A 65,728-nucleotide genomic window follows, 5' to 3' on the forward strand; every position below is an offset into this window, starting at 1 on the left:
AGATACCAATGATAAATTGTATGAGTTTTATTTTAGATGTTCTAAGGAAGGACATACAAAGGGTAAAATGAAGATAGCAGGTGAACAAAATTCAGTGAAAATACCCATATTGGGTAAAACTGGAGAAAAAAAGAGAAAAGATAGGGAGGTAAATGAGACAAGAACTAGATGCAAAGCCCATATTCGTTTCAAGAAAAACAAAGAAGGAAATTTTGAAGCTGTTACACATGAGTTAAAGCATAATCATGAATTGGTTATAGCAGTTCAACGACATCATCTAAGATCAGAAAGGCAAATATCAGCTCCAATGGGTGAACTAATTGAGAGCATGATTGAGAGTGGTATTAAACCAATGGATGCTTATAATTATATAAGCAATGAAGCTAGAGGAGAAGAATGTGTAGGTCATACTAAGAGAGATCACCTTAATTATGTATCAAGGGTGAAAATGAGTATGGTTGAAGGTGGAGACATGCAAAATGTATTAGACACCCTTTAAGAAAGAGCAGATCAAGATCCTTCATTCTTTTATAGATTGAAATTTGGAGAAGAAAATAATGTTGTGAGCTATTTTTGGCGTGACTCCCAAATGCTTGAAGATTTCAAAGCTTATGGTGATGTTTTAATCTTCGATACAACATACAGAACAAACAAATATGGGTTGATATGTGCTCCATTTGTTGGTATAAACAATCACTGAAAAACAACAATGTTTGGATGTGCATTCATAACTGATGAAAAGACTGATACATTTGTTTGGCTGCTTTCAATCTTCAAAAAGTCAATGTGTGGAATTGAACTAAAATCAATCTTCACTGATCAAGATCTTGCAATGAACAACGCCATACCAGAGGTAAGCAGTTTCAACTTAATATTTGTATTTGTATTTTATATTGGGATATGTTTTGTATCAAATAAAATAATCTTGAATTTTTTATTTAATTCTTAATAATTATAAACTAACTATATAATGTATTACCTGAAAAAAGTATTAAGCCTGACTTAAATCAATCAATGCCTAAGATAAAACACATTATATCTGACTAATATTTTCTAATTCCTGTCTAAGTTAAATGTATTTATGAGTTAAAAATATCAAATAATAAACAAAAATTAAACTCTGAAATATTTAAATCCTGACTAAAATATTGTTATATCTGACAAGAATTATTTTATATCTGACTATAATATACGAATAGATGACTAAAATTTTATATCTAATTTAAACATTTAAATACCTGACTAATAAACTGTTATGCCTCACAAAAATAAATTAAAAACTAATGGAGTTATCTAATATCTGACATTAACTCTTTAATACCTGACAAAAATATGTCAATTACTGCCATGATTTATATAATAGCTGACTGTAAAATGAAATTATTTGATTTCTGTCTAAGTAATGACTATAACTTTACTAATACCTAATGAATATCATGTAATATCTGATGAAAATAATATAAAAACTGATGAAGAAAATAAATTTTATTATAGACATTATATATTTAATATGTAATTAAAACACTTTAATTCCTAGCTAACAAATTGTTATGCCTAACAAAAATAGATTAATAACTGACATGAGTTATATAATATCTGATTTTGACTCTAAAATACCTGACAAAAATTTATTAATTACTGCAATTACTTATCTAATATCTGACTATAAAATGAAACTATTTGAATATCATGTAATTCCTTATGAATTTCATGTAATTTTTGATCAAAATAATCTAAAAACTGACTAATATATTATTATGCCTGACAAAAATAGATTAATAACTGACGTAAATCAAATAACACTAATTAAAGTCTGAAAATATTTAATTCCTGGCTAAAATATAGTAATATCTGTCTAGAATCATTTTATATCTGACTTTAATATAAGAATAGCTGAATAAAATTTTATCATTCCTTAGAAAAACACAACAAAAATAATTTTCTGAGAGATATGATTTATTTCCTGCCCTAAATAATATAATACCCGACTAAAAATATAATAATCATGAAAGAAATAATATTATTTTTGATTTTTAATACAATGGAATAACTTAAATCACCTTAATTCCTATTAAATGATTTTAATCTATTATCTGACTATAATACTTTAAATGCCGACTAATATATTATTATGCCTGACAAAAATAGAAAAATAACTGACGTTAATTATATAATATCTGACTGTTACTCTTTAATTCCTGACTAAAATATTATTATTCTTGAGTAAAATATTATTATGCCTGACATAAATCAACCAATCCAAAAATGAAACAAATGACTAATAAAATCTAATTCCTGTCTAAGTTAAGCTTATTTCTGAGTTAAAAATATTAATTCCAAAACAGTAATTAAAATCTGAATATATTGAAATACTGATTAAAATATAATATTATCTGTCAAAAATTATCTAATTCTGACTATAAAATATGAAAACTGAATTAAATTTTACAATTCCTTACACAAATACAACAAAAATAATTTCTAAGAAATATGATTAGATTCCTGCCATAAATAATATAATAACTGAGTAAAAGAATAATAATCCTGAAAGAAAAAATATTATTCCTGATTAAAAAAGCATGTTAATTCCTGCATAAATTATTATAATTCCAGACTAAAATAAAACTGTTCCTGATGAAATTAATCTAATTTCTGAACGAAAGAATTATATTCCTCATTTTGGTAACATAGTGCAATTATTCAGAAGTGTTTTTTCATTCACAAACATTATGCACATAAAAGAAAATTAACATCTGACTAATAAAATGAAACAACTGGCTAATAAAATCTAATTCCTGTCTAAGTTAAGCTTATTTCTGAGTTAAAAATATTAATTCCAAAACAGTAATTAAAATCTAAATATATTGAAATACTGATTAAAATATAGTATTATCTCTCAAAAATTATCTAATATCTGACTATAAAATATGAAAACTGAATTAAATTTTACAATTCATTACACAAATACAACAAAAATAATTTCTAAGAAATATGATTTGATTCCTGCCATAAATAATATAATAACCGAGTAAAAGAATAATAATCCTGAAAGAAAAATATTATTCCTGATTAAAAAAGCATGTTAATTCCTGCATAAATTATTATAATTCCAAACTAAAATAAACTGTTCCTGATGAAATTAATCTAATTTTTGAACGAAAAAATTATATTCCTTATTGAGGTAACAATTTAATTATGACAAACATAATTTTATACCTGCTATAAATTATTATTTTTTATTAATATAAACTTATTTATTACAAACTTATTATAAACTTATTAATATAATATTTACAAATAAACTTATACATTAATACCATTTTCTGCTTCAGTAGGAACCCTCTCATTACCATCAGGACGAAAAACTCTAATGTAAAAATTTGAATCATTATCATGATAAATATCCAGTCTTTCTCCTTCAACAATATTAATTGATGATACAAAGCTTGTCCAACCATCATCAATTAAACAACCACCACAAGTTCCTGTATTTTGTGGAACGCTTAACACTCTAACCTTCCAAAATCTTCCATTATTTCCACGATAGACTCTAACGGGACCTGTGAATCTTAACAGAAAACTTTTCCAATCTACAGGAAGTGGCTGAAAAAAAAAACACAAAACAGAATTAAAACATTAAATATTTACTAAGATACAAAACAAAAAAAAATATAAAGCTAAATATTTTTACCAAACTAAGCCGATAAATTGATCTGAACTTAAACATTTTGCCAAATTTTCATTGAAATCAGCCATTGTCTTCAAAAATGTACAAAAAAAAAAAAAGGACTCAACCTTATATAGAAACAATAGAGGTTGTTAATTTAAGGTTTTTAATAGAAAAACTTGATTTAAACAACCTTTAAATAGAAAATATGTTATGTATGAACAAAAATAATTGCCATGTAATTTAACAGAAGAAATTATGACTTTTCTCTGTTTTTTATGACTTCTTCATGATGGAATAAATTACTTTAAAATTATATGACTTCTTCAGTTTTATCTGATTAGTATGACTTTTTGATAATGCAATTAAATACTTTTTCAGTTTTTTAAAGATATTTTATGACTTTTTGAAGTTGCAATTAAATACTTTTTCAGTTTTATATAACTTTATTTTGACTTTAGTCAAATTTGTATAACTTTTTTATCATAAAATATATTACATTTTGATATTTTATAACTTTTTATGATACATGAACACTTATGACTCAAGGGGAAAACAAAATTATTTTTACTGAAAAATTTAACATTATTCCTGATATTTAGATTCTTATTTCTGATTATACATATCTTATTCATACTTATACGTATCTTATTTCTGATATTGTAATCTTATTCCTGATATAGATATATTGTTATGACTGACAATAAAGATATTATTCCTGATATAGATATATTTATTCCCGACCTTTATTATTTTATGACAAATGTAATAATTTTTTTTTTAGGTAATGCAACTACGGATCATTCATTAATAAACACTCCTTGGAGGCAATCAATAACAAAGAATTTCTACAACCTTGTAAGTATATGTCAAGGGAATGAAGAAGCAACAAAATTATGTGATGATGCTTTGGAAAAAATGTACAAATCTGTAAAAAAAAAGTGTTCCAAACAAATGAAGAAAAAATTTGTGAGCTTGATGAAGAACAAGAGAGAAGGGATGCTGTAAAAGATCCAAAACAACCAAAAACAAAAGGAAGGCCAAAGAAAAACAAAAGAATTAGAGGGCATTTTGAAAGAAGAAGAACAACAACTAGAGATCCAAATGAGTTTGGTACCAAAACTCCAAATCCACAGCTCATTTAATATTGAGACATTCATCAAATAATTTTTATTCATTAAAAATATTTGTAAAAAATATTATTTATAATTCTAGTATATTTTGATTTGATATTTTAGATTTATAATCAAAATTAAGTTTTGATAATTTTAATTATTCCTGACAGAATTAATCAAATTTCTGAAGAAAATAATTCTATTCCTGACTAACATGTTTTATTTCCTTATAAACATCACTCATTTCATAAATCTAATTTCTGAATATAGTAATGATATTACTGACTAATATGATTTATTCTTTGATAATATTCACTCATTCCTTGAATATTATCTCCTAACTAAGTTTTGTTTTTCTTGATAAAAATAAACTAACTTATGCAAAAACACACATGTACACCTGATTGATAATATTAAGGAAAAACAAAATATATACATATATAAATAACTGTATAAACAAAGTTTATCAACCAAAACAAACCTAATATTTAACTACAAAAAGGTAATATATATACAAAATAAAACTATCTAACTTTGGTCTATATTCTGCTGTTTTTCCATTTCCTGTAGTTTCTTCTGCTCCAACTTGTATCTCCTATCTTTTTCTTTCTGTATAGCTTCTACATCCTTTTTATATTGAGCCTCCGGCTTCTTCCTTGCAGGCTGAGCTTTTAAAATTTTGTCTTTGTTAATAGAAAATTCAATGCAAGAATTCCATAATTGCTTGCGCAAAAAATTGTCTTCTCTATTAACCTAATTATATACTATTCTGCATCTATACAACTTCCAATTTTGTTTCTGCAAATTTATACAAAAATAAAGAAATAAAAACACTAAAAAATAATTAGTTTAAATAACAAAAAATATCAAGACAGAAAAACACTTACACTTTTTAAATCAACTAGTCCTCCATCAAATCCATTGTATTTTTGCATACACATTAATGCAAAAAGCCCACAATCATAATTTTCATTGCTAATCTTCCAACTAAAAACTGGAGTATTCCATTCCAAGTCAGGAACTATTTCCGCTAAAGGATGTTCTTTATTTCGCAAAAAACGATGAACAGCTCTGATCTGTAAATATAAATATATATATATATATATATATATATATATATATATATATATATATATATATATATATATATATATATATATATATATATATATATATATATATATATATATATATATATATATATTAGGATCCAAAAGTGTAATATTTAAGAAACAAAATGAAATAGTTACTAGACAAAAAAACTTACCAAATACTTATCAATTAAATCCAAGTGAGATCGATCAATGTCAGTCCTGTTATTTATCCAATCTATACGTGGATTATATCAGGAATAAAATTGAAAACCATCAAAGTATAGTGATTTTTGTACCAAATGGAAAAGATTAACTGCAACAATAAAACAAAAAAAAAAGTTAAATTATTATAAGTTATAAAACAATACCAGACTTAAACTTTTATATTTTTATCTGTTAATTTTATAAATCATAAGAGTCTAGTTTTATCTGAGTTTTACCATGTCTGACTGAATGATAAATGACATAAATAATCTAATACTTGATAATTCCTGACAAATAATATCTAATTACTGATTATAATAATATAATTTCTGACAAAATATTAAAATCTTTGATAATTCCTGACTAAATATATATAATTACTAATTATAATAATATAATTTCTGACTAAACATAATAATAATATATTATCTTAAACTTGACAATGTTAAATCCAAAACTTGAACTCTTAGACTATAAATTATTAATATCTGACTAAAATTTAATTCCTAATCAATATATCTTAATTCCTGAATAGAATAACAATATTTAAGACTTAAATTGTTAAATCTGACAAAATACAACAATACATGATCTAAATCATCTAATATCTGACTAAGCATAGTAATTCATGACTAATAAAATCTTATTCCTGATTATTATAATCAAATTCATGATTAAATATTGTAATGTTAATCCAACACTCTAAAATCTAAAATTGTCTAATTACTACATTAAATATCTTTATACATGAAAAAAATTAGATTAATACCTAATTATAAAAGCTAGTATTTGAATTTAAAAATATATTACCTGAGTAAAAACAACAAAATAAATTTAATAACTTACCAACTCTGCTTCTGCTATGTTTAACTTTGGAAAATGATCAACCCATTTTTCAATGGAAGCATAAACATCATTAGCATCATGTTTTTTCAATTCCAGATTGAGCTCTAATTTTTTCAACTTCTCCTTAAAAGTTGCATATTCTTCTAGATTATTTTCCAAAGAATTCAAAATTTTTCCTGTTCTTTAATCATCTTGACATTTTTTTTTGTAATTATCTCTCTTTATTAAATATCTCTGTACAGAATCCTACAAAACAAAAAAATTGAAACATATATTATGTTATATACATTAAAATTCTAAACATTATAAGTAAAGATAAAAAAATAAAAAAAAAACTTATAGCAACTCCAGTAAAAAAAAAAAAAACAAATCTTTTGTACTGAAATATTCCTTTGTTAGCTATTTGGCTATCTTCAAGATTCAAAGCAGAAGCCCAAGTATCATGAATAGCACTATTAATCCAGACAGAGGGGCGCATCGAACAAAACTCCTCTTTCACCAAAATAATATCGCTTTGGGAAAGATCTTCAGTTTTAAACTGACAGATAACATCACCTGTATCTTGCACATACAAACTGTTGTTACGCGCCTTAACTCCCTCATCTTCTCCTGTAGGATCTAACTCATACAACTCATCGTATTTTCTAAAAAAGAGGAAGTCACACATATATCTTTCATGCTCAGTTAAATTTTTCAGATACAAAGGCTTATTTTCCTGCAAACTCCTAGAGACAATCATTTCTCGATTTTGAATCGGAATCTTATCAATAGGGGGATCTACCCAATCTGAATCCAAACTAGATGCTTCCAAATTAGCCTGCAATTCCAACAGCTGTTTATCTCTTAGATATTGCAATCTCTCAGCCTTTTTTTCAGCATATGCATCAGCAGCAATAAATTTAATTTCAGGAGGGACATTTTTATCAGTAGGAAATTTGTCCACATCAATTAACTGAATGTGAGTTTTAGGAGTCTGAGGTCCTATTTCCATAAACTCATCTTGAGATAATTCAGCAGCAGTAGGAGTATGAGTTTTATCTGTAACAATAAGAGTAGGATGAGGAGCACTAGGAGATTTTACAACTTCAGTTGGAACAGATTCATTGGCAACCGTTTCCGTTTCAACATATTTATTTCTCAATAAATCTAAAACTTCAGTTGTATCTCTAGGCTGAGCTTCCTACAGAAAAAATAATATGTATTAAAATAAAAAACAAATAACTTAAATACAAACAATAATAACCTATATTAATTAATGAACTAAAATTTCTAATTCCTGATAGGAATATTCTTATTACTGACAAAATTAATCTAATAGCTGATTGAATAAATCTTTTTCTTGATTAAGAATGTATTATTTTGAAAAAAATAAGTAAATTTCATCAAAAAATTATTATTCCTGACTAAAATATTCTTACTACAGATAGAGGTAATCTAATAACTGAAAATGACAACTTTATTCCTGATGAACAACTAGAGTTATAATTTACATCTGAACAAAATTTTATCATTTCCTACACAAATCATCTAATAACTGACTGAGATATAATTATTCTTGATACAGTAAATCTAATTAAAAACCTAACAACTATATTTTAAATCCTGACAAAAATATTTTAATTACTGACAAAACTTATATAATATCTGACAAAATAAATCTAATTCCTGACCAGAATAATTTAATTTGTGAAAAAATAACAAAAAAAATTACCTTATTCACAACATCAATAGGTGATTGATGTTCTTCTGTAACTTTACTCTGACCAACATCATCAGATTTAGTAAAAACTTGAAAACAAATGTGTAACAGAAATAAAAAATAAATAAATTTATTTATATAAAATATTCAATTTTAATACAATAATTACTAGTATTTTAATAAATTATTCAAATAAAATACAAATATTAGACCTTAGATGTGCTGTCATCATCTTTATCATCTTTTGTTTTTTCTTCAACAGTTACCGGAATTTCTTTTTCAGTAACTTCTGCAATTTGCTCCTTTGATGGTTGAGGAGAAGGAGGAGTAGGGGTAATTAAATCAAATTTTGGCATAGACTGATCTCCCATTTAAAAACTCCTACCTTCTTGCACAATCCTAGCCTGATTATCATTCAAACCACCAGAATAAACTTCATTGAGTCCCCTAGCTTTCCTTGGTGTCCTAGGAGGTGATGTTGAAGAACCAAGAACACCCTCCTTACCAACTGAACTAACCACATTTTCACCTGGTGTTGTGACAGGTTCAGATTTTACAGCAGTAGTTTCAACATCTGAAACAGCAACATCAGTTACTTTGTCAACAGCAGCAACTTCTGCACCAAGTGAAACATCGGCGACAGGTCCTTGGTGAACAGCAGCAGCTTTTGAACCTAGTGAAACATCAGCTTCATCTTCATTTTTCTCTGGTATCTGTTCAGGGATACCAGTTAATTCTTTTTCTTCTTCAGATTCTTTTTCTTCATTTCTATCTTCTAATTTATCACTCTTAGGTATATCTTGACTAAAGAATTTTGACAAATCAAGATCAGCAATAACATTATTCACCTGTATAAAATAAACATTAATATCAAAAATAAAAATTGAGTTAAATTTCATATAAAAAATAAAGATAAAGGTAATAAAACTTACAATTTCATCAGACTTAAATTTAAGATCAAAGTTATCCAATTCAGTGGCTAACTCTTTGCTCTTCAAAGCTGCTAACACTGTACTATTTCATCAATTTTAGCTAAGAACTGTGGATTGGAATATATATCATCATCTCCTTGAGATTGAGATTCTTGTGAACTTTTTATTGCCTCATCCTTCAAGTTAGTAGCAAAGTGAATTTGGTTCTCTGATACAATCTTCAAGTCACGACCAAATATCATCATTTTCTTTTTCACATCCTCATAAAAAAAAAATGAGTTTAAAAAATGAATGAGTTAAATATAATAACATATCCAACATAAAATTCACTCAATATTCTAATTCCTGATAAAAATTAAATAATTTCTGAATAAAACAACATTATTCTTGAAACTGATACCTTATTTCCTGACTATAAAAAATTAAATCCTGACAAAAAATAACACATTCCTGACAAAAATAATGTTATTCCTGTTAAAAGTAATATAATTTCTAATTTAAACAATGTTTTACCTAATTGAGATATATTTTTTAACCATTCTAATTCCTGACTAATAATATATAATTCCTGATCATACTAATCTTATTTCTGACTTGAACTTGCTAATTCCTGAAATTTAGAATGTTAAAATAAACCAAGAATTAAATTATCTAATATATGAAGAAAACAAACTAAATCCTGATTATAATAATCTTATTTCTGGACTAAAATTGTTAAATAGAAAATAGTTACTATTGACATCATCTGTAATCCCCCATATTTTAAAATATATTATAAATGAAATTATATATTATTTATAATATTTACTTGTATTTTTCCGGAATTTAATTTCAAAAGTTTCAAATTATTTTTGGGGTTGATAAACGATTTTATTACAAAGAACTTTTTATGAACCTTCCTTCTATAATTTATGTCCAACAAACAAACCAAACCCAGTTTACTTTCTTAATTGACCCATTAATTTAATGAGGCCCAATATCCCTACTTACCCTACTACCCTCTCTCCTATAAATACCCCATACATCCCAAAAATTTCCCCACACAAAGGTTAGTCTTATTTTCTTTTTCCTTTGTTTTATTAATTTGTGTAATTATAATTATTGATTATGGGTTTTGATTTTATTGTTTGAAATTAATTTAATTAGTATCAAATTGTATTTTGATGATTAAACTTTATAATTTCAGATTTCATAAATGTTATAATTATCAGATTTTGTAAATTTAATAACCTAGGGTTTTTAATCATTGAAAATCATGATTTTAGGGTTTTTATGAACAATCGATTTAGGGCTTTTATAGTAATGATGTTTTGAATTTTTGGTGACTATACTACTAATTAGTTTAACTTAATTTCAGATTATTTTGAACACGTAAATTCGTGTTTTAATGTTTAGATTTTGGTTCGTTAATATTAATCCCGTTTTAATCCCGATCAGGTTCTGAACTCATCCGATTTTGACAAAAAAGTAGTGTTTTCCATGTGGAAACAATGTTTTAAGAAAGACTCACTACCATTGGTAGTGAACACCATCCTCTCGTGGCCAAATTCAGCCTCTAAATATGATTTTCGGGCAGTTTTTGATTTTTAACGAAGTTTTTTTTATGCTTAATGTTTATAATTAGTTTTGGGTTTTGATTTTATAGTATAAAGTTTATATTTTTAGTATCAAAATCATGTTTTTATGTTTTAAACTAATAATTTCAGATTATAATTGTTGTTATAATTTTCAGATTTTATAAGTTTAAAAACCTAGGGTTTCAATTTATTTAAATTGGGATTTTAGGGTTCTTATGACTAATTAAATTGGGGCTTTTGTTCCTATTGTATTTCTAATGCATAATTAACCATAAAAACATGTTTTTAATGAATTTTTAAGGAGTTTTAATCTAAATTATATTGCTGGAAATTTGGTTAAGTATTAATTTATTATTGTTGCTTGTTTTCTAGGAAGTGATTATTTCTTAGGAGACTTTTAAGTGATTAAAAGTGGCACAAAGGATTGTTTATACGAGGTACGTACATGTCTACTTCGTTGTAAGTAGTATCATGTTTAGGTACCAAAGAAAAGAACTTAGTTTCATGATTAGAGAACACTTGGATGAAAATTGTTTGGTTATACATTTAATTAATTCATGTGCTTATGTTTATGAGACAAGTTTTGGTGAATTGATTATGTTTGTATGGAATTATGGATGCAAACATGTTGAATTATATTGGATTAATTGTTTGTATGGAATGTTGATACAGGCATATTTTTATTGGATCGGTTTGTTAACCACATTTGGATTATTAAAGGATTGAAATTGAATGGTTTAAGTGGAGTGAATTTATTAATTATTCCACAAGGTTGTTATTTATTTTATTACTCGAGCATGACTTGTTAGTATGTTGAGTAAAAGTGGATTAAGCCGAAATGGCTAGGTGGGTTGACTATGTTCAACAATTTTGAATAATTTGGAAGTTTACTGGAATTAAAGGTCAACTTGTGATATGATCACCATTGTCCTAAATAAGATTAAAAGTGAATTGATGTATGATTGTTATGTATGGTCTTCTTGATTGAGTCGGCTATTAATTAAAATTGTAATCACGTAAAGTGAAACATGGATGAGCAATAAAACTCTAGAAAGCGTGCACTTCTAGAGTATTGACAATTATGGGTTGGGGTACACGGTGGTAGCCCGTGGCTTTCCGAGGCTTGTTTGATCAACATGTCCTCTTTTCTTTTGGTATTTACATTTTATTTTTATAATGAAAGTTAGATGGGATCCTAGACTAACTTTGTGAGAATGGAGTCGCGCCCATTCTTGCATCGCGCTAAACTTTTATTTTAAATGGTCATTTGGGACCAAAATGATTTGGTGGATTGGACAACCTCGTCTATTGCTTACTCCAACTAAATTAATTAAATTAAATATAAAGAGTCAAGTGTTTGGAATTGATTAGCAAGTATGTTGAGTCGATTGAATTGTTTAAGTGTGGAGTCTTGATTAATGAATTTGTGTTGTATGTTTATTTACTTTAATTAGTTGAGCATGCTAGGCTTGGTACGTCGTAGCTTGTATGTACTCAGCTTTGCTGATTGCGTGCTTTTGTGTGTTTTCTTTTGGTCATGACCTTCGCCTTTCAATGACCCTGTGATGATCCAATTATTACACTTGTATTATTGGGGAGCAGTATTGCACAGGTTATCTTGATGATGTGAAGTTCGGGGATTTGACATACGCATTGTCAAGGGATTGGTGTGATTGAGAGTATTCGTTCTTTGTGTTGAACTTATTTATGTTTTACTATTTTAATTATGTTTTGGGATTTTGGAATATTGGTTTGGTTTTAATAAGGGCCTTTATGGTTCCAATTTGTAAGCTTTGACTTATTGGTTTTCTAAATTATATTATTTTAATATTTAAGTTGGATTTCCGCTGCAATACTTTGATAAAGCCTTAACGTTTTAACACGTGGCGGTAACATGCTAATGGTTCTCCTCTATTTTTATTTAAAGTAAGTGGTTTGGAAAAGGGAGAATTATTGGGGTGTTACATCATCAATTGGGTATTTAATTTTTTTTATTACTGATAAACATATATCAATTCCTGATATAAATATTCTTATATCTGACTTTATAATTTCTAACTTTTAGAATTATATGTAAGACTTGAATGCAATTGAGATATAAGTTATTTTCTGACTAAACCATTCCTGAAAAAAACTATGATATTCCTGATCAACATTCTCATATTAATATTGATATCAAATTTCTTACTCCTAATAAAACTAAACCAAACTAAACTAAATGACAGGTTATAATAAAAAAAGCTTTCAGAATTTAGTGCATAATAACAGATAATAAATAATGAACTCTTGAATTAAAAGCTTTAATAAATTAATATATAAAAAAAAGAGATTTTAAACTTACATCAATGTCCATTTTATCAATCTCATCATCAGTTGGGTATTCTTTAGGAATTTTGTACATGACATATCTAGCTTTGTCATCATCAGCTTTGAACTCAATTGGGGCTGATTGAAAACCCTGACCATCCTTATTTTTACCAGAATCAATTAGGGCAGATGGTACACATTGACCTTCCATATTTCCACCAGAATCTTCATCATCATCAGTATCTTCAAGTTTAAACTCAATGTTATCCAGCTGAAAAGATTTAAGAATCTCCTGTTCACTTTTGCCAGCATACTGTAATGGTAATGTCTGAGGATACAATTTCACAAAACCATAATCAATATTTTCAGCAACCGCTTTAATCCGCTCATTCAGAGATTCACATGACCAATTCATTACAAATGGCTTCCTATCTAAAGTGGTCCCAAACTCAAACTTTTGCAAAAAAGCAATTATAAAGGCAACCAAACAGTCATTTACTTGTTTTGATTTACTTTTCAATTCTTGTCCTTCCTTCTTCTTCAAAACAAAGGGCTGAAACTCTGTTATAGATGTACATAACCAATCTATCACATAACCAGCCGAGTTGTAAGTCTTTATGAAACGTACATCTTCTAAAGACTTAATGATGTTAAAATTAGGGGACTTATCACCAATTTGAGCCAAAAAATTAGAAACAGCAAACATAACAAAGAGTCTCTTAAATTCATAACCTCCACCCCTATATTTCTCAAACAATGATTGATAAGTAAGAAAATTAACATACGTCTTCTTCTTCTTACTTTGAACTGGTCTTTCAGATTCCTTCTTCTTGCTTTCAATACCTTTTTCAAATTCATCTGCAGTTTTCCTCTTCTTTTTTTGTTACTTTCATATTCATTTTATTTTTCCAAATCTTCTTCTCCATCCAAACCTAAAAATTTTCTCCACTCTGATTTCAAATAATCATTAGGATTAAAACCTTTTTTGTTTTTGGAAATCTCTTTTACAGGTATATCAGTAAAAGGAATGCCTAAAACATCAGCAATATCAGAACTGTCAATATGAATGGCATGTTCTTTTTTTACCAACAATCAGATTTCTTGCCTTAGGATTATAATGAGTTACCATATAACCATACAACTGGTGACTAATATTATCCTTCAAGTTCATATTAAGCAACCCACCAAACCCAATATCTTTCACATCCTTTTTTTCCTGATCACTTAAATCTTCCATGATTTGACAAAGATGATTAGGACCAGATTTATTACCAAGCTCTAAGTCTTCAATATCATCTTCACTAAGAATGCTGAAAGTTTGAAAAGTAAAAAATCACATTAAAATTGAGAGATTTTTGAAACATATATTTAAGATAAAAATCTTTAAGCAAATCACAAAGTACTGAGAACCACTCTGAGTAAAATAAAAGACTAATAACTGACAAAATTAATTTAATATCTGACTAAAACGTGCTAAATGCTGACGTTTAAATTGTTATTCCTGAATAAAATTAACCAAAGCATGAGATTTATTTTCTTACCATTCTAATTCCTGACTACTAATATTTAGTTCCTGATTATATTAATCTTATTTCTGTCTTGAACTTGCTAATTCCTTAAATTTAGAATGTTATGCTAGACCAGAATAGACAAAGAACTTAATTAAATTATCTAATATATGAAGAAAGCAAACTAATTCCTGATTATAATAATCTTATTTATGGCTTCAAATTTTTAAATACAAAACTGTAACTATTGACATCATCAATTGAGTATTTTATTTTTTTATTACTGATAAACCTAGATCAATTCCTGATATAAATTTACTAATATCTAACTAAAACATAATAATTTCTAACTTTTAGAAATATATGTCTGACATGAATACACCAATTCCTTAAACACACTATCTAATATCTGACTACACAATCCTAATTCCTGGCTAATAAAATATAATTCTTGAAAATAATAATCTTATTCCTGTCTTAAAAATGCAAAAATCATAAACATTCACATCATAATATAACAATATGCCTAATGAAACAACCATTTCCATAACAAAGGGCAAAACAACAAAAGATAATCCTGAAAAATATAATCTATTACCAAAATACAATATAATAACCACATATGTGTGTTTATTTCCCAAGAAAATATACAAGTATTCAACATGAAACAACAAATACAAAATGCTATGTCTTTTTCCGAAATAAATAGGATACAATTTCACACCTAACAGGTCGACTTCGTTTAGAGCCAGGTTTAGGACCACGCTTCTTCAATGGTGGTTCTGAATCGACCCTACAAAACGGAATAGTAAATTATAAAAATGATTGTTAAAAAAAAAATAACTGAAGTAAAACCTAAAAAATAACTAAAGTATAATAAACCTTTCAGCCATTGCAACTGTATTCTCTTTTTTTCGAGCTTGTTTATTACTTCGTTTATGATAAACTTTTAAGGGAGAAGAATCTTTAATCGACGAAATGGTAGACATTAATTGAGTCAAAAATGAAGAATGTTAGGGTTTATAAAGAAGTAAAAATTAAGTCGATAGTAATGGAGTGAAATTAAAGGTAGAAAATGAAGTAGTTATGCGAATTATACGGAAACGTGAAATTAAGTCGATAGTAATGGAGTGTAACTGTTAAAAATGAAGTGGAAATGCAGAAAACGTGGGTGAGAAGAAGAAGGAAGAAGGCGGAACGATGAAAAAAAAAGAGTTATTTAAGGTTCGGGCCGCGCGCGGGCTAATATATAATAAACGGGCCGAGCGCGGGCCAGTAAATAGAACGGACTCACATGAGTCCGTTCTACACAATATTTTTCGTTCCTTAATTGCTTAACACAATTTTATGGGATTAAGGGAGCAAACACATTTTTGTAATTCCATATTAATATTATCTAGATTACTACTCAATTTGAACTTGATTTGACTGAATGTGTTAACATATATGAATCAACTAGATTAAACCCCGTGCAATGCACGGTTGTTAAATAATTCTAATGACAATAAATTTTACCAAAAATAATGGATATAAATATTATAAATAGACTTAGTAGTAAAAAGTATGAAGTATTTAAGGACATTTATTTTAGATTTTATACAGACTATAAGTCATAATTTAATTACAATAAGCTTTTTTTAGTAAGTGGTTTTGGAGGGAAAACTTTTTATAATATTTTGCCAAGTGTTCTCTAAGTTTTGCCTTTAGTATAATGTAATTGATGATTTCAACTTGATCTAAAACTCAACATGAACTAACCCAATCTAAATCTAAATGTGAAACAGGCCACCCCATCAAGTTTTTCAACTTGGCTCAACCGAATGGAAACTCCAAAAATTTGACATAACATCCTTCTTCTTTCTACCAATTATAATTTTCCATATTTCATACTATCACCAAATTTTCACACTTACAAAGCAACATATAATAATCCAAGATTTGAATAAACGCATTATTTGATTTGATTGTTATACAAAGGGGACCCAATTTTTGGATAACTCTTAAACATTGAACAAAGTCTTAGCTCAATAAATCCTCCAAATATTATTTTTTTTTTAAAAAAAAAAAGTAAAAAGGGAAAAAATCCCGAAAATTACTCCTCGAAATAAGCGTTCAAATAAGAAAATAATCATTACATTCCCATATTTAAAACCCGACAACCTTTAAAATTAAAATTTTTGCCTTTTTTTACATTGCTCGAAATTTCTTTCCTTCTTTGCATTTCAATATTACCATTAATAATTTAATATATATCTTCAAACAATTAAACCCTAATTTCTTTTACTCGTATTACATTCATCTTTTTTCGTAATCGAGAGTTTTAAGCCAGGTACATACTGAAAATACCCATTAATCTTCATAATTTTTCCTCTAATTATTGTGAAAATACCCATTAATCTTCAGATTTAAATCGTTTTTTAATAATTATTAATATTATTAATTACTTTTTTTTTTCTTAAATTTACTTGTATAGTTGTATCACTTTTATTTTATATTTATTTTAAAGTTTTGTTGATTAATTATTTGTGTAATAAACAGGGTAAGAAGAATTAATTAGCAGCATCAATGGCGATGAGGTGGGGCATGTCTTTGAGAGTAGCGACATTGGTGTGGGTAGCTTTATGCACTTGTATTTCTGTAATGTTTGCATTTGCGCAAGATATTTCTAGTTCTTTAGATTCATAGAATTATTAAGTTCTTGGAGTTTTCGTCGTGTTGATGGTGTAATTTGAACTAGTATTGTAACGATTTAATCCTTCTAAATCATGTGAATTATTGAATTAATAGGGTAAATTTATTCCAAATAGAGATATATATGTTTAGGTAGAATGAAATTGCATGATTAAACAATAGAAGTACAATGATGTAAATAGTGCTCCAAATTCTTAATTGATTGTTAAAAAATTACAGTACAAGTACTTTTTATTTTCTACCGCTTCCTTTTCAACGTTTATGAAAGCTTTCACAATAAAGAATGCTAAATAGGGTGTTAATGGCAAATGGATACATAACCAAGATCTGCCCCTGTTCTATTCACCTGATTTTTACTTATCTGAACTTATCTAAAGGAGGAGGGTTACGGTAGGCCAGTGACAGCCAGTATAAAACTTCGTCACATCCCATGACATGAGCCAAACAGATATTTTCGTGGGGGCGTTCCCTACTCAGCGACGCGCTGCACTTCCTAGACCCGGGTGTAGTGATAAGTATGCAAGGGTTGCTAGGTCGTCGCCCAGAAGCGACGCGCCACATTGCCCGAGTGTGGTGTCAAATGAGCAAGGGCGTGCCATTGGGGCGTTCCCTACTGAGCGACGCGCTGCACTTCCCAGACCCGGGTGCAGTGATAAGTATGTAAGGGTTGCTAGGTCGTCGCCCAGAAGCGACGCGCCATATTGCCCAATTGTGGTGTCAAATAATCAAGGGCTTGGAGTTGGGATCAGGAGGGAGCGTGGGAGAAAAGAATTTAGTTTGCGGATTGGTTCTTGGAATGTGGGGTCTCTTACGGGAAAATCAGCAGAATTGGTAGAAGTAATGAAAAGACGACGCGTGAACATCATGTGCCTCCAAGAGACAAGATGGACAGGAGAAGGAGCTCGAGGCTTGGTTTTGGGGTATAAGGTATGGTATGTTGGGCAAGAAACGAGCCACAGAACAAGGAATGGTGGAGCTAGGAACGGAGTTGGTGTGGTTCTCGATGAGAGGTTGGCAAAAGAGGTGATCGAGGTCTATCGGAAGAACGATAGGTTGATAAGGCTGAAGTTGCTATGTGGCAAGGAGATTGTGAATGTTATCAGTGCTTATGCTCCCCAAGTGGGTTTAGATGCAGAAGAGAAACGACAATTTTGGGAGGACCTAGACGAGGTGGTGCAGGGTGTCCACCACTCAGAGAAGTTATATATTGGAGGGGATCTAAATGGGCACGTTGGGGCGAGCCGAGATGGCTATGAGAGTGTCCATGGAGGCTTTGGGTATGGGCAGAGGGACGCCAGTGGTGAAGCTATTATGGATTTTGCCCAATCATATGATTTAATTTTGGCTAATACTTGGTTTAAGAAGAGGGATTCACACTTGATAACTTTTCGGAATGGAGCAAATGCAACTCAAATAGACTTCCTGCTCACAAGGAGCATAGATAGACAAAGTTGCATAAACTGTAAGGTTATCCCAGGGGAGAGTGTGGTCACCCAACACCGGCTATTGGTAATGACTATTCGTCTGAAAGAGAAGGCGAAGAAAAAAGTTAGACAAGAAGAACCAAGGATAAGATGGTGGACCCTAAGGGATGCAAAAGCTAAGGTTTTTACAGAAAAGGTAATTGAAGAAGCGGATTGGGATGGAGAGGTGGATCCGGACATGACTTGGTTACGAATGAAGAACTGTTTCCTAAGAGTGGCCAAAGAGGTCTTAGGGGAAGTAAGGGGAAGAACTTCGGTACAGAGAGATACTTCGTGGTGGAATGAAGAGGTGAAAGCAGTAATTAAGCAAAAAAGGGAATGCTATCAAGCCTTAGGAAAATGTAGGAGTGATGAAACCTTTGCAGCGTATAAGGAGGCTAAGAGTAAGGCAAAGGCAGCTGTTCGCCAAGCAAAAGAAAAGGCATATCAGGAGGTTTATGAAAAGCTTGATTCCAAGGAGGGAGAAAGGATCATTTATAAGATGGCAAAGAGAAGACAAGAGGCAAGGAAGGATATTGGCATGGTGAAGTGTGTCAAAGATAAGAACCAAATGGTCCTAGTGCAAGAGGAGGGCATCAAGGACAGGTGGAAGGGGTACTTCGATGAATTATTTAATGGAAGTAATGGAGTTGTGATAGGAGATACCTCTATGAGTGATGAAGAAATCAACATGGAGTATGTGCGAAGGATTAGGAGAGTAGAGGTGGAGATTGCACTGAGGAAGATGAAACCTAAGAAGGCGGTTGGCCCTGATGGGGTACCGATAGAGGTGTGGAGGTGTTTGGGTAAGATTGGTATTGATTGGTTAACAAACCTTTTCAACAAGATATGGACGGCTACAAGGATCCCACAAGATTGGAGGAAGAGCACCTTGGTCCCGGTTTATAAAAACAAAGGAGACGCTCAAGATTGTTCTAACTATCGAGGAATTAAGCTTATGAGCCATACTATGAAGTTGTGGGAAAGGGTGATTGAACAAAGGTTGAGGGCATGCACAAGCATTTCAGATAACCAATTTGGTTTTATGCCTGGGAGATCTACTATGGAGGCAATCCATTTGATAAGACAAATGATGGAGTTTTATAGGGTAAAGAAGAAAGATCTTCATATGGTCTTTATTGATTTAGAGAAGGCATATGACAAGGTGCCAAGAGAGATACTTTGGTGGGCAATGTTGAAGAAAGGTATCCCACGAAGGTATGTAGACCTAGTTAAGGATATGTATCGGGATGTGTCAACAAATGTGAGGACATGCGGAGGGTTGACAAAAGATTTCCCTATTACAATCGGATTGCATCAAGGGTCTGCATTAAGCCCTTTTCTTTTTGCAACGGTTCTAGATGAATTAACTAGACCAATTCAAGATGAGGTTCCATGGTGTATGCTGTTCGCAGATGATATCGTTTTGGTGGATGAGACTAAGGATGGGGTTAATGTCAAGTTGGAGCAATGGAGGCAAAGGTTGGAATCTAGAGGGTTTAAGCTAAGTCGGAGTAAGACTGAATATTTGGTATGTCGTTTTGGCACTCAGAGGGGGACAAGCAATGAAGTGGTGAGTTTGGATGGAAAGGATTTGACCATGAGTGAATGTTTTAAGTACCTAGGGTCGATCATCCAGAAGAATGGTGACATTGATCAAGACGTGACCCACAGGATTAAGTCAGGGTGGCTTAAATGGAGAGCGGCCACGGGAGTGTTATGCGACCGCAGCATTCCCTTAAAGTTGAAGGGAAAATTCTACAGGACTGCCATAAGACCAGTGTTGCTCTATGGTACAGAATGTTGGGCTTCTAAGAAAGAGCATATTAAAAAGATGGAGGTTACGGAAATGCGCATGTTAAGGTGGATGTGTGGAAACACTTTAAGAGATAGAATCAGAAATGAGGTTATTCGCAAGAAAGTAGGTGTGGCGGGCATTGTAGATAAATTAAGGGAAAATCGTCTGCGTTGGTTTGGACATGTAAGACGGAGACCCGAGGGTGCACCGGTGCGAAGAGTGGAAGAGTGGGACCATGGAGGGATTAAACGAGGAAGAGGGAGACCAAAGATGACTTGGTTGGAAGGAGTGAGGAAGGATATGAAGTGCATGGATTTACGTGAGGATGAAGTTTTGGATCGTAAGGGATGGAGGAGAAAGATTTATGTTGATGACTACACGGAATAATCAAATTTGGTTCATGTTAGCCGACCCCACTTTTGGGATTAAGGCTTTGATTGATTGATTGATTGATTGATTGAACTTATCTAACCTTATTAGAACTTATTTTCGTTATAAACTAGATGTAAGCCCGTGCGATGCACGGTTTTTAAATATTTCATTTTGTATATTTTTTTGTAATTTCTTAATATTTTTTGTTTTTATTTTCTATTCTCTTATTTTAACATTAATTTAAGGTAAAATATTTTGTTAACTTTTAAATTATTCTTATTCAAATTTTACGTATATATAGAACTTGAATTTATAAATTGAAATAAATATTATCTCATTCGTCAGATAGTTAGATAAAATCATTAAATCAAAATATATATTTTAATTTCTAATTATTTGTTAAAATAATACTTCGTATAAATCCTAATGTAAAAGATAATATAAAAGATAATTTTTGTTTTTTTTTTATATTTTAAATCTTAAATTACTATTTTTTGTTTTCAATTCTCAAATTTCATTTGTCAATTTTTTCTTAAATGGCGATTGAAAATTAAAATTCTAAATTAATATATAAGTCTAATTTTTCATTGGTCGAAATATTACTTTTGCTTATGTGGCGTGCGATGCTTTTAAAATTTTGTATGAAAGTATCATATCATCAGATATTTACATAAAACTATTAACATCAAATGATAATTTATATTTTTTAAATATTAAAATATAATTTTTAGTTTTTTAAATAATATAAATCCTAATATCTAAAGATAATTTTTAGTTTTTTTTTTTTGACAACAGATAATTTTTAGTTTTTGAACAAATAAAAATGATAAAATTTAGTGTTCTTAAATAAATAAAATCCTAATAAATTACTATTCGTCGTTTTTACCTGTGTTGCAAAAATTTAAATTTTCATTCGTCACTTTTGTTTAGGTGGCGAGTGATTTTTTTAATTCTAAAATAAAATAGAAATCTAATTTTTAATTGGTCGAAAATATACTTTTTCTTATGTGGTGCTCCCAAGATAATTTTTAGTTTTGGAACAAATAAAAATGATAAAATTTAGTGTTCTTAAATAAATAAAATCCTAATAAATTACTATTTGTTGTTTTTACCTACATGGCAAAAATTTAAAATTTTTTTTTATCACTTTTGTTTAAAAATTTGCATCCATATAGATAATTATTATTTTTTTTTTAAGAGAAGATAATTATTGGTTTTTAAAAATAATTTAAATTTTAATTATTCTCTATTCATTGTTTTTACGTATGTGTCAAAATTCTTAAATATTATTCGTCACTTTTGCTTAGGGGGCGAGTAAATTTTTTAATTCTAAAATAAATTATTAATCTAATTTTTCATTGGACAAAATAATACCTTTTCTTATGTGGCGCGCCAAATGCTGCCGAAAAATGCCTACTTTATTTATATATATTAGATTAAACTTGGTAGTTGTGATTAACCTTTATCCCAACTTATGTGAACTTATTTTTCCTGAACTTATCTCATCTAAACTTAATAACCCTAGTCTAAACTTATTAACTCTAATACAAGTGAAAATATGGTGAACAGAGCCTTAATCTATACACGATCTTTAAATCCACCTCACATGCCAAATTAATTCTTAAATTTTACTCAAAACATAAAATACTTATTTAGGTTAATTTTATCATATGGCCTCATATAGAGAATTATGTACTATTACTCCGTAAAACCTATAAAAACAACATTTTAATTTAGAGTAGGTGAGTAATATTATTAGGGGTATAACTTCTTATATTCTGTAAACTATCCATAAACTAATTCTATTTATAGAAGTTAAGTCATTTGAATTTGTACAATATCTAATGCACATCAGCTATGTCTAAAAAGTTTCTTTAAGCTCATGTATAAAAATCAATGTATTTAGAGATTAATGTTAGGATTCATTTTATGGATTGCTAAACACCGCCAACAAAAATGATCATCACCGCCAACATTTGGTGTGAATGGACAATCATACCCTTACTACTTCACCATCCCTTCATCCTTCCGGCAACCCACAACCCCTTCCAACCGGCGATCACAACCCCTTTTGATCGATGACCCACCACACCCCCCTCTATGACAACCCACCACCTTTCCTGGTCGGCGTGAAGGTGGTGGTTTTATTTATTTTAGGCAACCGTGGTAACCGGAGCCCAAAACTGATTACTGTGCGTGGTAACCGGAGCCCAAAACCGGTTACCGTGCATGGTAACCGGAGCCCATAACCGGTTTTGGGCTCCGGTTACCGTGAACCTTAATCAATTCTATGGTAACCGGAGCCCAAAACCAGTTACCATGCACGGTAACCGATTTTGGGCTCCGGTTACCATGCACGGTAACCGATTTTGGGCTCCGTTTACCATACACGGTAATTGATTTTGGGCTTTGGTTACCGCGCGATTGCCTGAAAATCCGAAATTTAAAAATAAAAAAAAAGGAGGGAAGGTGGTGGGTCGCTAGTGCAGTGGTGATAGTCGCCGGTCAGTGTGGTGTGGGTGGTGGTGGTGTCAAGGTGTTAGTGATTGATGGCAAGAGGAAAGATAGTGGTGAAGTACTAAGGACATGATTGCCCATTCACACTAAATGTTGGCGGTTTTGATAATTTTGGATGACGGTATTTAACCACATATTCTTAGGTGCACACTCATGCACCTATAAATAGGTGTAATAACAGCATAATATGAACATTAGCTTTTCAGAAAGTGAACATTAGCTTTCTTCTCCTCTATTATTCTCCTTCGTTTTTTATTTTTTCTCTCATCTGTTTTTTTTTTTGGTAACTTTCCCCCTTTTTTACACTTTTTTTTTATTGAATTTGTTTCTTACAACATAAAAACAGTTATTAAGTATGATTTTTGTGTGAATTTCGATTTTGTGCTTTAATTTCGATTGATTAAGATTTGTATGAATCTTTGAATTCACAAATTATACTCTGTTTTTATCCTTCCTTCTTTTACTCATTTTTCCTCTTTTTTTTTTTAATTTTTTTTATTTTTCTCGTTTTTTCGATTTAACGATTGAATCTGTTCTTTACAATATGAAATTGGTTGTTTATCTGATTTTTTGAATTCATATGAATTTTTTTTTTTTTTTTTTTTTTTTTTTTTTTAGCTTCAATCAATTTCATCTATGTATGAATTTCATCTGATTTTCTGCATTTTTTTTATCAATGAACATAATCATGCAAAATATGAACATATGCATAGGTTCCCTTAAATGTGAACATTATCTTTTCAGAAAGTGAACATAGGCATAAAACATATAAACATATGCATTTCAGAAAGTAAACATAACAATTCAAAATATGAACGTAAGCATTGGTTTCCTTAAAGTGAATATAACCATTTAAAAGATGAACATATGCGTAAAAAATATGAACATATGCATTTAAGAAAGAGAACATATGCATAAAAAGACTTAATGAGAATATTTATGAACAACAAATATTTACTATGAATATTTACATTATGAACATATAAAATATCATTATGAATATAAGGCATGTAATTATGAGCATAAAAAATTGAAGAAATAAAAAATAATATGATTATGAAACATATGCATCATAAGTATTAATAGTATGAACATATGCATTCAAAATATGAACATATGCAATGGTTCATTTTTGAATGCGTATGAACATAATTAAGCATTTTAGAAGGTGAACATATATATCAAAAAATATGAACAAATGGATTTAGAAAGTGAATATAAGCATTTCAGAAAGTTTACAAAAGGATTCAAAATATGAACATAAGAATTCAAAATATGAAACTATGCATTTCGGAATGTGAACATAAGGTATCCGTTTGATTTTACTAATTTTTTTTTACAATTCCAATAAATAATTTCGAACAATAGAGTATCGGACAATATTCAAACAAAATTAAGTGATAATCATATAAATTCAAACAAAATTAAGTGAAATTTACATAAAATTGCCTATTTTAGGAAGGATCCTGTTGATTTTGCATTTCTTTTCTAATGTCCATTGATGTTTTTGCAGTTTTTTAGTGAGAGAAAATGAAATAGAGGAGAGAGAAAGTGAAATAGAGGAGAGAGAAAATCATAAGAAGAAGAATAGCAATTTCTGAGTTTGGAAGTGACGTGACACTGGGTGTGGGTGGGTGTATTGTAGTTACCGTGTTTTGAAGTTAGTTTTAGGGCTTTTTTTTGGCTTATGGGCCTTTTTTTATTTATGGGCCGCTGTTACACCTATTTAAGGTGCACAAGGGTGCACCTTAGACTAATTGGTATTTAACACCCCTTTATTTTCATCATCTGCCTTTCTGAATACTAAATGGGCTAAACACCAATAAACTGGAGGAACTTAAAGCATCTCCAATGGTTCAATTATAAGGACTTGCTTGCAATTTAAATAAAATTTCTAGCTACATGCTTACCATTGGAGAACAAAAAATTGAGCAACATGCAAGCAACTGTAGCCCAACCAAGCTACATGCTTGATTGAAAAAGAGACAAATAATCTCCACTCATATTGTAACATGTGTATAATTATCTATTATTTTTTAAAATTTTTATTTTTTGCAAAGTACAATATGTTGTGGCTTACCATTGGAATAATTTGTTGCTTAAAAAGTGTTGTAGCTTAGAAATTGATGTGGAAAAGCAAGCTATAAAGCATTGTAGCTTGCCATTGGAGATGCTCTGCTGGTAGCTGAATTATCTCTTTATACTTTCTCATGGGACCAATTAATTGGATAAGAATTTTAGTGAAATTTGATTAAAGCCCAATCCTCTAGATAAAGGAAACAATTCATAAAAAAAGTAATTCAATAAATACATACGTGTATATATATATATATATATATATATATATATATATATATATATATATATATATATATATATATATATATATATATATATATATATAAATTAAAATCGTCATTACATTATTACATATTAAACCGAACAACTTTTTTTCTTTTTTCTTTTTCCTTTTTTTGCACTGTGCTCCAAATTTCCAACTTCTTCCCTTAATCTTCCAACTTTCTGTTCGTAATACAGGTACACTTTGAAAAACCAAGATCAAATTTTTATTTTGATTAGTTTCATGAATTGTTTGATTGTTTTTCTTTAATTTATGATTATCGATATAATTGTGTTTAATTTAGTTTTAATAACAGGGCAATTAAGGAGCAGAAAAGCAGCATCAATGGCGATGAGATTGAGCATGTCGTTGCGAGTGGCGGCATTCGTGTGGGCAGCTTTATGCAGTTTTCTTTCTGTCATGTTTACATATGCCCAAGATATTGCTAATTCTTAGGTACCTATAACTATTTTCTGTGTCCGGAATTAGGTTATCCTTCATCCTTTTTCCGGAATTAATTATCACGTTGATTATGAACCGCAGTGTTGTAATTGGGTATAACAAAGTGAGTTTAATCGAAATTAGGATTTTTTTTTTAAAAAAGATATTTCTTATGATAGGGTTTTTATTTTTATTTTTAGGGGGGACCTTAATTATGTAAAAATTTGATAGGGATGTAAATACTTATAGTGAATGATTGGAATTATTGAGTTTAGAGACTATTTTTGATACTCCTATTGTGTCCAATTTTTATTTTTTTTTTTGTAATTTTGGTACTTTTTTTTAAGGTATAATTTTGGTATTTTTGGTTGTATATAATGAATGTGTGTAATTGATTGAATAATTAATTAAGAGAGATGGTGGGAAACTCACCTATGTTTTACCCTCAATACTCTGAAGTTGAGGTCATTCTCTTCAAACAAAAAAAAAAGGTCATTGATTATGGCCCGTCTGAATTGTCACAGTCCAATAAAATGCATACTTCCTCCATTCTTTTTTACTTGACTCGTTTTGACTTTTGCATTATTCACCACCTCTCCTTTGACCGTCTTTTGTGAATGATATGTAAGAAAAAATATATTCATATGATATTTTTTTAATTCATCTCAATAAGTACTATCGTAATATACAACTTTTATAATTGTTACTTATGAAGAATTAAAATTATTGATTGTTAAAGTTTTGCATTGGCAAGCGTGATAAAAGAAACAGGTCAAGTAAAAAAGAATAGAGGAAGTATTATATAAGCCTAAGTTCGAAAAGTCCAATTTTGACCTGATAAGCCTGCCACTATTAAGCGAGATTAGGCATGAAATTTGATGCTAAAGCCCGGTCTAGCTCGGATCTTTTTCACCTCTACTTTGAGCCATAAATTGTGTAGGTTTAGTTGGATCACACCCTTTACCAAAGAATAAAAATAAAAAATAATCAAACGAATGGGTATAGTTATACGAAACATATTGAGGATAAAAATGGTGCAACTAAAAAACCAATAGAGGAAGTGCTAGTCGTTGTCATAAATTATCTTAATTATCATATCCATGCTAATATGGACAATTGTACTTTGCAAATTTTGATAGAGAATTTGAAGCTATTGAAATTTGATGGCAAATACTTATCATAACCTTAACCATTTTGTTTCATGATGTGAATGGAAGTTAGTTCTTTGATTGATTAAGTCAATAATTTTAGGGTAATGGTATATGCAACCATTTAATATTAATCCTTTTTAGTATACATTGAGAATTTATCAACAATTTATATGTAAATCGGTGTAATAAATGTTTATGTAATGTCTATTTTTTTCACTCTTAGCTTCTTATATGCATCAATGGATGCATATAGCCTTTTCCATAATTTTATTAAATAATGATGAAATAAGAAATTTGGTGGCTAATGTATTTCTTACCCTAGCCAAATTGTTTCATGATCAATTAAGTCAACTAAAAATGTGGCTTCAAAAATAAAGTCAATTAAAAATGTCATGCTTAGGCCCTGTCACTTCACCCAAAAAAAATAAAATAATGTATAGTAAAAATTATTTCAGTTCAGTAAAAATAAGTTCAATTCAGCAAAAATAATTTCAGTTCAAAAATAATTTCAAGTTCAGTTAAAATAATTTTAGTTCTGTAAAAATCAATAATCTTAAAGAAGAAATATAACTAAACATTAATAAAAACAATTTCAGTTCAGTAAAATCTAATAGCACGTAGAGTATTTTTTTTTTTTTTTTTTTTGAAGGGTAGCATGTAGAGTACTTGTTTGTACGGAAACACATCCCTTATGTGCTTAAACATGAAATTGTCTTATTCATACACTTATATCATCCATACAACACCCCTTTTAAATGATTATGCACGACATTGATTATCAATTTTTATTATTTTTTAGAAAAATAAAATTATAAAAATTGATACTTACAAAATATACTACCTCCTTTAATTATAATCTAATTTTCTAAATCATCTCACAAATAATATTAAAGGGAACCAAAAAACACGTAATTTTCTAACAAAATTAAGGTGGATAAGACAATTACAAAGTACGGAGTAGTTTATTTTTTTAATCGTAGGAATAAGTTATATAAGTAAGATAGGGCAATTGTAATACGAAGTAGTATGAAACAAAACACTCCTCTAATTCCATGTAATTCTACTGTCTATGTGGTCAAAGATTTTTAACTACTGCCATAATAGTAAAGTAGGGATATATTAACTTCTGGGATATAAATAAAATAAGTTCTTGTGTATATCCAAATATGGAGTATTAAATTTTAACATTTACTATATACATGGATACACCTTCTATTAAAGGACAGGATCTAGTAGATGGACGGATGGTTAGTCCCCCATTCCCCCCCTCCTCCTTCCCCGTGTGGCGGGAGTTTGAACCTTGTCCCCCCCCCCCCCCTCCCTCTGATAGGAGGGGGCTCCCCATACACCTTATTTGTAAATTTAAAAGAAAAAGGGTTTTTCTAAGCTATGCCCCAAGGTTATTGAGTTTCTAAGGTGTACCCATGCTTTTTTAAAATTACAAGATATACCCTCCAACTTAAGGTGTTTATTCAACCGTATCCTATAACGTTAATCCAATGTTAGTAGTTGTGTTAGCGGTTCATTACTACACTTTGGAGAGAAATTTCACGCCCAAATTGAGTTAGAGTTATATAAGTAGGTTAACATTTAACATTTTTTTCCAAAATTTCTCATCTGCCTTTTCTTCTTTCTTCTAAAAGCAACCATTGATATGTCAAGCTCTTGGCGTATTTCTTATTCTTTTTTCTCATCCGCTTCTTATTACTTCCTATTTATTTACAATTCTAACGTCGAGTTTACGTCATAGGGTACGGTTAATTAAACAACTTAAGTTGGAGGGCACAACTTGTAATTTTGAAAAAGCATGGACACACCTTAGAAACTCTACAACCTTGAGGGCATAGCTTAGAAAAAACCAAAGAAAAAAAAGACAGTAGACAGGATATTATAAGATGAGAACAATTTACAAACCACGAGTCTACTACGGCCCTGCTAACCTTTCTGGTATTTTATTTACAGTTTATCTACCAAATGTTGGATTAGTTTTACTGCTTAATGATTCACTTTTACTTGTTATAATAATATTACCTAGATTTTTTCTGAACTTATTACTTACTATAGGCCTTAGCTTAGCTATCAACTCTTATTTTTATCATATGAAGTACATTATTATCTTATTAGACCAATTGTATTAAGCCTTAAGGGTTTGGTATCAAACGGTTTGAATGCGATCGCTTTGAATTGCTGTAGTGAGTGATTTCATAACAAAATGAAAAGATAAAAAAGGGTAAATTGGCAGAATTACACTTCAAACAACAATTTCAGAATACTTGCTTTTTCTTTGAAAAAATAAACACTAATTTCTGCCAATCTAAAGAGCTCAAATAAGAAAGGGCTTTCTACAACTAAGGGATGGATATTCCCTAGGTACAAGTACAGATGAAAAAGGCACCATAAATATTTGAAGACCAAAACTTGTTTAACAGCCATCTCATCCATATACAATCAGTTGTATCCGCCGACTAAATACAAGTCAAAAGGTTCATGGTGAATCAACTACCACTGGTTGCTCTTCACCCATCTGCCCGAGATTATGCAGAGGCGGGTCAACCTCCATGAATCCGCAACTGCATGCTTCCCAAGTCCTCAGGTATGATTAACAATGCTAATTTAGGTGCGTACCAATATGCCTATTGTTGTGTTTGCTGTGGAGGTGGACCAGGTGGTAGAGGAGGCTGTGGCATACCACTTTGATTAGAAGGCTGCCATTCATAGTGAGAACAGTTTAGTTTACGAAATTAAATGAAGGAAATAAACAAACATTTTTAATTGTAAATTCGTCAATTTGCTGCATTTCACAGCAAGGAATAGGAAGATTGAGTCTTGGTATAATTTCACTAGGCCATACAGTTAGTTCTTTCTTTTTTTTTTCGCAATTAAAGCAACACAATTTTGTTCTACCCCTTAAGTTTTATTAGAAGAGTATTTGTCAGTTACATACAAAAATAAACATCTTAATCATGTAACATATCAGTCGCAGAAGAAAATTTTGCACTTGGCAGCAACAAGGTTTGTAAGCTTCCTATTATTTCACATAACCACAATTACATTTCCCATTTTAATACATATCCTTTAGCAAAAAATGGGAATTTATAATATGCCAATTTAATTGAGTATTAAAACAACAATCTAAATGATATAATGCGGTAATGCTGACAGATAAACAGCATCTCAAACACGTACCTGATAAGGACCAAGCCCAGGCATCATCGGCATTTGTCCACCTTGAGGACGGTTGAATGCTCCTGCAGGAGGATACATTTGTGGCCCACTCGTACTTGGTGGGCCCTGCATATTTGGCATGCCATTTGAGAAACCTCCAGAGGAAGGCATTCCACCACTAGGCATGGGACCTGACTGCATAGGGTTCATGCCCATGTAATGCCCTTGCTGCATTTGTGGCACCATTTGATTTGTAGCATTCTGCATTCCCTGTAACAAAACACAAGATCAACAGAGGTCACCAAAAGAACATTTCAAGCAATCCCCGTTCAAGAAGAAATGTGGGAGAGGAAGAATGATATAGTCAAAACATATAATGAGATCCCCATTAAAAGTAGGAACGAGATAACCATGTAAACCCTATTCCCTTTAAGAAATCAGCAAAAGATTGGATAAACAAAAGCCCATAAAAAAAACCAAGAGGAAACTAGGAATGAAACACACTTGACTGAACTTAATAAAAGCATAAATCCTAGTGGATACAAAAACAATGAAGTCAACAACCCAAGTACACAATAGTTAAGTCCATGAAATTTTACCATAGGACCAGGAATTGGCATTTGAGCTGATGTAGGTGGCATCGGCATGGATCCAGGCATTGAAGAAGGGATGTTAGAGGGCATATTATGTGGTGGCATTTGGGGAGGGGGCCGATGAATATGATGATGTGGATGGAGCGGCATATGAGATGGAGGCTGTAACTGAGGCATATTTGGAGGTGGCTGTGGAAAATTAGGCATTTGTTGGGGGATTCCTTGTTGTGGAATTTGTTGAGGATTATGTTGATATGATTGAGGTTGATTGGGAGGCATCATAGAAGGATGGGGGCCTGGTGGCAAAGGAGGTGGATGAGCCTGCTTCTGCTCTCCCTGGGAATTATCAACTGACGGAATGGAAAGTGGCATCACAGCTCCTACACCAGGAATTGTACCCTCATTTCGTGACAGTCCAGGAGGAAATGGTCCCGGTGTTGTCGGCTGTTCCTGCATAGTAAAATTCCCAGCTGCACGATTTGCAAAAGCTGGATTTTGTTCACTGTAGCCTGCAGAAGAAAGGAAAGAAATTAGACAATGCAGCACGCAGGTCAAGAATGCTGATATAGCTCCTTCCTATCCATGCTTATACATAAAATTATAACTAATTGCACTGATGACATTAAATTAAATATGTGTCGACCAACTTCACCCTCCCTCCCCAAAGGAGGCCAGCTGAAATCACCAAGTCAAACCCGTGTGCACATGTTCTCTTAATCTTACAAAAATAATACAGTAAAAATAAATTTTATTCACTAAATAACAGTTTTGAGCTTTTGTTCAATAAACTCAAGTTGCAATCAGTAAAATCAACAACTTAGTATTATAAACTATTCTAATGATTCGATTAAAATCTACACTAAAAATCAGCTTGATCATTAGGAAAAAAAGAAAAAAAAAACTTCAACACAAATCAGGTGAAGAGAACAGGCCTGAGTGACGACATCATGTTCCCCAAAAATTTAGAATCGTCTTGGTAATAAAAAGCACTAAAGAACATGCAGAACAAAAATCCAAGTAAAAACCTTGGTTGTAGCCAGCATTAAACTTATCCCGACCAGTATCTCCCGGCCTATTTCTGCACCAAAATTTTGTCGTGTGATCATTGCTCCCACTGCAAAGAAATGGAGACAATGGTTAGAGATGTTAAGCACATTAATATTGCCTGCAGCAAACATTACATAATTTGAATCAGCTATATAATCCCTTAAAGCATAAATAAGTTTCACATGAGTGATTTTTTCCCAACAAACAAATGCAACTCAAGTGAGCGAAACTAGAAATACGGAAGTTCAATTTTGGACCTATTGCCATTACATTAACCCTGATAAAAAATGATCTAATATTCTAAATTTGAAGGTATTCCTTTCTGAGTCCGCTCAAAAAGTGATACTGCATACTATACAAGAGATGAAGAATATAAATCATTTGGCGAAGCTGCTGCCTTTTTTTACCTATCTGTTCCTGTTTTCTTCGGTGTCTTTTGATTCTGGGCATTTGTTATCTTGTAAGGCCTATTACCTATTATTTGCATTGCTGCTTTGTAATGTAATAAAGTTCTTATTTAATGGTGGGAAAAAGCCTTCTTTTGTTAAGCTACTGTTTTAATATAGATATTCAATGATAGGTAAATTGAATGTTGCAGTCATTTTTCGAAATTTTTTTAATTATCTTAAGAATTGTGTACCCAGCTTTAAGTGACACCAATTGTAACGATTGGGATACTGCGTCGTTTATTTGCCTTCCCTAATAAGGTCCAGTTTCTTTGTACCTCTGAGTAGTCATTAATCATTTTCAAAGGATATTAGAACTTTCTATAGGGTACCCCATGCTTATGTATACATTTACATACCCCATGGTTTTATATATATTTACATACTAACACTCTAACAGGCAATGGAGTAGAGGGAGTATGAAAGCAGGAAAACCAAAGACTATTGGCTTAGTACCATCAACCATGTAGCTTGAAAATAGACAAAGGTAAAAATGGAAAGAATCACTACCCCCCCCCCCCCCTCTTCCACCAATATGAATGTTTGGTCACCACTGTGTCAAAAAAAAAAAAAAGAAACAGAAATATTCTGTCATCATCCTCCAATCGGGGTCTCCATCATACTATTCTTGAATGTACAAGGTGTCAATTCATTTGCGTTCTTGGAAAACAAAAGATATAAAAATTTGGTCAGATATACATATTTCTTTCAGTCTTTCTTGAGGTATTCAGCTACATCTATCCACATACGCAAACTGTAAATGTTTAGAAGATTATGAAATCGAGGTAGCATCTCATAATCAAAAGTATAAGAAAGCAAGGTGCATGGACTTATGCATGCAGTTTCACCAAGTCTTTTACTTGCAGATGGTCACTAGAGAGGAGAGTAAAGGACTAATGAACAGAGGCAGCCAACAAGTTAGAATCCGCTCCATCACCATGTCTTCATTTTGATTCCCTCAAGAGAGAGAGGATACAGCAAGAGAGTAGGTGAAGGCCTCAAACCATTTCATGGTTAGAGTTGACCACTTGGTTCCAAACCAACAGCCTTAATGCAATTCAAGTTGCGGATATTGGTGAGAGAAGCAGGTTCAATGTAAAGAGGGGGAGAGGGGATGATAGAGCATTGGGACAGGCGAGGGAGATGGTAGTGGTGACGTATAAAGGAGTGGGTTCCACATTGAGAGATAAAGAGAGCCTTTGCAACAATTGCTATCTAGGTGGTGGCGGCTACACAAGGGAAACAACTGAAAGTGCTTGTGAGGGTGGAAGTGGCCAGATAGGGGAGTATGTCTTCTAGGTGATGGTGGTTGCCCTGGTTGGGCAAGAGATATGAGATAATGAGAGTTGAAGACTTAGCATTAATTCAAGTCAAAATAATCCCACAGTCTCCACCCTCACTTGATAAATGCATCTTATTTGCCTTTTATTGAGTTATAATCAACCTGAAGGAATCTACACTTTATTTTATGTTTTGAAGCTCTTTAAACCATGCTTGTTGGGAATGTGCGTGGATTCTTGAGCATGGACAAGTTCATATTTTAAAGTTGTATGCATATTGTGTGCTGGCAATGTTTTTTCGTGAGCAATTTTTAAGAAGTCAAATAAGCCTCACTATGCGGGTATTTACACTCATAATCCTTTTACACCAAATTCAAATAAAAAAAAGGGTTCAATATTGATCAGGTGGTGCTAATCAACACGTATCTCTTCTAAATTAAGACAATGTATTCAATTTATTTCAATCTCCAATTAAAGTGCCATCCAAATACCCCTTTCATGTTCTTGTTGGTACCCTCTAGGCACTCTCAAAACCTATGTTACTCGGACTCTTCCGAGAACATAACTCAAAACCACATTTCTTGTACACGACTAGCAGCCCAGCACTCGTCACTAAGAAATAAGAATATAACACACACTCTAAGTTTCTGACCCTCAACAGGTGGATTGTCCCAACAGTCTATTTAGCTCATAGTTTTTATAATGAGAAAGTGAACGAAGAAAGAGAAAAAAATATCAATTCTCTTTCAATTAGTTTAGTTTCTTCGCTATACCCACCCATTTTCCATCATCACTGCCACTTTCCCACTTCTGCCATGAAAAGGAAATCACATTCTCTCTTAACAAATCAGAATCCCAATGGAATTGCATAAATGTTTTTATGTTAGTTGAATATTATCTCCCAAAAAAAAAAAAAAAAAAAAAAAAAAAGAAAAATCTAAAAATTGAAACTCAAAACCATCTTATAGTTCATAACCAAGGAGACATCATTTTCTTCCTTTGTTTTTCCTCAGCTACTGCCTCTCCTTCATATCTTATCTTTCTCTCTTTGAAGATGGATGGGTGTTGGAGAAAGAGGAGGTTGGGAGGTGGTGAAAGTAATTATTGACTATGATCTGGATTTAAGGATGAAGTCTTCCCGCAGAAATGGGGGGAAGAAAACTAAGAACGGCTACCATGGATAGCTTTGGCAGCAGTGTGGCAAATCCGCAAATTGCTTTAATGTGGTTATGCTTTGGGGGTGATGTTGAAGGTGGATTGGGGGTGATGTTTAAGGTGGATTGGGGGTGGTGAGGATGTTAAGGAATTGCAAGTATAGAACCATTTGGAATGATTCCATCCTGGAAAAAAAAATTTAACAAACCAATAACACATACGTGATAAAGGTCCCTGATTCTCTTTCCCGTTTTTTGTCCCCTCTTTAAACTTACAGCACTATAGCTGCGTGCATTCACACCACATCCCCCACCCACATTCTTATCTGTTACTCCCCTCATCCAATATATATTGTATAACATATAACATAGGAAAATGACATGGAGATTAAAGAGGTAAAAAAAAAAGTAGAGATAATACGGGGAGTGTGGATATGGGCAGCAAGCCATGAACTTTATTGAAAAAAAGAAACTAATAAAATAAGGTATGATTCAATTAATGTAGGACATCCTAGAGAGATAAAGGTTTCAATTTATCTGGGATAGATGGAGTAATAATAACTAATCAACATACAGATATTCCACAATCATGTAATCCTGTTCATCTAGGAGATTAAACTAACCTGCACAAAATATATCCAGCAGGATGCCAAGCGAGGTCCCACACAGCATTATCATGGGCATTTGGAACTTCAATTTGTGGAGTCTCATGCCTGCACTCAGCATGTCATAGCAGAGAATGAGATTAATTTATCATTAGCAATAAGAATTTGACCTGCTAAATACATATCACTTAGTCAACAATATTTTTAAAATAATTTACTTATTGTATGACTAATATTCAATCACCAGAATAAAATCCTTTGGATTGTATCGTAGGGAAGTTTATCAGATCCCAATTACAGGAAAATTTCCACCTAGTAGATTGCCAATAACAATAAAGCGGCAGTCCTTAATTTCAAAATGGAATTCCATCATCAGATAGAAAAGCAGCCTTTTAGCAAAGCCACACACAAAATAGAGCCCTTGGCTAATGCTTTTAGGAACAAAAAAGAGCCTTTGGCTGATTCTTATAGGAACAAAAAACTACATAAATTAAAATTTAAAAACACATTGTTCAAGATATTTGAACAATTTTGAGATTTAATCCTTTTTTTTTTTAAAAAAAAAAAAAAAAAACAAAGCTGGGGAACAGAACAAAACCCTCGTTCATTAGCTATAAGCCTATAATCACTGTTATGTGCTGTACTAAAACTATTATTGTCCCCTTTCTTTCTTTTCCATATAATTTTAACTCTTCTCCTTCCTCCATTGTTTAAATTCTCTTTGATGGTTCCCTTATGTTATTTTTTTTTTTTACGGTTCTCTTATTTAATTATGCTTTTATGAATAAAATTGATCCTAATCTCAGTTGGCTGTTTGAAATTGGCCAACTTTCCTCTAAATTTAGCCTAAGAAGCTGTTGTCTCTCCCCCCCCCCCCCCCCCCCTCTCTCTCTCTCTCTCTCTCTCTCTCTCCAACTAATCAAGTGAAGGTGAAAGTAGCAAAATTATTATTTAAGAGAAAATGATATTACCCAACAAGCCAATGGAAAATGGAGCCATCATAACTTCCACTGACAAAGTATTCTTCATGAAATGGATGCCACGCCAATGCTGGTAAGAGGAAGAGGAGAAACAAAGAGGAATAAACCTTCAATAACATTAGTTTTGCAATCAATTCAAAGAACAAGGACCATGCAAGTGAAAGTAGAGAGAAAAAAAAAATGGGTGGGTGACTATAAGCTTTTCATGTGAGGTCTTCCTAAATTTGTTTAAACATAAATGGGTGGTTGACATGTAGGCTTTTCATTGAAAGGCTGACTCCAACCAAGCCAAGCAGCAGAACCAGAATTATTTCAGTTGTGTGTGGGAGATGAACTACTTGTACATTCAATTTTTTAAAAAGTAAAATAAAATTTTCAAAAGCTACCAAGGCATAATAGATAAATTAAAAAATATAAGGAAATCAATCTTCACAAGATTTGAGCTCCTGACTACATGTCTGATTTGGGTTGCCTACCAACTAAGCTAGAATACTTTTCTAGGAGGATGTTTATGGCTTATACAAATACTCCCTTGATTATTTATTTTACTCGTTTACTTTTTCCAGGATAAATGAACAGGGTGTACAAAAGATGTGGATAAAATGTAAGCGATAGGATGTGAAAAGGTGGATGGAGTAGGCGAGAGTAAAAAGGAGTAAATGTTGTGAGGAAAAAGAGTCAGATGGTAAAATGTACTTGCCAAAAATAGTAAATAGTAGAAGAGTTTTTTTTTTCCAACTGATATTTCTTTTAACCGTTAACACAAATACAGAAACTTGGGTTTGATCCTCAAAATATAACAGAACGCAAACAGACATGTCAAATGAGGCCAACACTTTTGAAGAGTTAGAAAAAAATCACATAGCAGTTATTCTATTCTTCCATGACATTGATTTTTAAAAGTATTCCACAAGTAGTGAGTATTAATGAAAAAGAATACTACTTCCAATCCCGAAAGTTCTTTACAGTTACTATTTGCACACAAATTAATGTAATTAGTGAGAGTGTGTTGATGTAGCGAGTGGGTGCAAGAAAAAGGAGGACAGAGTAGGGAGAGTGTGTAAAAAGGTGAGTGTAAGAAAAAGTGGAAAAGTAAGAGAGTGTAAAGAAGTGGGTGATTTAATAAATTGTTGGAAAAAGTATGACAGAACGAATCAAAAGATGTTTCCAAAACTGGAATAAAGTAAAAGAGTAGAGAACTTTCAGGAATGGACTAAAGTGGAAAGCGTAAAGAACTTTCAGAAGCAAAGCCTCGAATGTAGTACATAGTTGGTACTATTGTTTTCCTATTCCCCAAGTTGGAAATTATTGCACATAACATATCTATAATATCAGCATACTAATCTCCTACAAGAATAATACTTCCTCCCGTTTTACAGGGTATGATTTCCATATTGGGATGTTCCAAGTCATATGACAAAGGCCTGATATTCCAGAAAATAAACAAGGTGAATGTAAAATTCAAACCATATCTTTTAAGTAGATAAAAGCATATTTTAGAAAGATTGTTCTATGAAATTAAGTCATTTTAACTTCTAAAGAGATATCCTGAATCATTTTGCAGCTGTATGAGTCCATTACAAATACTTCCTCGGTTCTCCATTTTTCTTCCTATCTACTGTAGCAATGGAAACCATGGGAAGGAGGGAATTCGTGGAAAGTAGGTCCCTTGTTTGAATTTTTTGTAGGAAAGAGAAAGTTGTAACTTGTGCAAAACATGAATATAACTAAACAGTATGAGTGAAACCATTTGGTGGGTAAGGCAAGATGACGGAGAGATAATATTTACCATGTCTATATATTAATAAAAATGATGATTTCCCAACTTTTCACAATAGCCTTTAAAAAAATCAATAAACAAATTATGTGCAATCAATTTTACCTTGTTCTTTTAATTTTTTTCAAATAAATATGTGTATCACTAAATTTATAATTACTTTTTTGGGAACCCAAAATTCCTTAACAACATTACCTTCCTGTATAAGTATCAATCCCATTAACTTTCCTCATTAGCTTCCTAAATTGTATTTTCATAAAATTTATATCCCGTGCATACGTTTAAGTCAGTAATAAAAAGCGAAAGTAGAAAGATCTATGGAAAGCAAACCTAAATGGAAAGTAGGAAGATCAATGGGCAACAAAGGGAATAGTCGTTTTTTATAGGGGGTAATCATTTATTTTCACGAGATATCATTATCCCTACCAGTGACGTCCTTCCTGTGGCCACGAAATGATTCAAGCTCCTTCATAGCCCTTATGTCATACAGCTGCAAGAAAAATGACAATATTCAAGGTCAATCTATACACAAGAATTTGATAGCATATTACGGAAAGGCTATATTACTGATTTCTTCACATATCCTTCACCCTAACCACCCTGCCTCCAAATGCTTCAGGAAGAAAAATGTAGACGATAACAAAAATGAATAGTGTATACCTTGATAATTTGATCCTTGGAAGCAGTTAGTACCCAGTTGCCATTGTCATTCCATTTGACACAAAGCACAGTGTTCTTGTGACCATGACTGAATAATACAAGCAAAGTTAAAAGCAAGACACCTTAATTTATTTAATTTGAATAGTTACAGAATCAAATAGTGTGCACATTTACATACAATGAGCTCAGCTCCTTCCCAGTCTTAGCGTCCCAAAGTTTCACAAGGTTATCTTTACCACCTGAGCAGAAAACTATGTAAACATCTTGTATGCATAGGCAAATTTGCAGTAAAGAGCTAACAGCCTTACACACCTGAGACTAATAAAGACTTTGTGGGGTGCCAGTCAACACTCTTCACATCCCAACCATGGCCTGCCTGAGTTCAAGCCACAAGTGCAACAGTCTTAGGTTACAATAAGCACAATGTACAATATTGAAGAGAGGAGAGGAGAAAAAGGAAAAAGATATGCTAAAGGCAATTTCAACTAAACAATTTAGGCAGCCAAACTGAATAATATATCATGTTCATGGCATAGTTGGCAAATTATTTTCCAGCTACAAATACACAAAGCACATTACCTATTAATGAAGTCTCCTCTTGACACCTGGCAAAATCCCAAACTTTTACAGTAGTATCATCAGAGCAAGAGCAAAATTTCAGGTCTGTTCTGCAGAAGCTGTTACACAACCATAATCCAAATTACAGACATTAATCAAAACTCCAACCTCCAACTCTGTAAAAGAAATATTAAAATAATTACCTCAGATCCCGCACTGATTCTTTATGACCAGATTTGTTGGCCTTGACATTGTTCATATTGTTCTGCCAATACCTAGCAAAAGCGCAGTTAGGAGCATCATGTCAACAATCAAATGCATTAAATAGACTCATTCCAGTACAAAGAGTGAATTTGCAAGATTGCTAAAAGATTCTGTGAGAAATATCAATTAAATTTTAAACAATCCATTAAAAATACATTACTTTATTGCGCCTCCATCATCCCCGGTGACCATCCAATTCTCATTATGACTCCATACCATAGACCTGACAGCTTGTTCATGAGCCTCCACAAAGTAAACCATTACAGGGTCAGAATTGTCTTCTAAATCACAAAACAAAAAGATTTGCAACTTCAATCAAACATACCTGAAGGATCATCTCAAAGTTGAATGACTGACCATTCCAGAGAGTAAATTCACCACTTTGTGAGCCGGTAATCAGACGCCTTCCATTGGGTGTCCACTATTATCATAAGCCAGTCACAGCGCAGTGCCGCAGTGTAAAAGTAAGTAAGATGGATAATAATTCACATTGAACAAAAATGGGCAGCCACTTCATCACCAAAAATGACACAATTGCAAGAAGCATATATTGAAAAACTCTACTTCAACTACTTCCCAAGTCCTTTGAAACCTAAAACTTCCAATCGTTTTGAGATAAAAGGTAGCAAGAAGCATAGCAAACCCTCAACAACAATAGTATATGACACAGCCAACAACAATAGTTCCAAACTTACCAGAACACGATTAATAGAGCATCGGTTTTTGTTCAAAGATGTGTGAACAAATTTTGCTGCAAAGCTTGTTGATGGATTATCAGAATAAGCAGCTGGTGGCAACAACTGCACCAACAGTTACAAGAAAACAACAATGTGAACAAACAAAAAAAAATAATCCTGCGCCTAAGAATTTGACAAAATGAAACCCTTTCATACTTCTAGAAAGCATTCCCAATATGCAATTTCTAGCAGGTTAACAATAATTAGAAATTAATAGAAACCGAACAATATTTTGAAAATTCAGATTGTTTATGAACAAGGCATAATTTCTTCTATTTTTCAAAGCTCACAACAGTTCAACTTAAGCACATATATACAAATTTTATGCTTTATTCATAAACAAACTTACAATTAGACTAAGTAATAAAAAAAATTGTTGGTTTTGTCTGAATGTTTAGTTTTTAATTTAATTTATTGTGTATATTGTTGAAAGACAATTAAAGATAGTAACAGTCAAAAATCTCAAATTTGTGCATTGAGAATTGAAAAAGTCAAAAGTTGCGAGCTTTAAACAGTGGAGGATGTATACTATAAATTCATTTTTAGGGGGAAAAAAATTGCAAAGAGGCCACTCACATCAACAGCAGCAGCAGGAGTAGGTTGCAATATCGTTCGGTCTCTTGAATCCCGCTGCCACATACGAACCTGTAAATAACAGGTATAAAAAGAATTTTCGTTCAGAAAATCTACACTAGTAACCATAAGTATAAGAAACTTTAAGACAGGGCAAGAAGTATCAAAATTTTCAGCTTCAAACACTTCAATGAGTGATCAGTAATTCAAACCAGGAAAAAATTCCACAAATATACTGCAGTTCAATGCACATCCAACAATAACATAAAGAGGAAGTCCTATATACAAATCAAAATGTCATAGCCAAGGTGACAGCCTACATATAAACACAGATACGTGATATAACCTACTGCAAAACATACATGTAATCATGCTTGCATAGCTAATGACATAAGATATTGCAGTAATTCAAAACCTGCATAAACGAGTATCAAAACCCAAAAAAAAAAGAAAAAACATTTTAATCTACGTCATTATCTTTTGCTTCACCTTCATCATTATATTCTCCTAACTCTTCAATCTCTCCAGGTGTAGAACACACCTTGATATGTCACTGCAAGCACCGTCACAAGACTCACAAGTCACAACTAAGACAAGAAGCAACGAAGCATAGTTTGAGGACAGAAATATGCAAGCAGAGAATTATGTTTTAATCTTATTATATTCCTTGGGAAATCTATTACATTCTTTGAGAAGAACAATTTAAGAGCTTAAAAAATAAGCGATGGAAAAACCTATCAAATTCCTAAAGAAAGATCTAGTCTCCATTCTTCAAGAGAAAATCTTTTAAAATAAACCAAATAAAAATAAATAAATAAATTTAAAAATAAAAATAAAAAAAGCCTAATCTTTCTTCAGAAATCAATTGACAAGTTGTAAGAAACAGCTCAAATAGAGGCAGAAAGAAACAATTTCATTCCATTGGTATTATTTTGGTGTAATGCTGTAAGGGCTGTAAATGAGAGATTCTGAATTAGATACCACTTCTGTGATTTGGTAGCAAAGATAGTAGATGCATGTATATCACTATCAAGTATACATTTGCCTCCAGTGTTGATTAATCAAATAATTTCACTAGCAGTTGTTTTCAATTTCAAAATAAAACTTTTAACTTCTAAACATCATGATATAAGTTGAAAATTCAGGATGTGAAATCTAAAAAGTTCCAAACAGTGCATTTGATACTAATTTTTGAAATTAAGATTCAAGATAGTGAATTTAATAAAATCAATTTATATCCTTGTACCCAAACACTGCCATATGAAAAACCAGGACATTGCCTAGGAGCTCAGATGATATTACGGCTGAAGGACCAAATAATCAAAATGCAGAAGCTCCTGCCATGTCAATTGGAGATGCATTACTTGAACTATACTCCGTATTCAATACCTGAAGATATCGGACAATTGTACTTGTATAGTCCACAGCTCGTCTTTGTGTAAGCTTTCTCATCCGTTTTGCAGCATAACTATCAGCATGAGCTACACAAAGCAAATCAGAAAAGAAGTGATCACTTCAGCTTTATTCAGTAACACTCTCTGCAGAACAAGTATATCACCAAGACTATCCCTAAAGGTCTCAAATAAAAAAAAAGTAATCCGATTTCCTACAATAATAAAATTTTTATACATCATAAGCCTCTTCATGTACTATGTTCATTAAATTAGTTCCCTAAATCTCATCTCATTTATAAATCCCAATCCAAGGACACTAATCCAGAAACTCACAATGTCCGCAAAATTTATCCACCACCTAACACTGTAATCATAATCTATTATTATAGGTGGGGAAATGCGGTGGTCGGTGGAGACAAATTACCTTCTTAGAGGGTGGGTGAAAATTGCATTTTGCTTTTAAAAGAAAATGGTCAGCAAGCACATGCAGGGTTGTTCCTACATAATCTATTTAAATGCAGGGAAATACTCAATCAAAAAATCAGCAACAATTGAACTAAACTTGACCGTCTGATTCCAAACATAATTTTGAAAAACATAAACTTTATGCCACAACATTTTTGAAACCCTCCAAGGCCTCCATACACTCATTAACAATTCAATTTATCTAACAATTAACCAAACAACTCAACCAATCCCACAATAAACAATCCCTCAAACCCCCCATTCATAAATTTAATCACTCAAATCTTGAAAATCAAACTGACATTGCTTCCCTACACTACAATTCACCAAAAATAAAACTTGACAGTCTAATTCTAAACATAATGCCCAAAAACATATAACTAATGCCACAACGATTTCGAAAACTCTTCCAAACAGCAAAACTAGATAAACAACTCATTAATCTAACAATTAACCTAACAATTCAACCAATCCCACATCAAACAATCCCCTAACCCCTTAATTCATAAATTTAATCACCCAAATCTCGAAAATCAAACGACATTCTTCCCTACACTACAATTTGCCAAAAATCAAACTTGACAGTCTAATTCTAAACATAATGCCCAGAAACATAAAACTAATGCCACAACAATTTCAAAAACTTTTCCAAACAACAAAACTAGATAAACAACTCATTAATCTAACAATTAACCAAACAATTCAACCAATTCCACATCAAACAATCCCCTAACCCCTTAATTCATAAATTTGATCACCCAAATCTCGAAAATCAAACGACATTGCTACCCTACACTACAATTTGCCAAAAATCAAACTTGACAGTCTAACTCTAAACATAATGCCCAGAAACATAAAACTAATGCCACAACAATTTCAAAGACTTTTCCAAACAACAAAACTAGATAAACAACTCATTAATCTAACAATTAACCTAACAATTCAACCAATTCCACATCAAACAATCCCCTAACCCCTTAATTCATAAATTTGATCACCCAAATCTCGAAAATCAAACGACATTGCTACCCTACACTACAATTCGCCAAAAATCAAACTTGACAGTCTAACTCTAAACATAATGCCCAGAAACATAAAACTAATGCCACAATAATTTTGAATGCTCTTTAAAACAATAAAACTAGACAAACAATTCAATTAATCAAACAACTCAACCAATCCCACAATAAACAACCCCTTAAACCCCCAATTCATAATTTAATCACTCAAATCTCAAAAATCTATCGACATTGCTTCCCCACACTACAGTTCACCAAAAATCAAACTTGACAGTCTAATTCTAAACATAATGGCCAAAAACATAAAACTAATGCCACAAAAACTTCAAAAACTCTTCCAAACAACAAAACTGGATAAACAATTCGTCAATCAAACAATTGACAATCCCCTAACCCCCCAATTCATAAATTTGATCACCCAAATCTCGAAAATCAAACAACTTTACTTCCCTTACAGTCTAACTCTAAAAATAATGCCCAGAAACATAAAACTAATGCCACAACAATTTCGAAAACTCTTCCAAACAATGAAACCAGATAAACAACTCATTAATCTAACAATTGAACAAACAATTCAATCAATCCCTTAAACCCCCAATTCCTAAATTTGATCACCCGAATCTCGAAAATCAAACCACATTGCTACCCTTTATCCTACACTACAATTCACCCCAAAAAACAAAACTAAAGACAAAAAACAAATTGGGAAGAGAGATTACATTCATAAGGAGATTGTTGAGGGTGATGAAAATCGGGAGGAGGAGGGAGATTAGTAGAAGAAGCAGAAGACTGTCGCATCATAGTAGGAGGAGGAGGAGGTGGTGGGCCCCGGTGAAAGTCCATTCCAGGAGGCTGTTGGTGCTGCGGAGGAAGCGGCGGGTGCTGCTGGTACTGCGGCGGAGGATGCTGCATGTGTGGCCGTGGTGGGTGTTGCATGTGATGCGGCGGTGGTTGGTGCTGGTGTTGATGCTGGTGCTGGTGCTGGTGCTGGTGCTGTTGCGGATGTTGTTGCTGTTGTTGTTGGGGTTGTTGTTGTTGTTGCTGCGGTGGTGGTGGGGGTGGAGGTTCACCGTACATCATGGTTGTGGACTTGTGGAGGAGAGAGAAAGAGGTGGGAAATTGAGAGATGGGGTGGTTTAGGGTTTTAGAGAGAGGTGGTTGTGTTCACCATTGAAGTGTGGCCGTGTGGGTGTTGCATAGAGTGTGAAGTTTTGGTACGGAGGGGTGATCTTAGGCCCCGTTTCGTTTTAACTGAACTGAATTGAAACGACAGGAACTTAATTGAACTAAACTAAAACGAATTGAATAGAATTGAATCAAAATGAACTAAATTGAATTAAATTAGATTGAAACGACTTGAACTGAACTAAACTGAAAATAAGTCCCAAAAAACAAAACATTTAGGGTTTGTTTGGCATCATTTTTGGTTTTCAGTTTCCTGTTTTTTTGAAAATCAAAAACCAAAAACAGGAAACAAGAAAAAGGTGTTTCCACTTTTTTGTTGTCAGTTTTCAAAATTATTATGATTTTAATATGTTTAAATAATTTTTGATTCATTATGGGACATATATCATATACTTTTAAAAAACAAAAAACCAAAAAACAGAAAACCAAAGCAATGCCAAACGAACCCTTAATTAGAGAGAGTGAAAGTTGACACAACATAATACGACATGAATCAGACACGAAAAGAGGGGCTAGTGACTTAGTGTCCAGGGTTTACGACCCATTTGATTCAATGGATCAACACAACACATCATGTTTACTCGTATTAAGCAGGTCAGGTTAGTGTTGAGATTTCCAACTCAAATCTTATTTATGGAATACTCCGTAAGTAATACAATAACCTTTTGAAATAAGCTAACACTTTATAATACGGCATAAACTAAACTTTTTTTAGTAGAAGTAGCTCTTGGTTATTTTTCCTATACTTTGTAAGGTTACATCTACTCAACTGCTACTTTAACAAACACTCGTCCTTAATTAAAGCTAATGTATTTGTATTGACTGCGAATGTAATTGATTCAAGTCATTCTAACTGCTACTTTAACAAACATCTCTTTTAGTGTTCTTCCTCTCCATTTTTCTCCTCCATTCTCTATCACTTATGAATTTAGTTTATTTTGTTGTTGTAGACACCTAAAAATGTCTCCCCAAAACCAAACCCGATGATGAACAACCTTTCACCGCCACTATTGGTCGGGTTTAGTATTTAATCCCGAGAGTGCTTTAAAAAGCGTATTTTATTAAATTCATATTTTTGAACAATCCATGGATTAGTCTTGATGATTGGTAAAAGCATAGTTTTAATTTCAGCCCAAACTTATTAATTAATTTTTAGCCCAAACCTTTTTTATTTTATTGTTTTATTATTTATTTTTGGCCCAAACCCTTTATTTATTTTTATTTAATTATTTTCTTATTTTAGCCCGAATAATAAAAAGTCAGAAAAGGCCCGAAATTATCAATCGGCACTTAAAATGCCGAAGGAAATTAGGGTTAAAAATGTATTTAGACGAAAAAACGGGCTGGAATTTCCCGCGCCACGGCAGGTACCTACCGTGTCACGGGAATCCTTCCCGTCTGACGGTAGGATATCCCGTGACACGGGAGGTCTGTCGTGACACGGGACATTCCGTGTCTTTTCCGCGTAAACCCTTAACGCGTTTTTTATCTCGTTTTCTGAAAATTTCCCGCATCACACCAAAAATGTACCGTGTCACGGGAAAGTGTACCGTCTGACGGTGGAGCTTCCCGTGTCACGGTACAGTTTGACCGTGTCACGGGATACTTTTTTAGGGTTTTTATCATTTTAGGGTTCCGTGTGCTCCCTCAGCACATTTTCCCTATAAATACCCCCTCATTTCTGATGAACGGGGCACCGAATAATTCTCTTATTTTATTTTCTCTTTTCTATGCTTTAGCCTAAACACTAGCCTACTCCTTTTCACTTCAAAATTCCTTCTTCAAGCACTCAAAGGAGCCCATATTTTACTCGTGGTTCTGTCCTTAAGCCAAGGCGTGAAAGGTAGAATTGTTTGAGGGTTTGGCCCCAAAATCAACTTTACCTTATTTAATTTAATTTAATTATTGTTTGTTTATTTCCTTGAAGTTACTAACTTGTTTATTATTTTGTAGTTGCAAACAAACAGAATCAAAGTAAGAGTCATGCTCCTTTTGTTTTTATTATTTTTCTAACGATTTTATGTTGTTGGAATTGTGATTAAATTGGTTTTAATATTAATGTTATTCTATTATTTTTATTGATCACCATATTGCATGTTTAAAGGGAATATGTAATTGAAAATCACGCCTAATAAGATAATTTGGACAACCGGTTTAGGATCCCTTTTAATCTTATTATTAATTGAAGTGATCACCAATATTTTAGAATTATTTGTGCATTAATATTCAACCAATTTAGTTAAATAATATTTTGGAGTGAATTGAATATTTTGTTTGTATGCCTTTGAGATCACAGGAATGATTTTCAATATAAGAATCGAGTAGAGGCCAATACGGGCGAATGTGACTCCATGACTCACTTCGTACCATCATCCCCGATCCTCCTTTCGTGGTTCCGAACCATATGGAGTTAGTAATCTCATGGATTATGAATGGGGTGTAACCTTCACGGGTCAATCGTTGTTGACTATCGTTGTCCCTTTTCGTGGTTGCCTTTTATGATCCGTGAACGGTTTACAAGTTCCTTAAAAACTTGTTGGCGGCTCCCTACTTTCCTTGTCCCTAATCGTATTATGTCAATTCCCACTTCCTATGAGTGCCAAGCATATTCACACATGCTTTTAACGTAGGCGCACTTCAAACGACGCCTACAATTTGGCGACTCCACTGGGGAGGATTCTTAATTATTTATCGATTTGAGTGATCGGTATTTAATTAAGATGAGTGGATGAGACTTGAAAGATTCTTGAAAAAATATTCCTGTGATTAATTTGGTATTTTTTTGCATCTGCATAGACGTTTTAACGTCGCATTCAGGTCTGTCCCGTAAGAAAAATTGGATAACTTGGTTGCACGTGAAGGAAAACAGGGCACCAGTCAGATTTTCTGACTGCCGTGGCACGGCAGAATCTGCCGTGTCATGGTACAGTGCACCGTCTGACGGTGCACAGTACCGTGACACGGGAACTTTTGCCGTGTCACGGCAGTCCTAAAATCAGTCCGGTGGCTTATTTTCTTTCCTCACATTCGACTTCCTTCGATTTTTCTGAAAAAACGTATGTGTTCTACATGCGTCTTAGCCTCGGGGGATTTAAGCTCTATCGACCCAAAAACGCTCATGGCAATAAGGCTTCATCCGAGTTATTAAATCCACCCAAACCATGGAATCGAGTTCGATTTCATCACGAACTCGCGGAGCCGCCCGTTGGCATACACCCTCAAGGGAGGCTGCCTTGCTAACGCGACCAAACTCTTAACCATGGTACCCTTTTGACACCCAAAGCTTGACCAATAGTTGAACATAGATCTTGACCCTAGGTTGCTAACTTTTTTTGTTACATCATCGTGCCTAAATGCTATGTGGTTGTTTGGTGCTAACCATCATGTGTTTGCTCTTTTGTTTAACCCATGATCGAGGGTTTTTTTTACATGGTAATTAGTACAGACCTAAAATCGGTTAAAATTTGGAAATATCACAAAACTGACCTGGAACTGTGCACCGTGTCACGGCATGTTCTTCCGCGCCACGGTGAACAGTGCCGTGACACGGGGCTGTCTACCGTCTGACGGTAGACTGCACCGTGTCACGACAGTCTGCACCGTGACACGGTGCCCAGGAAAGTGTCCTGTTAGTCTTTTTTTTCGATTTTTGTGCGAATGTTGTGTCCAGTTTTGTGTCGTGTCTAGCTATACGGTCAAAACACGAGTCTATAACCTCACTTAATCACTCACATATCGTGTTCACACACTTTTTTTTTTAGTCGTGCACCACTTTTTGACCGTATCGTTTTTGTGTCGTTTTTTTTTCGGAGTAAGTCGGATGGTATCCTCCCATGTATTTTTTTTAAGTAGAGTTTCAAAATTATAGATTTTTCATAAATTAAAAAATTTTCTTTTCTTTTTAATTCGGATAGGTTAAGGTTAAGTGTGGTCATTAAAGGTGTGTTTGTTTCGGTGTCACAGCACTTGGTCAAGAAGCAGGGGTAGATTGTTACGGTTCGAGTCCATACCTCAACAACCTCTTATACCAAAGAGGCGTACAAGGAAACCACCTCAATCATCTCCACAAGATCCATCTCCGGTCTACTTTCAACCAATGGCCACTAAGGAAGACATTGAGAACCTCAACAGGACAATCGAAAGATTGTCTGACATGATGCAGACACTCACCACTAGAGTCAGCACTGTAGAACAAGACAACCAGAACAATGTCACTACTGCTGCAATGGACAAGATTAAGGAACAGATGAGTAAGATTTCTGAAGAGTTCACTTATGTGGAACAGCCTATCACCTCTTCGTCCATAAGAGACAAGCTTCCTGAGAAGTTTTCCACTGCTGACATTCCCAAATTCAAGCCTATTGATAATCCGCTGTTCCATTTGAAGGATTTTTCTGCGACTATGGCTCTTAAGGGAGTAGATGTGACACTCTTCCCTACAGTGTTCCCTCTTTGGAATCCAAGCATGTCGCGACCTGGGAGGATGTTGCTGAAAGCTTTATGAATCGTTACAAATGTAACATTCAGGCCAAGACTTCTGAACGTGAACTCTCCATTCTCAAACAGAAAGAGAATGAAGGCTTCACCACTTACTTAAGCAGGTGGAGGGAAACAGCTGCGCTCCTGGTGGATCCCCCCAAGGAGAAAGAAATGGTTTGCTTGTTCATTGCCAATCTGACTCATAAGTACAAGCAACACTTGAAGTTTCTTCCTCTGAGTACCTTTGAAGCTGTATACGATATTGGAATCAATATCGAGGATGAACTAATGAAGTCTGTTGGTAGCAACAATAATAACAACACTTGGAAAAACAAGAAGAACGACACTCCTTCTTCTTCATCTTCAAAGCCCAATAATGCTACCAATAATATCAATATCAATGATGTGCTGGCCCTTAATGCTCCTCCTCAAAGATTCCAAAGGCAAAGGAGGGTTTACACGCCTTTGGGAATGACTTATGATGCTGCTTATGACCGTTTGCATGGTCAGGGACTGATTATGCCAATCGGACCATTTTCAGAACCTCGACTTGAGAATAGGACCGCTAGATATGACCCCAATGCTTATTGCAAGTATCATCAAGGCAAGGGTCATAACACTGAGAAGTGTTGGAGGCTGAAGGATGCAATCCAAGACTTGATCGATGCTAATCAACTTCCTGTCCCTCCAGGGGGCAAGAAGCCTAACATTCAAACAGGTCCTCTTTCTGATGCTTTGGCTATCATGGGAGATGAAGTCTCCTTTGATCCGTCGATACTCATTCAACCCGTGAATTAACCTTTGCCGGAAGTTGTATTTATCTCAAGTAGTGAATGGAATTTGGGATAGTGATGATGAAGACGTCTATCTCAAGGATATAGCCTGTTCATCTCTTGGCACCAGTGAAGATGTTTGGGGGGACCTTGAGGTCAAGGTTCTCACCAGAAGTGGACGGTTGCAACAACCTAATCCACCTCCACCTCCACCACAATCACATCCGATAGTTGATCCCATCGACCCTGTGAACAGCGATGTGGTCAAATAACTGCAAAAGACCAAGGTGGAGATGAAAGTATGGAAGCTTTTGGCCACTTCCCACGAGCATCGAAAGGCTGTGATGAATGCTCTGGTGAAAATAGGAGTTGATGATGACATGACTCCTCAAGGACTGGTCAACTTTCTCACTACTGAGCTGCCAAGTACTAGCAATCTGATTTCGTTTTCTGATAAGGATCTGCCCCCGGAAGGGGACCAACACAACAAGGCCTTACACCTCACTATGGTGTGTAGGCAAATGAATGTTCCTATGAGCCTGGTTGATAATGGCTCTGCAATCAATGTGTGCCCACTCCGTACTGCAAAGAAGTTGGGCATAAAGAATGAAGAACTGACTCCCTCCACTCAAGGGATTCGCTCTTATGATAATACTCGCCGTCAAGCCGTGGGTACTATCATACTGAATATAACTACTGGGGCCATTGAATGTCGCACCAAATTTCAAGTAGTGGACATTAAGGCCTCTTTCAATCTGTTGTTAGGACGCCCTTGGCTTCATGAGCTAAAGGCGATTCCATCATCGCTTCACCAGTTTGTGGAAGCTATAGTTGGAGGGGTTCCGATTACTTATCGATGCTTCTCCTATGCGCATTCAAGTTATTGATACTCCTATCGTCCATGTTGAACATGACGAAGAAGATGAAGATCTTTGGGGGTTTTCACTAGATGATGTTCTCGTGATTGAAGAGGAGGAAAAGTGCCATCTCGACTTCGATCCCTATTCAAACACCAGTATTAATGCCATTCTGAAGAAGCAAGGTCATTTCCGTGGAATGACCCTTGGACTCAAGAAGAAAATGGCTGAAACTTGGGGCCATCCTGGTGCACTCAAGAAGGATACTTTTGGCTTGGGATTCAAGCCAACAAAAGAAGATCTGAAACAAGCTTCATTGAAGATGAAGGCTCGCAATAATGCTCGAATTACGAAGACGGAAATGGCCATGGATCCATATCCGTTCACCCTCAATGGCCAGTACATCAAAGAAGGGGAAGACTTCCCATGCTATGAATTCCCTGAGCCATTCGTCCATGATGGGATCCGTGAAACAGGATTCGAAGTGTTCCTCGATTGTGACTTCGTTGATGAAGACGAAGAGCTCTTCACAATCGAGAAGCCAGCTAGCCTAAACTCTGATGATCTAGGAATCAACCTTCTTTTTGGAATGGAGAAAAATGAGTCCAAGCCGGTCCGCAATGATAACTCCGAGCTCGTTCAAGCTGTCATAGCAAACAAGGATTTTGACCCCTCCGAGTTAATCGTCCAAGCTGACAACATTTCAAGGGGATGGCGCAAGATATTGAGGATCACTACGCCGAGTGGAGAGAAGTTGGAAATAACCACTGGCGAGGGTCCTATGTTTGATGAGTCCGAGTCGTCTGGGTCCGAGTCCGAGTCTGAGTCTAAGTCTGTAGACGAGTCCTTAGAGTCTGAGGCCGACCCTCTTTCTGCTATAGAGTTCAACCCTGAGTCTCTTGTTGAGTCCTCTCTTTCTAGTCCTAATAATTCTGGTGAGGTCGCAGCCGACCTTGCCTCTCTTGATGTATTAGCCAATGAATTCAATAAAATGAGTACCTTTGCTTACGATGCGTGTCATTCCCCTAGCCCTGATCAATATTGCTTTGCTAATGATAAGAATGACAAAGAAATAATAAAAGCAATGGAAGAACACGAAAATAAAATGGCAGTTATCGAAGATACAAAAACAGTAAACATTTCCAATGATACGACTGTTAAAGAAGTAAAAATTGGATTAACACTAAGTCAAGATGAACGCAAAAAGCTAATTAACTTGCTTAGAGATCAGAATTTGTTGATGTATTTGCTTGGTCATACCAAGACATGCCAGGAATTGACAGGGATATAGCTCAGCATATGATACCACTCATTCCAGGTATGAAGCCTGTCAAACAAAAGCTGCGCCGTATGAAACCGGATGTGGCTCTCAAAATCAAGGAAGAAATCAGGAAGCAGTTGGCCGCAGGTTTCATCAGAGTATCCAAATATCCATAATGGATAGAAAATGTGGTCCCAGTTCCAAAGAAGGATGGGAGGGTCAGAATGTGTGTTGATTACAGGGATCTCAATAAAGCAAGCCCAAAAGATGGGTTCCCTCTACCTCACATTGACATTCTGGTCGATAATACAACAAACCATGCACTCCTGTCATTCATGGATGGTTACGCCGGATATAATCAGGTATTGATGGCTGAAGAAGACATGGAGAAAACCACATTCATCACGCAATGGGGTACATATTGCTATACGGTAATGCCATTCGGGTTGAAAAACGCGGGTGCCACCTACCAAAGAGCAGCTACAGCATTGTTACACGACATGATGCACAAAGAGGTGGAGGTCTATGTCGATAATATGATCGTTAATTCTAAAGATCGCCTAGGCCATATTATTGCGCTTCGCAAGTTCTTTGAAAGACTCCGTAAGTACTACATGAGATTAAATCCAGCAAAATGTGCATTCGGAGTCACGTCAGGCAAATTACTTGGATACGTGATCAGTTCTCGAGGGATTGAAATAGATCCTACGAAAGTAAAGGCGATCATGGCCATGCCACCACCCAAAAATGAGAAGGAGATTCGAGGTTTCATTGGAAGGTTGCAGTATATAATTAGGTTCATATCAAAGCTCACAGCGATATGTGAACCTATATTCAAGAAGCTCAAGAAAAATGTCTCAGTCACATGGGATGACGATTGCCAAAGGGCTTTCGAAAAAATCAAAGAGTATTTGGCAAACCCACCCGTGCTAGCGCCAGCAATACCTGACTTTCCTCTTCGACTCTACCTTACGGTCACAAGAGAAACTATAGGGGCAATGCTAGCACAAGAGATCGAAAGCAAGGAGAATGCAATCTATTACTTGAGCAAGAAACTTCAAGGATATGAGACGCGATACACACCACTTGAGAAGTTGTGTCTCGCACTTGTATGGGCCGCACAGAAACTAAGACATTACATGCTCACTCATACAATGCATGTCGTGTCCAAGATGGATCCTCTCAAATACTTGTTCGAAAAAGCAACACTCAACGGCAGATTATCAAGGTGGATAGTCAATCTTGCTCAGTTTGACTTGAGATTTGTGCCACAAAAAACCATCAAAGGTTCTGCAGTTTCTGACTTCTTAGCAGACTTTCCGCTAGAAGAAGTGAAAAAGAAGAAGATGAGTACGATTTCCCTGACGAAGATTTACTCATGACCGAAGATGATAGCTGGACGCTCTATTTCGATGGAGCTTCAAACCAAAAGGGATGTGGTGTAGGAGTCTTGCTCGTATCACCCAATGAAGAACACATCCCAATTTCCATGAAGCTCGACTTTGATGTCGCCAACATTGCCGCAGAACATGAAGCATGCATTTTGGGGTTAGAAACAGTTGTCGCCTTGGGAATTAAGAAACTCAGAATCTACGGTGATTCTTCACTAATCATTAACCAAATCTCCAAGAGATGGAAAGTGAGAAGTGAAAGTCTCGCTACGTATCAAGCTCATTTAGAAACTCCCACGGAGCAACTAGATGAAGTGGAGTATACGTATTTTCCAAGAGAAGAAAACCAATTCGCCGACGCACTAGCTAAATTAGCATCAATGGTGCGAATTCCAACTGATATAATCAGAATGCCACTGACCATAGAAAGAAGATATGAGCCGGCTTATGTTCACGCACTGGACGATGAACAAGAACCACAGGAAGAAGATGAAGAGCCATGGTATGCAGACATCCTTAATTATGTGACAAGAGGAGAATACCCTCCTAATACTGATAAAAGGGCACGCCGTGCTTTGAGGCTCCTGGCCTCACAGTATGTGCTCATCAGGGGAGAACTCCACAAGAGAACTGCAATGGGAAGAAATCTCTTATGCATAGCCAAGAAAGAAGCACATAAAACCATGGAAAACCTTCATGCCGGAATATGTGGAACGCACATGAATGCAAAGATGTTAGTCCAAAAGATTCAACGACAAGGTTACTATTGGACTACTATGGAGAGAGATTGTCACGAATACGTCAAGAAATGTATGAAGTGTCAAGTCTACGCAAACTTACAGCATGTTCCACCTTCGCTTCTCTACACGTATACTTCTCCATGGCCTTTCTCCACTTGGGGCATTGACATCATTGGAAAAATAACACCACCAGGACAAGGGGGGCATGAATTCATTCTCGTAGCAATAGACTATTTCACTAAATGGGTCGAAGCTGCCTCATATGCTAAGCTAACGGCGAAACATGTAGCTCAATTCATTGAGAAAAATATCATATGCCGCTATGGGGTACCACATGAGATGGTTAGTGATAATGGAACACATTTCCAAGCCGAATGTGCGGAATTGTTACAGAAATATCATATCAAGCATCACAGATCATCACCTTACAGACCACAAACAAATGGAGCAGTCGAATCGGCCAACACAATTGTGAAAACTATCATAAAAAAGATGACAGAAAATTACAAGGATTGGCCAAGTAAGCTACATTTCGCCCTTTGGGGTTATCGAACCTCTGTTCGTACATCAACGAGGGCTACCCCTTTCTCTTTGGTCTATGGAGTTGAAGCTGTACAACCAATCGAACTCGAAATCCCTTCTCTTGGAATCGCATTGGAAATCAAACTAGATGAAGTCGACTGGATTAGAGCAAGATACGATGAACTGGTCTTACTTGATGAAAAACGCTTGGCGGCTTTGCATCATGTCCAAACCTACCAACAGCGTATGGCGCGACATTTTAATAAAAAAGTCAAGACCAGGAATATAAAAGAGGGTGACCTAGTGCTTAAGGCACTTCGTAAAAATGTGTTAGATCTAAGAGGAAAATTCAGACCAAATTGGTCAGGCCCGTACATTGTTAAAGCCATCCTGTCTGGCGGAGCAGCACAATTATAGTAGACATGGACGGTAACGGCTTCCACAATTTGACCAACTTGGATCAACTCAAGAAATTCTATGCCTAGTCGCATGGGTTCATGACCCAATAGAGCTACGTTTGGCCTGATTTCTTTTTAGGATACGTAGGCAACCCCTCAAGGGGGCCCGACCACTTTAAAAAAATAAAATCCTCCCTCTGTTGATCAAATATGCGCGTCAGTTCAGCATTGCGTCACGACCAAAAAAAAAAAAAAGGGAAATTGCCGCGACACGGGACATTCCACCGTGTCACGGTACTGTTCACCGTGACACGGTGGCCCTGAGTAAAAAAAAAAAAGGAGGGAAATTGCCGCGACACGGGAATTCCATCGTGTATCGGTACTGTTCACCGTGACACGGTGGCCCTGAGCGAAAAAAAGGGAAAATTGCCGTGACGCGGGAATTTGTAACGTGTCACGGGATTTTTTTCACCGTGACACGGTGGAATTTCAGGTTTTCCGTTTTAAGTGGCGCATTCGTTGCGAATTCATTGTTCGAGTTTTTATTTTCGTTCTTCCATTGCGTCCGACTCCTTGACTCGGATAAATAAATAATAAATAAAAGTCATTGTAATTTTTATTTTTAAGGATGAAATAAATGTGCTATTATTATTAAAATAAATGTGACTACAAGTATTGACATCATATGCCTTATTTTAAATAAAAATTATAAATCATAAAAAGCAAAGCACTATTGATCTAATCTCTCTTCTCTTTAGGAACATCCTTCTCTTGGTCAATTAGGTCGGCCTTCACCATTAATGTGTCTTTCGTAGCCCGAACCGTCACACCCCTAGTCGAACTTTCACCCCTTTCACCTTTCTTGAATTTTTTCGGTTGTTTCTCCCTATAGACCATCTTTTCTTTACCCTTCCCTTTCACATAATTTTTATTTCTTGGCATTATAGGAGTCTTAAACTCAATCCCTTGTGTTCTCGGACCTAGACGATCTTTAGGAGGGGCTTTCTTATTTCCAAGACAACTCCACATCAGACTTGCGTGATCTAAATCGTTCTCTCCTACTTCTAAGGTTCAACCATGCCTTGTATGCACTAGATAAAGGAGGAGGGGCTTGGTCGCTTGCAGAAACGGTCCACAAAGATCTTCCAATCCAATAAGCCTCGTACTTTTGAACGTTACTTTCATGCAACGATACTTCACGAGGACTATCGTTGTAGCGTGGAATTACTTGTTCAAGTCCATACTGCCGCATCAGTCGAGAAGGACAATAAAAGGTCAGTTTTGAGATACTAGGAACACGGCAATATGGAGTATCATTCGTGCCAACCATCCTAGTAAGCCTCCACCAAGGCACCACCCAACGAATGGAAAATTCCCTCTTTGCAAAGAAATTTTTCCAATCTTCATACGACATGTTCGCAGAGTAATTCTTTTTCCTGCGGACTAGGTCGTTAGGGCCATATTTTTCAACATCGTCGGGGGCTTCGAATAGTTCCAAACGCTCCATCAACCAAATCTGCAAAAAAAGAAAATATATATATATATATATAAAAATAAAAATCAGTCGGAAAAAAAAATAAAAAAGGGAGATTCCCGTGACACGGCAGGTTTCACCGTGTCACGGCAGACACCCACCGTGACACAGTGCCTGTTTTGTGTCACGGGGGCTACTCGGAGCGTATTTTTACCTGTAGTAGTACCAGAGAGCCCTTCCTGATAGCTTTCCAGTCAGCTTTTGCCTCGTCAAGGCCACGAAATGTTTCTCCAAGGCACGTCGGCATAGGAGATCTTCCAGATTCGACATGTTCAAGCACAGACGCTAGACAAGCATGCCCTACCCTACCGTTTGCAAATAGAAGCTTGCTAAACATGCAAAAAATATACGCCCTTCTACGATATACATGATAAGACTCAGAGATAGGGCGATTAAAATATAAATTAGCAAGTTTTTCTAAGTCTACTTCATTACCACACACAATTCTATTTAAATCTGGATCTGTTAGATTCAGATGGCGTTCAAAATCTTGGTAATAATATTCACGTAGGGTAGGCATGGCAATAAGATTTCTAGCAGGAAATCCAAAGATTGCACCGAATTCCTCCGGCAGGGGACAGATTTCATCATAATCAAATTTGAAACAGTGTGTTTCTGGACTCCAATAATCTAATGCTGCCCTAAGAAAATCATGTTCAATAGCTACATGTCGCAGGGCTAGCAAACCCCTGACATGAAATAATTCTAACTCTCTTTTTTCAGCATTGGTCAAAGAATAAGACCAGTCACGCAATGTATTATCAAAATTCTGAGACATGATTATTGAAATATGAAATTCTAAATTATTTTGTGTTTCGTAATTATGCATATCATAAATAAACTGGTCTTATTTTATAGCAAAAGCGCTCGACACTGCCCAAAATTTATCTTTTTATACGTGTAAAACAAACCGCTGAGTAATACGCGTACCGTGACACGGCAAGTCCTACCGTGTCATGGGAACTTTTGCCGCGACACGGCAAGTTCTGCCGTGACACGGTGAACAGTGCCGTGTCACGGCACTTCACGCGTTTTCTTTTTTCCCGTATCTATCCGGATTTTTTATAGTATTTTATCTTCACCGTTTATTTTTCAGTTTTTCTGAGAGTTTTATTTCTAATAAAATTCTCACCTTTTTTTTATCTATATTCTTATTATTATTATTATCTTTATTTTATTTATTTACTTATTCATCACTTAAAGATTTTATTTCTTTATCACTTTATTAATTTTTTTGTCTTTTTATTTCTTTTTCTTTTGGGGAAGGTAATTTTATTTATTTTATTTTATTTCTTTATCATTTTATTTATTTTTGCTTGTCTTTTTATTTCTTTTTCTTTTGGGGAAGGTAATTTTATTTTTGCTTGTCTTTTTTATTTCTTTTTCTTTTGGGGAAGGTTGGTACCCTCCATTACTCCACTTATGTTTTTTTGTCGCGTCATTAATAAATACACAATCACACACAAGGAGTTTCAAGCACACACTAACACACAATAATAAATACATAGACCGTGAATAATGTACAAAAGAGTCGTAATAAATAAACATGTCAAGTGTCATCATAGTATGTACAAATAAAAACCCTCGGTCAAAAGTCCCTAGAGCCAGAATCAGTATCATCTCCACCCTGAGCATATGGGAACGGTGAGCCGAAGAGTCCCTCCACCATCAGAGTACGGGGAGTAGTGTCCTTACTAGTCCCTGTAACCCCAGCAGTAGTCAAACTCAAGGCAGGATCCGTCCAGCCGGAAAACGGTGTAGACTGGCTCAAAGACACGGGAATCGTCGGTGAAGGCATCGTCCCATACATCGGAACTGAGAACAAGCCCGACACCGGTGGAGGAATCCCGGACAATGGAGCTGAAAATGAACCAGGATCCATGGGAGTCAAAACAGACCCAAGCTCAGGCTATGGAGGCTGTGAAAACGACTATCGCTGCCCCTGACTCTGGCCCGGAAAGCGCTGGGAAGACTGAGGCTGCTGCCACTGAGCCTCCTGAAATGGCTGAGTAGTCTGAGGCTCTCGCTGAGAATGAGAACGCCGGTGAATCTCAGGAGATCGTCTACCACGACCAAGCTCCTCCTCGTCCGAGCCTCTAGGCCTCGAGCGCGAGCGGGACCTCCGTCGCTCCTGAAAGATACAAAATCAAAAGGTGTCAACAATGCAAAATAAAAAAAATGGTAGAAGTAAAAATGAATGATACCTCAAGAACGTCGCTAGAGCTCCGACAACTCGCACCACGCCGAAGCTCGATGATGCAATACTTCAGGGCGTCCACCAGCTTCATGAGTCCCATCATCTCCGGGCGGTTAGGCTGAGGATAAAACAAAGAAAAGTCAGTAACAAGCAGTGTTAAAAGGATGAATAATGCATCAAAGAAAACTCACCGGCTCAAAGACCTCGGGCAGAGACTCCTGCGCCTGTTTGTAACCCTATGGCGCGTCAGCAATATGGTCCTCGTTGATACCAATCGGCCCTGGATAGCGGACAGACTGAGGAGGAATCTCGATCCTCCCCATAGGGCGAATAGTCGTCTGAAAATATGATCGAATAATCAAGTTATTCGACTATTTAAAACAGAGACTAGTAAAGAAGATCCTCAAAAGAAATCATACCTCAGGAAGACGGGGTGGAGGAGCCTGAGAGGGAAGCAAGTCCCGCGCATAGTCACTCTCCATGTGTACAAGCTCCTGCCATGGAAAAGTATAGCGCTCTCCCCTGTTGATCAACTCTCTGATCAAGCGTGAGTCCAACATCGACTCAGGTGGAGATGAAGGCACCACAAAGCGATCGCCGCTATGCTGACGAACGACTCGCTCCCCCAAATACCAGACAAAGCGTCAGGTTCCAACCAAAATGGTGCGGTGCACGGAAAGACACAAGGCCTCAGGTAGATCAGTCATCCCGACCCAAGGACGATACTGGACATCAATGGCAACTTGAAAACCATAAAAAGTTGGCGTGAAATGACGGAAACAACGTCAGAAGGAAAATAATAGGTAATAAAACTAATCCTTATGCCAACAGAAGAGGTGCCTCGGCGTAGTAGCCCACGTAGTGCAGGGACGGACTCCACCCGCGACTCTCCTCGATCACGCCAGCTGGCCCCGACGGAGAAATCATGGACCGCTCCACGACGCCGGCGAGGAGCCAAGCCTGGGAAGTACTCGTAGAACCATAACTGCGATGAAAAGTAATCTTTAGCACGTGAGTCGAACAAGCTAAAGTGAAACAAAAAGGGAAGAGATCATCACCTCTACGACTCTCCACAGACCATAGACGGTGATGGGAGACTTGTCATTCAGCTGCCGGCAGCCATGACGTAGCGATAAGAGAAGATCGACGTATCTAAGGCTGGCCCAGCTATAGGATCCTATCTCATGGATCCTGACCAAAGAGGGGAGGTAACAAAGGAGTACGCGTGAACTCCTATCAGGAGAAAGGGTCATAGAGATCAGGATCAGGATGAAGATCCGCACTCGCTACTCAGCCGTCGTATCCTCCATGTCAAAGCCACGAGCCAAAACTGAAGCCAGCTCCGATCGTCCGCTCCTAGGACCACCTCGAGACACTGGTCGGGTCCTGATATGCTGAATGATCGGACCCAACAAATCAGCTGCCTCAGCCGATCCCCAAGATAGATCAGACATCTGACCTACAGCCCGGTCGGTGAAGCGCAGCCCGCTAATCATACTGAAGTCTAAAGGGGTCACCGCCATCTCCCCCTAAGCAAAATGAAAAGTGTTGGTAGTATCCCAGAACTACTCCAACAATGCGCGAACGACCGTCGCACCGCAACCCCGGGGGCTGCGAAACCCTACAACCGCCATATAGAAATCTACTAAACCAGCCGATTCCCATAGGGCGTTCATGGCAGGATCCCTCGTAATGATCTGGTGGAGTCGAGGGATCAAATCGCCGGCTCCAGAACAGTGGTGGCGAAGTGTGCCATCGACTATGCCGGAGAGTGGGCGATGAGAAACATGGTTTTCACGGCAGAAAACCAACTGGTCTGGAGTCCACGGTGGTGGAACCCACCTACCCCTACTCGTAGAAGTCCGAGGCTCGGACTCTAAGACATCGTCGTCCATGCCCACAGGAACAGTGGGAGTGTCCTCCCGAAAAGCCCGACGCCGGCCGTGGGTAGAAAGATCGCAATCTCGTCGCCTAGGCATGCTATTATAAAAATCTAAATGCTTAGCATCATTTCCTAAGACATTTAATTCAAGTTGCATATTTATATAAATAAAAATCTAAATACTTAGCATCATTTCCTAAGTTATTTAGTTATTTATTGAATTATATGCTAAATTTTTACCTCCATGCTAAAAATTGGCAAAATTATGGTATTTAGTTTCTCCATGACAAACTAATACTACAGTTCTCCTAGCCGCATGATACTATGTTCTCCATGACAATATAGTACATACGCAAAATATGAATCAATACATCATGAAATATTTCACAGGGTTTACCACCAATTTTTCACCATTTCAAGTACAAAGAAATAACATGAACATCATTTCACAAAGTAGTACCCAAAAATGGTGATTTGCTCAATTCTCCATCAAATCATGCAATTTTTGTCTCAAATTTCTCACAAACACACATACATACATACACAAGTAAAATCATGGCAAGAATTTCAACATAAAACCTCAAAATAAAAAATCCCCAAATTGATTTTTAAGGGTTTTTCATGAAATTACTTTAGAAGCAAATTTGAGGCACAAATTGAGAAGAACTTACATAGATCCTTGTAGAGGTTCGAATTTAAGGAGTATGGAAAAAAATTGGAGTAAAATCGGCAGAAAATTGAGCAACAAAAGCTCGAAAAAAGCTCCGGCCACCAGCAGACCGCCGCGACACGGTCAAATAAAACCGTGACACGGCGAGGCTGTCCCGTGTCGCGGTGATCTTGACAGGAGACGGAGCTCCGGTGACTCCGACGGCAGCTTCGGTAGTAAACAGCATCAGCAACAGCAAGATGAACAGCAGCAACCTGCAGCAAAAGCAAAAAAAAAATATAAAAAAAAAAGAAGAAAGGATGGACGCAGGACCACCGCAACACGGTGGTAAAAGCCGGCCGACGGGAAGGAAAACCGAGCGCCGGTGAGCAGTCGACGAGGCACGGCAAACCAAGAATTTTTTTTGAGCTTTTAGAGTGAGAATCAGACGAGGAAGAGAATGGCCAAAATGAGAAAAAATGTTGATATTTAAAATCAAGAAATCCCGTGCAACGGACCCCGTTCCCACGTAACGGTCAGATTTTTGTGTGGTGCACAAGCTTTGACCGGTCAAAGATGCTTTTTGACCATTTTTCAGCCATTTGATTCCCGCGACACGGGACCCCCTTGCCGTGTCACGGGAAGTAGCTCCGCGTGACGGGGGCCCCTGACCGTGTCACGGGAATTTTTTTTGGTGACATGGTGGTTTTGTTCAGTTGTTTGCGAATATTCTGACATTTTGACTAAGGTTTTACGATTTTTTGCATAAATTGGACAGTTATTTTTCGCTGGAATTACGCGGAAAATTGTAATTAATACTTAAAAGGGGACTAAAATTACCATTATACCCCTAGCAAGCATCAAAGTCTATTTTTCGGCATGTTAAACACCTAATATGCTCGGATAATCGGCTTAAAATTGTGAATCATCTGCGGCCCACGTTTGGGGATACTCGAACCATCATACACTTACAAATTTCAGCAATCGTCGGCTTTCCTCAGGTTTGGAAAGCGTTATCGGTGGATTTTTCTTCAAGTATAGAAAACCGCCAAGTTGGCTTTCCTTAGACTTGGAAAGCGTTATCGGTGGATTTTTCTTCAAGTATAGAAAACCGCCAAGTCGGCTTTCCTCAGGCTTGGAAAGCATTATCGGTGGATTTTTCTTCAAGTATAGAAAATCGCCAAGTCGACTTTCCTCAGGCATGGAAAGCGTTATCGGTGGATTTTTTCTTCAAGTATAGAAAACCGCCAAATTCCTTTGTCGGCTTTCCTCAAGCATGGAAGGTATTATCGGTGGATTTCTTCAAGCATAGAACGACACCAAATTCGTTCGTCGACTTTCCTCAGGCATGGAAAATATATATTATCCGGTAGCTTTCTTCAGGCTTAGAAAACTACCAAACTCTTCAGTCGGCTTTCCTCAAGCATGGAAAGCGTTTCAACAAATATCACTCGGTGGATTCCTTCAAGCTTAGGAAGCTGCCAAATTCGTTTTTCACCAATACACTGGTGTCAGATACGTATTCTATCCCTTTACTCTTTTATCTGTGGAATTAACATTTTTCTGCAGGTATCGGCGTATACAGAATGATTTAGGATCGCAGAACGTCTTAAATCATTCTCCGTCCCTATCGGCTACTTTGACTATCGTTTTCGAAACTGACGTTTCTACAAACTCAGTCAAAGTGGGGGCTTTTGTAGACACCTAAAAATGTCTCCCTAAAACCAAACCCGATGATGAACAACCTTTCATCGCCACTATTGGTCGGGTTTAGTATTTAATCCCGAGAGTGCTTAAAAAAGCGTATTTTATTAAATTCATATTTTTGAACAGTCCATGGATTAGTCTTGATGATTGGTAAAAGCATATTTTTAATTTCAGCCCAAACTTATTAATTAATTTTTAGCCCAAACCTTTTTTATTTTATTGTTTTATTATTTATTTTTGGCCCAAACCCTTTATTTATTTTTATTTAATTATTTTCTTATTTTAGCCCGAATAATAAAAAGTCAGAAAAGGCCCGAAATTATCAATCGACACTTAAAATGCCGAAGGAAATTAGGGTTAAAAATGTATTTAGATGGAAAAACGGGCTGAAATTTCCCGCGCCACGGCAGGTACCTACCGTGTCACGGGAATCCTTCCCGTCTGACGGTAGGATATCCCGTGACACGGGAGGTCTGCCGTGACACGGGACATTCCGTGTCTTTTCCACGTAAACCCTTAACGCTTTTTTTATCCCGTTTTTAGACAATTTCCCGCGTCACACCAAAAATGTACCGTGTCACGGGAAAGTGTATTGTATGACGGTGGAGCTTTCCGTTGCACGGTACAGTTTGACCGTGTCACGAGATACTTTTTTAGGGTTTTTATCATTTTAGGGTTCCGTGTGCTCCCTCAGCACATTTTCCCTATAAATACCCCCTCATTTCTGATGAACGGGGCACCGAATAATTCTCTTATTTTATTTTCTCTTTTCTATGCTTTAGCCTAAACACTAGCTTACCCCTTTTCACTTCAAAATTCCTTCTTCAAGCACTCAAAGGAGTCCATATTTTACTCGTGTTTCTGTCCTTAAGCCGAGGCGTGAAAGGTAGAATTGTTTGAGGGTTTGGCCCTAAAATCAACTTTACCTTATTTAATTTAATTTAATTATTGTTTGTTTATTTCCTTGAAGTTACTAACTCGTTTATTATTTTGTAGTTGCAAACAAACAGAATTAAAGTAAGAGTCATGCTCCTTTTGTTTTTATTATTTTTCTAACGATTTTTTGTTGTTGGAATTGTGATTAAATTGGTTTTAATATTAATGTTATTCTATTATTTTTATTGATCACCATATTGCATGTTTAAAGGGAATATGTAATTGAAAATCACGCCTAATAAGATAATTTGGACAACCGGTTTAGGATCCCTTTTAATCTTATTATTAATTGAAGTGATCACCAATATTTTAGAATTATGTGTGCATTAATATTCAACCAATTTAGTTAAATAATAGTTTGGAGCGAATTGAATATTTTGTTTGTATGCCTTTGAGATCACTGGAATGCTTTTCAATATAAGAATCGAGTAGAGGCCAATACGGGCGAATGTGACTCCATGACTCACTTCGTACCATCATCCCCGATCCTCCTTTCGTGGTTCCGAACCATATGGAGTTAGTAATCTCATGGATTATGAATGGGGTGTAACCTTCACGGGTCAATCGTTGTTGCCTATCGTTGTCCCTTTTCGTGGTTGCCTTTTATGATCCGTGAACGGTTTACAAGTTCCTTAAAAACTTGTTGGCGGCTCCTTACTTTCCTTCTCCCTAATCGTATTATGTCAATTCCCACTTCCTATGAGTGCCAAGCATATTCACACATGCTTTTAACGTAGGCGCACTTCAAACAACGCCTACAATTGTTATATTGAAGGA

The 65,728-nt window shown here is 34.8% G+C and overlaps 1 protein-coding gene across 1 annotated transcript; it reads right to left on the reverse strand.

Moving 5' to 3' along the window:
• Positions 1–29,985: 29,985 nt before the first annotated feature.
• LOC145555733 (flowering time control protein FY-like) lies at positions 29,986–45,648 on the reverse strand. The gene is made up of 18 exons (XM_081617462.1): positions 45,160–45,648; positions 42,952–43,043; positions 41,566–41,634; positions 40,948–41,052; positions 40,578–40,673; positions 40,413–40,495; positions 40,192–40,263; positions 40,010–40,107; positions 39,743–39,802; positions 39,609–39,669; positions 39,431–39,518; positions 39,197–39,260; positions 36,985–37,063; positions 36,032–36,121; positions 32,507–32,595; positions 31,488–31,990; positions 30,910–31,158; positions 29,986–30,428 (listed from the first exon to the last, which is right to left on the reverse strand). Exons 1-18 carry the CDS (start codon positions 45,518–45,520, stop codon positions 30,357–30,359), a joined length of 2,331 nt encoding a protein of 776 aa, XP_081473588.1. The 5' UTR covers positions 45,521–45,648; the 3' UTR covers positions 29,986–30,356.
• Positions 45,649–65,728: the final 20,080 nt, after the last annotated feature.

The sequence above is a fragment of the Chenopodium album genome, chromosome 8, assembly GCF_948465745.1.
Source record: "Chenopodium album chromosome 8, dcCheAlbu1.1, whole genome shotgun sequence".
NCBI classification, from domain to species: Eukaryota; Viridiplantae; Streptophyta; class Magnoliopsida; order Caryophyllales; family Amaranthaceae; genus Chenopodium; species Chenopodium album.

Bases quoted from the DNA above. Each gene is read 5' to 3' on its own strand.
- LOC145555733 (XM_081617462.1), bottom strand. From the start codon at position 45,520: ATGATGTACGGTGAACCTCCACCCCCACCACCACCGCAGCAACAACAA. The intron at 39,670-39,742 runs GTGTGTAAGGCT...TTTTCTGCTCAG, and splicing joins AAAGTCTTTATTAGTCTCAG to GTGGTAAAGATAACCTTGTG. The intron at 31,159-31,487 runs GTAAAATTTCAT...GTTTTGTTACAG, and splicing joins TGCCAATTCCTGGTCCTATG to GGAATGCAGAATGCTACAAA.